The sequence below is a fragment of the Lycorma delicatula genome, chromosome 1, assembly GCF_047948215.1.
Source record: "Lycorma delicatula isolate Av1 chromosome 1, ASM4794821v1, whole genome shotgun sequence".
Taxonomy (NCBI): Eukaryota; Metazoa; Arthropoda; class Insecta; order Hemiptera; family Fulgoridae; genus Lycorma; species Lycorma delicatula.
In genome coordinates, this window is record NC_134455.1 from 236,008,844 (window position 1) to 236,080,932 (window position 72,089).

The following is a 72,089-nucleotide window of genomic DNA, read 5'->3' on the forward strand; positions in this document are numbered from 1 at the left end:
CAGTTATTATATATATGGTTAATATTATTATACGAGTATGATATATAAATTATTATATTAGATATTATATAAATGAGGCAGTATATATATTACATATATATATATATATATATTATATAATGAGAGCTTTGATTAACAAAGGTAAAGTTAAATTTCAACAAAGGATAAACAATTTTTACTTAGTTGCAGGATAGAAAACCAATCACTCAAACAAAATGGAAAACCCATGAAAACGAAAATATGAAGAACGAATAAGGAAATAATTTACAGAGACTGTAACGACCGTAGTATAATTTACTGTTATAACGTGTAACTGTATATTTCACTGTATAAATCAATGCTTTGCAAATTTTTAGCCCAGTTTATTTTTTTTTTTTGCATATTTCAGAATTTATAAATCAAGTTACTTCATTTTTATATCTTATTAATTTCAGTACTAATCAAATATTAGTAATTATCAATTTATTAAAAATTTCAGGAAGGGCTGTAGATTTATTAGTATTGATTATCCTATTATTACTACTACAAATTTTAATTATCCATACAGGTAGTGCTTATTTTATAATTTAGAAAATAAATTCGGTGGGACACATATGTTTAAATTCTAAAAATTAAACAGAATAGTGTTTTCTTATGAGTTTTTTTTAATAATTTGTAAAATTAAAAATATGAAATAAATTAAAAAATACGTAATTATCGCATGTTACTATGCGGCAACGATTTGGGAATTATCTCTTATCTCGTATCTCTTTACGTGGGGCGTGTCAAAAAGGTCATATAATATCTATAATAAGGTGATCTGGTCACGGTACACCAAATTTGCAATGTATATAAGGGCTGATGCACGTTGGTCAGGATGTCTCAGTCATCATGAAGTATTCGGCAGTTCTACTTTTGGCGCTATTCAGCCTAACCGCAGCATCTTTACCGCCAAAACAGGAAAATGTTTCCGGTTATAACAATAATAACAACCAATACAATGACAATTACAATGGCAATAACAACAATCAAGGTAAGTAACGAATACAATTAGGAATAATTATATTACTAAAAATTAGAAGTTAAACTTACATGACTATTAAGTTTAGTTAATTTACTATATGCTAAATAATAACTTTAAATAAATCTACAAATCTTGTTCAATAATGTAAACGTTACGAATTTCTCCTATGTCATTTTTACTTTGAAGTAAAATTCAGAGCTTATGGGATTTGATTATCGTGACGTATATATTCAACAAAATTATCGCATTTACTAAATAAAGATAAATTATTGTTAGTTATTAAATTGATACTTTCTAAGGACATCGCTTTAATCTTAGCAATAATGTCGTTTAGTCAGAACACATTAATTCAATGCTATAATTTTTTACCGAGTTGTCAACCATCCTTTTTATAATAAACTGTATGTTCAGAGCAAAACAGCGACAATTAATCATAATCTATGATCTTTTACCCCATAACATGTTCTCAGTAGTATTTCGTAAACGTTGTCAGCTATTGGCAGCTGATAGATGACAAAATAGCTGGCCTGACCAAAATCTCCTTGCACAGCGGTACAAAGAAATCAGAATAATAATTTTGTTTATTCTCATTGTTAGTAAGCAGCATGACTGGCACACCAAACAAAATCTCCTCCTTTATCTGGCGAAGGAGACAACCACAAAATTACGATTATAACCGGTTTGACCAGGATTCGATATAAAAAATTAAGTTATCAAGAATAAAACTCACTTTTTAATATCTTTAAAAAATACTTTTAAAATATTTAAAAGTTTTGATAATAAGATCTTAGTGAAATCTTTTTTGAGATATTTATGTACTTTTATGTATCAAAAAATGTTTTATAAATCGAATAAGTAGTTATATTTTAGTTAGTAGTAATTAGATTATTAGTTAGTAGGGGTTAGATTGCATAAGCCATTACAAGAAAGATTATGAATTTAAATTAAAAGTTCAACTTAACCAACAAAAATTCAATCTCAGAACTCTCGGACCGTTAAGGAAAGATTATCCTTCACAATCGTTTATCTAAGGGTAATCTTTAGGTAAGGATCTCTTATTTAAAGCGTTTTCAGTGAATGATTAAAAAATGAGTCCGAAAATTACAAACGCTGTAACTGTCAGTGATATGGAGCCGTCTATTTCAAGTTAAAACCACTTTCAGTCACACATGAAGGATTAGATTTTATCACTCTAAAGATTTCCAAAATTCCTTCAGAATAAAATAACGGTAAATAAGACACTATTATTACATTAATAACTTTACATCATTTAATTTTACTTATCTTTTTCTTACAGATAACTACCAATTTTTAGAAAAACAATTCGCCGTTTTACAACTTCTGTCCAACTTGCAGTACAGCAATCCTTACCCAGAACTTGTTCAACTAGGAAGGAACTTCAATCCGTACCAAAATATCAACAGGTTTTACGTAAGATTTTTGTGCAATAACTTTATATTTTCAATGACAGAAATGCATTTTACCTTCTTTTCCATAACTAACATTTATCTAAAATAGACATCTAGTGTTAATCATTTAATATTAGCTTAATGGTCATAAAAATAAAGAGATATTTATGAACGCCTGTAAGTAACTGTTATAAAACAATAATTTACATGAAGGAATTTTTTTTTAGATGGCAAAGAGAATTACCAACTAATGCCACATATTTACCACAAATTTCAGTTATCCCGTGAAATTCAGAAAATATTTATCATGAAATATATTTAAGGCAATTCGATAATACGTTGAACATTTTACTTATTACACTACCAACACCCGTTAGATTTGCTGGGATAACAGAAATACATTTGAATGAAATTTATGATTTTTGAATAAATTAATTATTAGCATACTGTATTAGTGAAATTAACAATATTTACTGGTATAGTTTAGTTTCTCAGTAACTTCTACTAACGTAAACATGAACCCTAACTTCAGATGAAACATTACAAAATGAGTAGCTACTCGCTGTAATGAAGAAGAAATTAGTTAGACCTCTTAAAAATTAACTGAACATTTTCATGAACTATTCTTTAATTTTAATACTGTTTGGATGATCGACATGAATATAAAATTTATAAAATATTGTAAAAAAGGAAGTACAAAGGCGAAATATTAGAAATCTGGCAAAAGCTTCTGAAAAGACACTCGAGTATTATAAAGATAAAGCAGTAGCAGTACAATTACTTTCCATATTTCTAATATTCTTATCAATTTCTCAATATTTTTCAGAACCAGCCTGCTGTAAATTATTTCTTGAACAACTTTGCACAAAATAATTTCCTTCCCAAGAACGAAGTTTTTACACCAAGCAGCCAGCAACATCAAAACCAGGTAGCACAGCTTTTCCACTTTTTCTACAGCTCACAAGACTTTAATACATTTAAGGCAGCCGCCGCTTGGGCCAGAGAAAGGTTCAATCCACAGCAGTTTGCTTATGCTTTCACAGCTGCAGTCCTCAACCATCCAACTACTCAAGGTGTTGTCGTTCCAGCTCTCTATGAAGTCGCACCACATGATTTTGTTCCAGCTACAGCATTCCACAAGATTTACAAAGCAAAATTCCAAGGTAAAATAAAAACAAAATAAACATGACATTTTTTCAGTTGTTTGAAGTTAGTTTTTTTATAACTAATGCATGTTTTTACACTTTCAGTGTACAAGAACATAAATATATGTATTATTCTTTTTACATAACCACTAAATTTCTTAAACTTTATCATGAAATTATAAGATAAACGTCCCATGAAATGATACTTATGAGAAACAGTTCAAGTTTTATTATTTATTTCAACTTGTAACAACAGTATCTCGGTCATTTAGTACACTTAATTGATAAAATAGATTTTCTATTTAAGACAGTTTCGTAACTCACCCGTTTCTTTCACATTTGAAAGGATTTTTTGTATCTTTTAAGCAAAGAAGCTAGTTAAAAAAAAAAAGGTTCTAAAAATTATTATTATTATTTATTTTTTGTTATTTTGTATTTGCCCAAACATAAAAAATTTTTAAATATAACTATCGGATAAATTGCATTTTGCTGTATAACTAAACTTCCAATAACAAAACTAAGTAAAAGTAGCAAATTTATTTATAAAATTAAACTTGAATTTCTTTAAATTGTTGGTTGCCGTTCTATTTTCTGCTTTACTAGCTTGTCTTTAATTGTAATCATCAGAATATTAGCCAATTTTTTTTTTCACAAAATAAAAAATCGAAACAACTGTCCACATATTAATATCTAATTTTTTATCTAAACTGTTGAAGAAACAAACTGACAGATTATTCTTCTAGACAGAAATTTTGTTACTCAATACTATTCTAAAATGTTTACAATAGTATATTCCTTATTACTTGTACAAAACATGAAACCAAACAATATTTGTTTTTCAGATAAAATGAATGTAAGTAGTAAACTTTAACTTATCTTCTTAAAAAGATTTAGCAGAATTAAGAAAACGCGGGTATTAAATTTAAAAAATACTGTATAATTGAAAAAATATTGTTTTACAGGCTACCAATATGCCAGCGTTTTCGCTAACTACACGAACCAGAATGAAAACAACGAATATTATAATTATTACTACAATAACAACAACGGCCAAAATAATAATAACAACAACAACAACGAAAATAATGATAATTATTATTATTATTATGGTCCACACAACCCCAATGCTGTTTTTGCTGTTAATGACGGATCCCAGGACAACAATGCAGGAACACCCGAAAATCCAGAAAATCGAGTGAGCTACTTCACTGAAGACGTCGGAATAAACGCTTATCATGCTGGATTCCATGTTCAAAATCCTGCATTCTTTTGTGCAAATAATAACAACGATTATTTTGATAGCATTTTCAACAGCAACTACAACAATAATGACAATCAAAATTACAACAAAAATTATTATTACAACTACAAGGTAGCAAAACGAGGAGAAGCATTTTACTACGCCCACCAACAGTTCTACGCACGCTACGTCCTCGAAAGACTTTCAAATAATCTGCCAATTCCAGAGCCGATTAACTTCAACGATAAGGTTCAGGTAAAAATAAAAATATATTATTAATTTTTAAATAGATATTTAATTATGTTTTACTTTCTATTTTATGGTATCCTCTAACTACTTTTTCAAAATCCACTTGATAAAGAGTTTTTCCACAAGTTCCTCTACTAGTTTTAGATTTCATTTAATTTTCGGTTTTAAAAATATTTCCAGTTACTAACTGTTCTGTAAACTTCATTCATTCAAAATCACTCGGGAACTGAAACAAAACGGTTGTTACTTCATCATGAAAACTAGTAACATTTTTTTCTATACATGTGTGAAACCATATGAACAGTTACTTCTTTACTTTTATTTTTCTAATTCCTCAGCAGATGTATGGAATATATTCTTTAAATCTGTCAATAATTTATCTGAAATGCAAAATTATGTAATCTTGCTGCCGGTAAAATAAAGTTATTTTAAACTTTCACGGAAGAAAATCGTTACATGTATTGGTTTCATAGCGTATTGACTATTTGCCTACTACATGATTAACTGTTATGTCAATGGTAAATTGTAAAAAACGTTAAAAACTTACATCCACAAACTTATCAATAAACAATGAAACATGAAAATATGTCAATCGTAAAATATTATGTAGTTAAATATGAAACTTAATATATTTATTTTGATTTTCAGCCCGGTTACAACCCAAATCTTCAGTACGCCAACGGTCAAGCAGTACCTGCTCGTCCACCAAACACTTACTTCCAGCAACAGCAGAAAAACAGCAATAACAACAACAATAACGCTCAGGAACCAAACAACAACCAAGCACAGAATCCTCAAGTCTACGAACAACGTCTACAAGAGGTCGCTGATACCGGTTTCGTTGTAAACGTAAGTGTTTGTGCACACGCTACTTCTTACTGCATTCTCTTAGATATAGCTGCATGTACTTCTATGAGTGTGTATACACTCATGAATAAACAAAGAATCGTCTATTTATATCGATATGTAAATTTTACAGCCAGATGGTAGCAAGACTAACATCTATAACCAGTATGGTATTGGAGTGTTAGCCAACATTGCCGCTAATCCTGCTGATTCTCCAAATTCTGCCTACTACGGTAACTATTTTGCTGCTGGTAAGAACGCCATCGGATTCATCGTCGATCCTAACAACCAGAACGGAGTAGCCCCAGGCCCTGCCGCCAACTACGCTACGGCCCCAAGGGATCCAGCTTACTACCAGTTTTTGGCTAAACTGAATCAGATATTTTACAACTTCCAGAACAACCTTGGACCTTACAACCCTAATGAGGTATTGCTGTTTAAAAATATCAAAATTCATTTTATCCTAAATTTGTTAAAAATATATACAGTTAACATCTGTTTCATATTACTTACTATTAATATACTTAAGTACCTGTACAAATAAACACCACATAGAGATTTACTCAATATTTATACAATATTAATAATTAATATATCACACGTACATTTTTGTGTGCAAAAATAATACATAAGCATTTTGTTTATCATATACAATAAAGCTTAATTTTAAATTCACATGATATCTGATTGAATGAATATCAAGTTAAATATTAAAATTGTATAATTCCAAAACGAATACAATGCTGATTTGAAACATACATTTATAGAAAAAATATATCAACTAACTAGTTAGTCACAACATATAATTAAAATAACAACCTACAACTACTAACATAATAGCAATAACATTAATTTCTGTACAGCTCAGTTTCAATGGAGTGAAAATTCAGAACTTCGATGTTTCCCGTTTATTCACTTACTTCGACATCTTCAATGTAAATGTAGACAACGCTGTTAACCCACAAAACTACAACCAGAGTGAAAGCGGCTATTATGCACAATACAATGTAAAATTCCAAAGACTGACCAACAAACCTTTCAATTACAAATTAACAGTCCAGAGTAATCAAGACGAAAACGCCGTAGTACGTGTCTTCATCGGACCCAAATACGATTCCAATGGACAACAGTTTACTCTTCCACAAGCCAGCCAGTACTTCGTACAGCTTGATCAATTCAAAGTTCGATGTAAATATAATTGACACAGTATTATTTACTTTTTTTATATTTTACGAATCTTACTATTAGGTCTTATATTTTACAATTAAAACTAATTATTTTTTAAGTACTTGCATATATGTAAATTAAAGTATTGATTTAATTTACTGCAATAATGTAAATGATGAACTAATTTATTCATTAACATTTTTGTCTTTAAAATTATGAATGTTATACAAAACAATTACTTCAAGCGTAGATGTAGAAAAACTGATTTTCAGTAAGATTGCAACTAAAATAAAATAGAAACTATTGTTTTTTTCTAACGTTAATATTTACAATTTATAAGCAGAGGATAAGTAACCTTAGCAGAAATGCTGCTAACGATTTATTAACAAACTTTCCTGATGAATTTTTAAGTATAAACGAATAATATTTTTATTTTTTTTGGTTAATTTAATTATATTTTCTTAATTTTCTTAATTTGCCCATTGCAATCTGTTTAACTGGAGAATAATAAGCAAAGTGAGATGAGGATGATACCGTATGACGAGTAAATGTGGTGTAAGACTAATTTATTAATATTAAATAAACGCAGTTTATTATTAACAGTCTAAACTTACACATATGTATATTATTGTAAAATTACCTCTTGTGCTTTTTTCTATTTGCTAATAGAATTGTTTTTGCAGTGAATAACGGCCAAAATGTGATTCAGAGAAACTCTCAACAGTCTCCGCTTTACGTCCGAGATGCTCCGAGCTTTCAGCAAATTTTCTACAGAGTTAACCAAGCAAGGCAAGCCAACCAGCCTTTCTACGGCAATCAGGTTAGTAAAGAAACAACTTTCGACAAAGCATTGTCATACGCCTGTAACTATTCACCTTTTGAGTTAGTTATTTAAACGCATAAGAAACTAGATTTAACCTTTTTGGTAATGTAGCGTTATTATTAAAAAGATTTTACGGGAAGAAAATAAATGTAATTAATGAACATACCTTAACAAAACAGAAACAGTGGATTAGTGTTTTGTTTGCAAATAATAGGTTTTGATTTTCAAGGTGTTTCAGGTAATTTTTACATTTAATCTTGTTTCTTTATTAATGTTTCAATAAGTGCTTTCTAAAATCAAAGTAAATGTCTTTTTACAGAATTCAAACCGATTCTGGGGCTTCCCTCAAAGAGCTCAACTTCCAAAAGGTAAACCAAGCGGACAAGAATTCGTCTTTTACGCTATAATTACTCAAGCAAATGCAAGCAACGATAATGTGAATAATAATGTATTCAACTACAACAATAACAACAATAATAATGAATACAGCAACCAAAACGATAATCAGAATAACAACGTTAATTACAACCAAAACAACAACGGTGATTATTATAACAACCAGATTTACGATGTTCAGTTCTACGATAACAAATCTCTTGGTTTCCCGTTTGACAGACCAGTCCACGACGCTTATTACAGTACTCCAAACCAATACTTCAAGACTGTAACAATCTATCATAAATCACAAAACTTCAATAACTAATAACATATTTTCAACAAAAAAGTTAAAATATGCACAAATTGTAATTTTTTTGTAAAACATCAGTAAATAAACATTACTTTCATCATATTTGTTTTATTTTTTATTTTCCTATTAATGTAATACAGAAAAAACATAATATTAAATGAGTTAACTTAAATTACAGATGTTGTAAATATATATATATATATATATATATATATATATATATATATATATATATATATATATATATTTATATGTACCAATACACGTTAAAAATATTTTAAAAAACAAAACATGTGGATACAGTGGCTTCATATGTATAATATATGCATATTTCATCATCATTAAACATCAGAAATGAAATCCTAAATTTATATCTAAAAAAATTTGAAAGCAAATCTTTACGTTTTATTTTAATTTAAGAAATTATTTTAAAACGTTTACTCAATAAATGTAAGAAGTAAGAGTTTTACATTCATTTCTCCTATTTCTTTATCTTTGTAATACGTTAATCAATTGTTAAAAATAGTAAAAGTTGATAAAAATATTTGATTAGTTTATCAGATCAATATATTTGATTCAGTTTATACTTGATTATTTATCAGTTTATACTTTTTAGGCCTCTACTCCCATTTCTTTGTAAGTTTTTAAAAGCTTATACTTTTTAGATAACTTTGAGATACCTCAAACCAAAGTACTTCAGAATATTATCTCGAGTCCCAAGTTTTAACTTTACTTTCTCAGCTGTATAGTAATACTGCATAGGTAAGTAGTATACTATATAAGGGAAAGTAAGCTAATTGGATCAAATTTTGTAAATCAGGGTTTCTGCACATTAAATCATTGAAAAATTTATAACTTATTTAATTTCAAGCAGATATCAAGCAACGATAGGGCAACGTGCATGCACAATGCAGAATGGATAGACCGATCTGAATGAAATTTGGCTCGAATATTTTTGTGTGTGGGACACTGATGTCATTTAAATTTGGTAGTAAATAATATAGGGATCGTTGAGTTGCGATCACCGTCATAGGTCTCGTGTACTTAAATTTTACTTTAAAAATGGAGTACGTTTTTTACCTAATTCTTTACTTGCATATTTACCTACTTTATCATTCCACTTAATTTTTCTTGTAAATATTATCGTGTCGAAAGCGAAGCCCTTGGTAGCCGGAGTTCCATAACTTTTCCGACAAAGACAAGTTTATTTAACTGTTTTAAATCATTTTCTAATACTCACCAAGATAAATACACACCAATTTTAATTTCCTGTGCGATTTATTGTATTATTTAGCAAGAAAGGATATTGAACATCGTCTTCCTGAGTTGGAGTCATCGTCTTACAATTTTGAAAACATCTTAACTATTGTTTTTGCAGTTCACTGTTAGTTCTAAGACGCTTTTTATTCAGACAAATATTGTTTAAAGTTAACTCCAAGATTTCCTCGATAACTTAAATCATAGAATAGCTTGATGTTTCAACAAGCTTCCTTATCTAATTGCAATAGACGTATCTTCACAACATTACAAGTTTTTTTCACGAGTTGTATTGAGAACGATGAGTGGTTAACTACTTGAGATTAGTTATGTATTTATTCCTTCACCAGTAACAGTAACTGTAAGCGAAAGAGCAGTCTCATCTATTCTCCTTTTTTGATAACGAGCAATTAATTTTGTATCTGGGAAAAATCAATTTCTTTAAGAGGTTTTTTCTGGGTTTATAGGCAAACATTTCCTTCCTATATTCTTTCTATGTAGCAAAAACGAAACTAATACATCTCTTTAGTGTTTCTCATCTCTTTATAGAGGCAAAAGACTGGATATCAGAAATAATTTTGTACATGAATCCAAGAATAAGGGAAAAGATTGTACAAAATGTGAATGCACAAATCACATATAATATGTTAAATATGAACACCTCAAATTGTAATAACCTTTGTGACTAAAATACCGCAAACATCACTATTTATCGTAGGGAAGAGTGTATTTTTAATAACAATGAAAAAATCCTGTATCATGGTTAACGGTACCACACTAATGACACGCTAACTCAATTTTTTTGTGAATGTAAGTTCAAACATTTGCATTTCTTGATCTTCTAACCGGAAAACAGTTCAAGAATAATGATAAGTTGGATTTTAGATAAATACAGCCAGATAAATGCATAAAATGAAATGTAACATGCTGTTAAAATATATTCTTTTTTAATTCTCCCCGAAGACCTTTATGGATAAATTCTTATTATACGATTATTTTGGAAAATTTAAAGAAATAACAGATATTGCTCATTTGTAAGCTTTACTAATTAAAAACATTACTGCAAGAAATTAATAATTGAGACTTTCCTTTTTTCTCCTATACCCAGCCGACAGTGATTTTGAAAAAACGTGTCTCATTCCTTCCTTACTCTTACTAAAATATTTACAATAAATTCACATTTATCTGTTCCTAACGGTTTCTGTCTTAACTATCACAGTAAAAACATTTGCACCACCTCTGGCGATTTAAATTTCTAAAATATTTCACATTCATGAATATTTCCATCAGGCTTACGAAAGCTTTCTACAAGTTTTGCTATATCAAGCCCAAATGATCAAAACTAATATCAGTCAGTTACACAATCAGTTAAAAAATATATTTGTTAAAAAAAGGAAAAAGATATTTGTTAGATTTTAGTATGTTCAGTCTAAGAGAATACCGAAAAAGAACTATATTTATAAGGATATTTTATAATTTACAAGAGCTTATTTACACATTGAACCTTTGGTATCATATTGAATACATAATATTGATGACCATGTGTATCACAATAAAAATATAAAATTCATGGATATTGATGGATATTGATAACACCGGTCCGCAAATTACAACAAAAATTTCGTTACTGAAGCACAAGTAGGTGAACAAAATTTATTACATGTGCAGAAGCTTAAAATCAAAGCAAATCAGTTTTTTCTATTATCCTCAGATTTTCAGTTTAAACCATTCAGTACTAAAAGGAAAATTTTAACTTTTATGATTAGAATGTGATATATAGTTTGACATATTATACATGATGTAAAGTACATAACGCCCATAATCGTTATTTAAGTATTTCTTTATACGAGTAATAACTTTCATGTCAGAAGTGGCAAACAAAAATAAAATGCAAATTTGGCCTATATTCTGTAGACATTGTCGTGTAATACAGAAAAAAATATTTTTTTCTTTTAAGCACGGGTCCTGTTTTTGTGAAAATTCGCAGTAGCCCTAATCACAGATACATCTCATTTGCTTTGACATTACTGTTCTGTTTGTAATTTAGCTTGATGGATCCGTTCACCTTGGTCTTAACAAACACAGACAGATATCGTTTTCAAATAAGCCATCAATTTTATCTGAATTATATGTCAACACTTCCTTTAATCTTTTTCTGATTAGTACAAATATACATAAATGCCAGTCATCAACGGCATACGTAATACTCAAACACCAGTCAAACATCAGCCAGTTAATCTGATGTTAAAATCACACCAACAAATTAACCATCCTTAGTTATCTATATCATTACATTTCTATTCCTCTTTCTGTACAATGAAATTGCATGTTTATCTAAAAAGTTCCACTCTTTGAAGCTTAAACCTTGGAATTCTCGTTGTGTATTGAGCTGTTGAGTATTTAATGTATCTGATTTTTTTTTATGTTGATAATGATAACGCTGGTTTTTAAATTAAAACTGAAACAAATGTAGGTGAACTTAAATCTAATTGTTATTGGTTTGCTTAGAATGTTTCTCGCCACCACCCCTTTCGGTCAATCTAAAGCATACAACCAAATGTTTGTGCCACAAACGGCTACTGAGCCTCAAACAGCTTAGCGACTAGTATCCTAAATAGCTCCTAGAACTTACCTAAACGTAAGCACACTAAGCGCGGAGCCATACACCACCGGTTTACGTGTCCGAACCGCTCACTTGTCATATATTTGCTAAAATGGGTAGGTGCACCCCGTCAACTCCTAAAATATATATGACATCCATAAAATAAAAATTAATTTCGTTTAAAAGCAATTCGCTGCCAGGCCTAGGTCGCTGAATGCCAGCAAGTACCTGTCCACAATATAAAAGCGCTTGGAGCCTTAATTGGCTGGTAGTCAGTCATATGTATCCCTAGGTTAGCTACCCACAGATGTGAGGTAGGGGTCTTTTCCCTTAGATAAACTATTGATGTCGGTTGAATAAAGCAACCGCATCAAGGACTCCCACACGGTCCGACAATGCTGGTTTCGCCACATTGGCTCACCGCTTGTAGGTTGCCAATTTCCCTCTTGACTTCAAAGTTCCAGGGTGGCTCGGTCTCTGCCCCCCCCCTCACCGTGCAGGACAGTCAAATATCTGGTATTAATTTGACTGGACCTCCCGGCAGACTCACAGTTCATCAGTTGCCAGGCGAAACCGAAACAGATATTGATTTTAATTAACATCGTTGGGGAGCACCTGGGTACCCGTTGCTCTGAAAAACGAACTCGAGGAATACTATCTCCCCAGATCCTGTATAAATTTATACAAGGATCTTCCTTTAGTCGTTATGTGCTATTCCAGCTGCCATAATTTCATCGTGAGGCTCTGCAGCCTTTTCCGTAGGCAGGAGATGGGCAACTAAATTTAGAATCGGTGCATTGTGATCACAGTTCCGCTCCGGTACTGGCCAGGCTCGAAACCGCATCCCAAATACCTCGGCCTCCCTACCTCTTCACAATTTCCACATGGCTGCCTGTACTTTCACCACTAAATCGAGTGGGAGAGCCTTTCCCAAGGTGATGGTAGCCTCGTAGGATGTTGCTTTTAAAACAAAAGTGCATACAATTAAGGCTCTGCGCTAGGCACTTCTTAAAATTTGAACAAGTTCTTTATTCAAATCCAACCTATGTGCCCAAATGGACGACGCGTAAGAGATCATGCTTTCAAAGACACCTCGGTACACCATGTTCATTTGACAGCCCGACAACCCATAGTCTTTTCGAGCGATCCTCCTAAGTTTGTGCAACACTGAGACGGCGTCCGCCGCTACTTGCTGTGGCTGCTAAACAGCATCTTCTCATCAAACAAAACACCAAGGTACATATGAACTCTCACTCCGCTGATTACACAGCCTATATACTTGACACAGGAGTTTCGACTCACGATAATTTGTCTGCATCCTTGAGAAGCATGTACTTTGTCTTGTGTATAGAAATCTTTAAATTTTGCATGTCCATCCAGCCCTCTGCGGTTGACAAAGCCACCTGCGCTAGATCTTCTAGCTGCTGTCGTAATTACAACGAACTAATAGGAGACAGTCATCAGCGAAACCCTGGGTCGTGACCCCTTCTGGGAATCTCAATTCCAGAAATCCATCAAAGACCAGGTTTCACAGCAGGGGACCGAGGACGGCTTCCCCTGGTGACGGATTTTTCCACAACTAGATCTTTAAACAGAGCAGTGCGGGTAGACAAGAAGTCACGTAATACGGCCTGTAGGGAACATTGCGTCGTTCCAAATCATAGAATACAGAACTCCAACACAAGAGAGGAAATGCTGCCTCTGTGTCAATAAAGATTGTCAAAACATATTTACAGTCGGCGCTTCCCAGCTCGGCAAGAGAATTTAAGATGCAATCCTCAGTGCCAACCCCTTTCATGAAGCCATATTTGCCTCGATTTAGAGAACAGTTCATATCGATGTATTTCCAGAGCCGTTCCACAACTTACTGTTAACCGGCAAGAGGCTGATGGCTCGATAACTACTAACTTCACTCGGATCCTTTCTGATTTTAAGAGCACCCTAACCAAAGCCACCTTCCAGCAAGTCGGAAAGCAGCCCAGCTAAGGTACCCAGAGAACAGCCTGCCAAGCGGCTCTGTTATGACAGGCAGCATAATAATAATAGAAAATATCCGGGTCAAGTTGATCAATCCCCGGTGCCTTTCTCAGTGCCATACCAGAAACCACGTTTATATCCACGGGATCCAAGCCCGTACGCCAGGGAATGGTGTCTCACCTGCCCTGACGCCGACTTTGCTGCACCCTCCGAAGCATCTGAAAACAGAGTATCATAAAGTATCTTAAAGTATCAGAGTATCTTAAAGTGTGGTCTCATTGGTTTAAGTTGTTGAGAAAAAATCAACGTTATTAGATAATTTCTGTCGCAATGATTTGTTGATTATTCCCAAATCATTGGTAATACAGTGATTTGCAATAAAGCAAAAAAGGCAAAAGCCAACCCAGTGGTTGTAACGATTACAGCAAATAGTGGCGCGTCCAGAGAGATGTCCTTTTGACTAACGGGCCTCCCCAGCTACCAGCTGTATGTCCGGTATGGCAGGTCAGCCCGTATCGTCTGGATCGCTCTTTTTTTTCAACCGAACGTTATTTTTGCTGCTCGGCAGTTGGAATGGGGAACCCGGCCCAGCTACGCTGTTCCTGGGTCCCCAACGGAGTCTCGATGTTCTTCTTCTGCAACATTCGTATATGGTTCAGGGTGATCTGTTAGGTTTTTCAGGTTGGAATAAATTTTTCGTTGCTGACAGCAAATCCACTGTACTGTGCAGAAAGTCTATAGATAGTGTCTTCGTACTGCAGGTTTCTGACACGCATCATGTCGTTGTTAAGGCTGCTGTGGATGGTTAGGACCTCGTTGTTGTTACCTCGTACTTTCATTGCAGGGATCCCACTGCACAGCATTTGGAAAGATAGGATAGAATTGTTAGGTTGGTAACGGGTGGTTCTGTTCTTATAGGAGTTGATGCGAATGCCAAATCGCTTCTATGGCACAGTGGGATCACCGATGATGGCGGCGATTGTCGAAGGTTTCATCGCGCAGCATCAGTTTCATGTTTTCAATGTAGGCGACGAATTATCTACCTTCTCTGGTGGAGTCGGTTTTCGGAGGGCCTTCCATGGTACCAACATTGATGTTACCATTGGCAAGGATATCCCCGATAGGATCCTAAACTGTTCGGCAGTCGATGATTGCGAGAGTAATCACCGGCTAATAATTTTTGATTGGGTATGTGGGCTGCACGATGTCTTTATGGCTGACGTTCCTGTTCAGTAGGGGCGCTTCCTGCACAGGCGTACGGATTGGCCTAGGTTTTATAATCTTCGATTATAGAACGTCCAGACTTCGAGCTTTTTCTCGAAGTCTGGACGGGTTACGTTAGATAACCTGGAAGACAATTTTCTTCTGCGGTAGTTAAAACCAACGAGCAGTCTATTCCCAGAAGCACGGATTGGGAGAGAGTAGTTGGATGGTGGACTAAAAACTTGACCGCGATGAAGCAGACCGTGGGCAGGCTCAGCAGAGCCGCACAGCGTGAGGGTGATCCTGATTGGCGTGCAATCTTGATTACGGATTATCGTCGGAAGAGGACCGAGTATTTTCAGTCTTCTGAAGTATTTAGGTGAGTATTTAGGTCTTCTAAACGTGATTCCTGGCGCTCTTTTGTGCATGAGCAGGGAAATAAACACGCATGTGATGTTATCTAATGAGTACTTGGGCATGAGTGGAAAAAATTCATTCTTCTGTCGGCTATCTCAACCCAGGATGGAGTTGTAATAGATAAAGATCGTGTCCTCACTCTTCTGATGAACTATCTGCTTCCAAATGATACTGAGGTTGGTGAGACTTCGTATCATCAACATGTTCGCTGGGAAGTTGTAGGTTTTTGCTCTGAGAAATTGTCTTCAGAAATTTCCGAGGCGGAAGTCCGCCCAGTAATTAGTAGCCTGGCTAGGAATAAAGCCCCCGTATATGTTGGTATCACAGTGGAGCTCCTTGTCCACACGTTGCCGGTGATACTTGGTCCTTTGACTAGGAATTTTAATGGGTTGCTTTTTGCTGGGTATTTCAGAGCGTATTGGAAACGTGGTGTGTTAAAATTCAAAGGTTGCGACAAGGATCCCATTGTATGTTCTTCTTACCGTCTCTGACGCTCTTGCCTGTAGTAGGTATGGTTTTCCAGAAATCTTGAACCTCCGCGTTAACAGTAGGTTAACTTCTAACTATATGCAAATGGACGACCAGTATTGCTTCCGTTTCGGCAAGGGCACACGAACGCACTTTTTAGGGTAATGGTTCTGGCTTCGTCCAGTGAGTGCAAATATGTACTGGGCGTCTTTTTGGACATATCTGGGACCTTCAGTCTTCCGATTAGGTATCTTACCGTTCAGAAGTACCTGGGTGTTATCCTTGATGAGAAACTTTAATTCAAGTAGCACCTTCAGGTTGTAGCGAAGAAGCCCATCGATGCCTTCTTCGGTGTCCGTAGAATCATCCATTCCGATTGGGGGTTGAATTATAGTACCGTGCCTATTCTTTACGTAGGTGTCTATGAGGCCATAATGTTGTACGCTGCGCCCGTCTGGGCTCATCGGTTACAAATCCAATGTTATAGGGATATTCTTTTGTGTGGACAGCGTCTTCTGTTGTCGGTGACTACAGAAATGTTTCGAGAAAGGCAGTCACTGTAATCGCCGGCATGAAACCCATTGATATTTTAGCTACGGAACATAGCAAGCGTTACATTTCCAATCAGGAAGGCCTTCTTACTTCAGGGCGTATGCGAGAAATTCAAGACCAAGGTTTTGACTCTTACCAAGCTAGGTGGAACGATTGCTCTACTAGTCGATACACGCATGATATTTTTCCAAATATTAGGGAGTTGCGAGCAATTAGTTGGGTTTCCCCCAATCGGCATACAACTCAATTCCTTTCGGGGCATGGTGCCTTTAGGAATAGTTTGGCTAGGTTTGGTTTGGTTTGGACTCCTGCTTATGTCAGGACTGTAGGGTCGATGATCCTGAGGACCATGTCCTGTATATCTGTCTCCCGTACGAAGCTGAAAGTATTAAGAGAAGAAGAGAAGCTGAAAGTACTAAGAGTTCTTAGGGAACTTGAGAAAGTAAATTTCCTCTTTGATCTGCGATTCAACTGGAAGAATCGCAGGGATTGGACAATTGTGGCTGGCTTTCTCCATTTCCTCGCCCTGCGTAGGACGGCCGACAGGATTTAGTAGAGTAGCACTCCGGGTGGTAGAGACCACCTGGGCAGCTGATTGGCCGAAGGTAGGCGTATTGGCGGCGAGCCACGGTTAGTTAGAATTGTGGTGATTATTAAATTTTATAAGCTGTTGGCGGAACGGTGACATGCAGCCGTGAGGTGTAGCGACATCCAGACGATGGTTGAAGATGTGAATGTCACGCAAGACAATGCGATGGAGCTGAGTAGGAGTAGGGGTCTGTGCGCCTCTTCCTTGTAGACCAGACCGGAGTCCATAGATTAACCTAAGTCTGAGTACGAACTAATGTTGAGTTCAGTAAGGGAACAAACAAAATATTTCGTTGTTACGAGCAACAATTTTAGTGGTATAAAGTGTTTACAATTGCCTCGAATTTCAAGACATTCACAGGAATTAGCTCAATAAAAGTAGAACTATGCGCGGGGTTCGTGCTTCTGCGAACTCGATCAGCTAGTTCAGAGGGAAACGACGTAGGACATTCAAGAGTTCCGGACGAGGCCTACAACGAAGGCAAAATCTGAGTTAATAAATCACCGATGTAAATGTCTACCGAGCCATTTACATCGGTGGCATCCCAACGAGGCTAGGCTTATTACTATGAGATGTAAAAAAGTCAGAGGGCGATAGACGACTCCCGTTAAAGCCCATCATGGCTAGGAACGGGAGGGGTGACTTTCTTCTAATGAAACCGTATTGTGAGGAAGAGAGCTCACCCGACGTTCTTAATCCTTCCCATAAATGTCCCCGCTAACATTTTTTTTTCAAACAACTTTCTGAGCGTCGGGAGCAGGCATATCAGCCGATATCTCTGTTCTTGTCCGTCTGCTTTTGACTTTGGTATGACCTTTTTTCCTTTCCGCCAGAATCTTTCAATCTCTCAGCATTCCGTAAAAGGTGTCCAGTATTATCTGTGGATGGGCTTCTCCTATCTTCACTATTGTCCCAGGTATTCCGTCCGAGCCTGGCCTCTTTTTATGATTCATCTGCGTCAGAGTTCATCGCAGTTCAACTGTTGTGAACTCGAGACGATCGAGGCCGATGGGTGCAACTGCCTCATCTTCTCCCTCTTCTAACAATGTTTCGATCGCTCTTTCAGCTCGCGGCTTCGACTGGAGGGGAAGGAAACAGTGTTCCGAATCTCTTCATAATAATTCTGTATGCCTGCCCATGGGTCATCATCGAGATCCCGCACACATTTCTGCCAGGCGTCCCGTTTTGACTCGTTAATCTTACCATTGAGCACCTTTCTCGCGGGCTTGTATTCTATTTCTGTTTTCTCTACCTCTTCGGGTCATTTAGTCTTGCTCGTTGTAACCTCTTTTTGGCGCCCCTAACTGCCTTACATTGTCCTTAATTTCTGGTGTCCACCAGAAAACCCTATTCGATTTAGTTCTCGTTCTCATGATTTTGTTGTCCTTCTCGTCAGTAAGTCTTCTTGAAGTCTATTGTATGTTCTTCTCATTCTTTCCTTCACAAAGATGGTTTTCGCCTTTCATTCGGTATCTATCGTTTACGGGTAGGTGGTTGTCAACGTCCCCAAAGGTTTACTGTAAAGAGTATTGGTAGATGATCATTGAGAAATTCGTGTTCTAGGATCTTCCATTTAGGACCATGTCGTTTCAGTGTGTCTATCATAGCTGTTATGTCCAAGACGAAGCCCAAGCCGCACCCAGTGAAAGTGTGGGCGTTTGGGCTCGTTTGAGTTCAGTAACGCCGCAAGACGGTATCCTCTGCCTGTTGATCGGTTGCCTGCTAGTTTGCAGCATTCAGCGTTGAAGTCTCCTGCAATTATGACTGGTTTATCAGTTCTACAAATCAATGCTTCCAGCGTCTCTAGATATCTGTCGAAGTCGGGTCTGTCGCAATTCAGGGAGGTGTATCCGACCGACTATTAGAATGCAGTCTCTGTTAGGACGAGTGAGACGAGGCCTCTAGCACCGCGGAAGCGGTTCGAATAATTCCTGATCGCCACATCTCCATCGGTGTCCGTCAGCTAGCAGTCCGCTTCAACCAATCTCTTGTTTGGTTCTAATAGTAGAAGAAAATTTACATCTACCGTCATCGCTTCCCGCAATATTAGGTCGTGGGTGGACCTGTAGGTCTTCTCCCACAGTTTAGCTGGAGGCAACTCATAAAGGATAATGTGTGCAGTTCTGGCCTTCGGTCCGGTGTCCAACCGCCTTACAGGAGAGGCATTCTGCCTTATTCATGCATCTTTCTGCTCTGCGTCCCTCTCCACCGCAATTAAAGCAGAGTCCTCTACGTCCGGGCCTTTGTATTTGTCGGCGACATACCCCATCTCCAGCACCGGAAGCATCTTGTGTTCTTGCCTCGTCTCTCTATCTGGCAAGAGTGCCAATCGAATTTTAATCTTCCCATTCCAAGCAAACTTTTGGCATCTCCCGGCGGTAGGAGGACAGTCGCACCTGTGTCTCTCCATACGAAGTTCTCAACGACATCACACGAATCGGAGAATTGCCATCCAGGGCTTGTCGAACTGCGATTTCTACCTTGACTGCAGTCGCGTCCATGTGAATGTCCTTGCCAACAATGCAGGCCAGTAGTCTTCCACCATTTCGCCGTTCACTTACTTTCACTTCTCCGAGGCCTGACCCTAGACACTTCACGACATCCTCCCGTTTGTTGTCTCTAACACGGACCCTGACCTTCAGTCTATCCGCGCGGCCTTTTCTTACGGAGAGAATATCTTCCGCGAGGTCTTCCCCAGACTAGTTTTTACTTCCCTGAGTAAGTCTGCGTACGTGACGCCCTCCCTTTTCACTGCAACCATAGATGAGGGTGGGCCAAGTGGAAGGTCTTTTTTTCGTCGCTCGTCCACCATGAAAAGATTGTGGACTTTTTCCGGTTGTACGTCCGATGACAGCTGGTGGCCTGTCCTACACAGTTGTATGAGTTCATCATCCAGTTTCACCAGTCGTTCAGTTTATTTAAGCACCTGCGCGATTGGCTGGTCTGAGTATTACTACTCGTACCTTTTCGCTTATTCGCCACGGGCGTGGGGGCATTCTTATTCTCTTGGATAACAAAGATTTTCGGACTCAATATTCACATGAAAGCTTATTTATTTCCCTCATAAGAATATGTTTGAATTTTTTTTACATTCTTTGTTGGGAATCGTATTATATATATTTTCCGGTTGTAATCAGAAAACGTTGTAAAGTCAAATTAACAGCAACAAATATTAATAACTGTTAAACTTAAAGGATAATTTGCTAAATAAGTGAATTATTGATCTGTCAGAATTATTAAATTCCATTTGAACGTTTATAGTTTATATTCAAATTAAATTTTTACAGTATTTTTTGTTGGAATCAATCGTGTAAAATCTTTAATTTATTTTAAAGATTCTAAACATTTTAAACGTTCTAAAGATATAAAACTTTACATGAAAACTCTTTTAAGTTTCCCGCAATATCATACAGCAACTGGTCCTTATACACAATATTACTTCGTTCTCTACATGTGGTACGATACCTTTCTGATTCTCAAAAATACAAAAATAATGTAAGCTACACTGCATTAATTATCAAAAACAATGACAGAACAAGTCATTTTTTTGTAAAATAATATAGGATTAGCGAAATATATAAGTTAAGGGACTATATATTTTATTTTACTTCATAATATTTTTTTATATACTGAAAATTATAACTTCACTATATTTTCTTAAGAGAATGAAAAAAACTATATTTCGTCCATAAAAATAAACAATCAATTATTATTGTCATTGATCTAAAAAAAACGAAATAATTATCTTTCAAAATTAACATTTTCATCATACAAAACTTTTAATCATTCACGTGATAAAAAACTGGTTAAAATGGAATTATCAAGTAGTGTTATTAAAGTGCAATGTTGTAGAATGGGTTGATGTTTCATCAGTGGTATCAAGGGGGTCATATAAAGGTGATACGGTAACGATAAACAGAATCTACAATGTATATAAAGGTCGATGCCGTGTGGTGAAGGTGTCACAGTCATCATGAAATACTCGGCAACTCTACTTTTGGCAGTTTTTAGCCTAACCGCAGCATCTGTCCTGCAAAAAAAGGAAGATGTTGCAGGCTACAATAACTACAACAACAACAACCAAAACAACAATAATAACAATGGCTACAACAACCAAGGTAAGCGTTAATCATACTTGATGGCTATTTGTTCTAATAGAATTTGAATTTTTTTATAACTTTAAGCGCTCATAACAGTGAAATTTTTCAGAGACGCTGCAGAGACAATCCTCTAAATCCCGTTTTTTTAAGAAAATACATATTTTAAAAACAAATATAAAAATTAAACCCTAAATCTACACGTTGTTACGATTCTTTGCTCGTTACTAGATTTATTAATCTCCTAAACACTAAACAAATATTGGAAATCGTAATCTTGTTATGGTGCTAGCATTTTATTAATTTTTGTTAAAAAAAAATTGTGATTTATAAATTCGCTTAGATAAAAGTAGATATTTTAAAGTAATCTTTTCCGCAGAATATCCTAATATCGACCAGGGAAAATAAACTCTTGCCAGAAAAATAAACTCTTTACACTAAATTCGGTAAAGCACTTACCTTTAATACTAAATAATACATAATATATAGCTTCAATAAATTCCATATATCTAAGCTAAAACAGCCTAAGAAAATAAAAATAAATGAAATAAATTTCATGACCGAAATATGTAACGATAATATAAAACCAAATAGTTTAAATCATAAACTATAAATTTATCACGAAATTAAAAACGTTTACTTATTCTGATTGTGGATTAAGACTTAAAAAACAATGGAATGTAGTGGATTTATATTGCCGGAGACAAACCTGACTCTTTTCAATATTTTTCACTAAAAACAGTCGATTCTACATTCTTATTCATTTCTCATATATATTTACTAAAAACATCACTTCATTTGTATATGTTTCAATGAAATTCTACTCAAAATCTATTATTTTTTTATTAAACTAATATATATTGTAGATTCTATTTTAAGATGTCAAAATATTTAGATGTCATATGTTAATAGATGAAATTGAGGTTTTTTAAAAACAACAAAAATCATTACCTATTTCCTTTCAAAGAAAAAATAATAATAAATCTTCTTAAATAAAGATACGAGTTCAAAATTTTAAAGAAATTTAACAATTTATGTATATAAAACCGAATAAATCATGAAATTTCATTACTTAAAAAAGGAATATAATACAACATGCCCCTGCCATCCACTTCCATACTTAGTCGTATTCTTAAAATAAATTCATTCCACTCTGAATCAGGAAAGAGGAGATTAAATTAACTGCAAGCGACACAGAAAAACTACACAATTGAACTATTTTCATTTATGAAAAAATAAGTCTTTTTATTTTATTTTATTATTTTTTAAAAGTATGTTTCAGAATTAATAAAATTCCATTTCCACTCTTCAATTAATGAGTATATTCAGTTGAACCTGTTTAAAAACATACACATTCTGATAACATTCTTTCTAATTGTAATCTTTTATATTTTTCTAGGTTACCAACAATTTTTTGAAAAACAGTTCGATGTTGTGAGACTACTGTCTAATTTGCAGCATAATAATCCTTACCATGATCTTGTTCAACTCGGAAGAAATTTCAATCCGTTCCGAAATGTTAACAGGTTTTACGTAAGTAATATTTAATTTAATAACGTAGTTACATTTAAAAACATACAGTTTAAACCACTTTTTCCCAGTATTGGGCCAACATCCTATCAAATGTTACAACACAAATATTACAATAATATTAGATAATTTAAAAATTCAGTATTGTGGTGCATATTTTGGGTAAAATTAAAAGAAAAAAAAAATTTAATTCTTTTGTCAAAACGATCAAGAAACCCATCTTCGTTATTAATATAATGATAATCTGATGTAATTAACTCCTGTTGTAATGATAGAACGACAGTTGTCAGACCACATTTAATTTGACGTGCGATGATTAAATTTTTCAGGTGAATTAGATATAAAAGAAAAAACTTCGAATTCAAAAAGGGTACGAAGCCTTCGTTAATCAAACTGCAAACAAATCGGCCATTATTCACATGTAAACTCGTAACCAACTATAGTACGAGTATATGAAGTTGGACAATTATATGATGCACCTAATTCAAAAATATTTGTTCGGAGTATAATAATTTTTTTCTTTAATTTCTTTTTGTTTTTTGAATAATTGATTTTTGTATATAGATGGTTTATTATATTTTTTTTTTTTTTTTATTTGGGGTTATTTCTTAGTTTTTATAATTCATAAGTTAAAGTGAATCTTTTTATCTGTAAGGGAAGAAAATTGAATGGCAATGCTGAAAGTCTCAGTAATATAAATATCAGTTACTATTTTTGCCAGAGTAATTATTTAATAATTAAAAATAGAATAACGTACACTGGTAGTCTCTTTGATACGGGCATAAATTGATTACGTATCAATTAATTTATAGTTGTACAGAGTATAATATTTCAGGTGCCATACGTAAAGAATTACAATATGTAAAGAGAAATAATTTTAAAACTTAATTCAACATTAAAATCAAAAGGAAAATCTCATACTCATTACCCGCAGTTAATACACTTCTATTTTTTTTTTTTTTTTAAGAACCAACCCGCTGTCAACCACTTCTTGAACAACTTTGCACAAAATAATTTCCTCCCGAATGACGAAGTTTTTACACCAACCAGCCAACAACACCAGAATCAGGCAGCACAGCTATTCCACTTTTTCTACAGCGCTCAGGACTGGAACACATTTAAAGCTGCCGCCGCTTGGGCCAGAGAGAGGTTCAATCCACAGCAGTTTGCTTACGCTTTCTCAGCTGCAGTCCTCAACCATCCAGCCACTCAAGGGGTTGTCGTACCTGCTCTCTATGAAGTCGTACCTCATGATTTTGTTCCGGCTACAGCATTCCACCAGATTTATAAAGCAAAATTCCAAGGTAAATTAACTAAATGCAGTAGGCCTAATTAAAGGAACTTTGTTTCTGTTGTTTGTGGTTTTATCCATTACCTATCAGAATTTATTACACAATTAATGCATGTATCTCATCTCAATTTTTCAATTCCTTATACTTTGCATCATATTTAAACTACCATCTAATTTATGGCTACCGATTAGGTGTTGTTTTTCATTTAATATATTTTTAAAGTACTATCAGAAAACCTTAACTTTTTTATTTACTGTTTGGATTTAACGTGTTCATAGATGTTTAATCCACAAAATAAGATTTAAGTTTCGCTATCGTTCACGAAAGCATAAATACAAAATAGAGTATATTGAATTACAAAATATGATATGTATGTTTTTTTTTTGTTTTAATACTATAAAAGTTATAAAACGATAAACTACGCTAGCATGTATTTACTTATACAAAAAAAGGTAGTTTTTTATTTTCTTACAGTGCATTCATTTTACCCAAAAGTAAAACGATGTATTTGGAAGTAGGTAGAAGGAAGTTTTTTCTATCTTATATTTTGTCTGAAATAATATTGTTGTTACAGGATACCAGTTCGCAAATGTTTTTGCCAATTATACAAATCAGAATGAAAATAACGAATACTACAGTTACTTCTACAATAACAACAATGGCCAAAATAATAACAACAACAACGAAAATTATGGAAATTATGGTCCACACAATCCAAACGCTGTTTTCGCTGTTAATGATGGCTCCCAGGACAACAACGCAGGAACACCCGAAAACCCAGAAAATCGTGTGAGCTACTTCACTGAAGACGTCGGAATCAACGCTTACCACGCTGGATTCCACGTTCAAAATCCTGCTTTCTTTGGTGCAAATAATAATAACGATTACTTTGATACCATCTTCAACAACAATTACAATAATAACAATCAAAATTACAACAACAACAACAATTATTATTATAACTACAAGGCGACCAAACGCGGAGAGGCATTCTACTACGCACACCAACAGTTCTACGCACGTTACGTCCTCGAAAGACTCTCTAATAATCTTCCAATCCCGCAGCCAATCAACTTTAACGATAAAATCCAGGTAAAACAATCATAAAAATTAATAGTGTAAATTACCGAGTAGTTTTTAATTATTTAATACTTATTTTATTACTATTCTTACATACTAGAAAATGTTTTTTTTTTATTAAAATATAGAAAAAGCTTTAAATGTTGTAATACAATGTATACTACACAAAGTTTTCACCACTATATAAATTTCAAATAAATAGCGTATTTTCTGACTTGGCAAGGTAATTTTACGCATAATTATAATAAAGTTTTCTATTCTCATCGGTAAATGAGGAATCGTAGGATTATAACATTTTTTTTTTTTTGTTTTATCTATACGGATATATTATATATTTTTCCTTTAAAAAATTTCAGCCTGGCTACAACCCAAATCTTCAGTACGCCAACGGTCAAGCAGTACCTGCTCGTCCACCAAATACTTACTTCCAGCAACAGCAGAAAAACAGCAATAACAACAACAATAACGCTCAAGAACCTAACAACAACCAAGCACAGAATCCTCAAGTCTACGAACAACGTCTGCAAGAGGTCGCTGATACCGGTTTCGTTGTAAACGTAAGTGTTTGTGCACACGCTACTTCTTACTGCATTCTCTTAGATATAGCTGCATGACTTATATGAGTGTGTATACACTCATGAATAAACAAAGAATCGTATATTTATATCGTTATGTAAATTTTGCAGCCAGATGGTAGCAAGACTAACATCTATAACCAGTATGGTATTGGAGTGTTAGCCAACATTGCCGCTAATCCTGCTGATTCTCCAAACTCTGCCTACTACGGTAACTATTTTGCTGCTGGTAAGAACGCCATCGGATTCATCGTTGATCCTAACAACCAGAACGGAGTAGCCCCAGGCCCTGCCGCCAACTACGCTACGGCCCCAAGGGATCCAGCTTACTACCAGTTTTTGGCTAAACTGAATCAGATATTTTACAACTTCCAGAACAATCTTGGACCTTACAACCCTAACGAGGTATTGCTCAGTAACAGATATAACAACCTTATTTAGTTTTAAGTTTTGCTGTAATCATCTAAAAATTATTCATTATTAATTTTTTTTGTCATTTTCCTCGTTTGCCAATCATGAAATTCAGATACGGCTAGTCTGCTTGCTATCATTGGCCTTGGCAATACTGTTTTGTTTTATGCGATGGCCGAGGTAACTGTACTGCTATGAAATTCGGTACTCCTTTGGATTCCGACAAACAAATTAAAATTTTTTTTTTATTTTAATACTTTTAAAATAGCTGGGTAATATTGCTTAAAAATTGAAATTTAAATAAAAATATAATCTAACAAAATTGAATCTCAAAATTGACTCGCTTCACTCGCTAGTTATAATACTCACTGACAAGTACAATAGACGATTGATTCTCAAATCCATTCACTTTCCCAATCCTTTGACTGGCTAACCTCCTATCGCTAGTCAAGGTTAGCGAACAAAGCTAGCATAGGTTACGTTTGATTACATTATATTTATAATAGCGTGATAATTAAACGTTAAATATATACAAATATATCAAACAGATATAGCACGCAAGAAATAAAAGTTATAAACTAAGATTTTTAATAGGTAAATATCTTTTTAATCGATCAAATAATTTACACAGTAATAAACAATCAAGATATTTTATAAAAAGATTTAATTCTAACGCTGATTTAAACATACATACAGCTTCTTAGTAAAAATAAAAGTATTCATTCTCTAAAAATAGCTAGTAAGATAAAAAGCCAAACTTTTAGTATAATAATCGACCGAGTGAAGAAACTATAAAAATTCTTCCTTCTCCCTGCTAATCTGTGAATTTATGTTGAAAGGGGAGCAATTCTAAATGTATTTTATAATGTATCAACACTTTAATCTACAATAACGTAATAGCAAATAATTTCTTATTTTACAGATTAATTTCCCTGGGGTGAAAATTCAGAGCTTCGACGTTTCACGTTTAGTCACCTACTTCGATTATTTCAACGTAAACGTAGACAATGCAGTAAATAATCACGACAACAACAACAATAACAACAACGACAACCAGAATTTTAATAACAACAATGGCCAATACAACGTTAAATTCCAGAGATTGACCAACCAACCCTTCAACTACAAGTTAAACGTCCAGAGTAACAGAAATGCAAACGCCGTCGTCCGTGTCTTCATCGGTCCCAAATACGATTCCAATGGACAACAATTCACTCTCCCACAAGCCAGCCAGTACTTTGTACAGCTTGATCAATTCACAGTCCGCTGTATGTATATATTTCTAATCATACCTAAGTTAAACGTAATTTAATATAGATTTTAAATAGTAAACCTAGCTTAATATAAAATTTAATCTTCATAACAGATTGCAGCACCCTTGATCGATGAAGAAAGCGGTAAACATGTAACATTAGGTGGCACTAACGCAATTGGTTGCATATATAGTTTCGCTGAATTTTTTTTAATTTTATAACTCAAAATTCAAAAGGGTTAAACTTATAAGGTTCTTAATATATTACACTTGAATATCGGAAATTGTTTTTATATATATATTTAGTACATTTTAAGTTATATGATTACCTTTCATCGTAAAATAATATGTCTGGGCGTACTGGAAATAACTAATATACAAATTGTATCTTTTTATATAATAATTTTTTCATTTTCATTTTTTTTTAACATTCTTTTTACTTAATTATTTGCAGTGAATAATGGCCTAAACGTATTTCAGAGAAATTCTCAGCAGTCTCCGCTTTATGTAAGTGATGCTCCAAGCTTCCAGCAGATTTACAACCAACTTCAACAGGCAAAACAAGGAAACCAACCTTTCTACGGCAATCAGGTTTGTAATCACATTAGTAATAATTCTGTTTATTTTTACAACTGTAATATCTTAAAAATAAACGTAATAAAAATAATTTATATTCACAAAAATAAATAATACTTCACTGGAGTAGAATGTATTGATCAAAATATATTTTGATCAATTTCATTTTAAAGTAAATCTACAGATTTAATTAGAGTAGCCCAACAAAATTAGAGCTAAAATAATATACAGTTCAAAAATTCGCTCCTTGATGTTTTAAATATTGTTAATTCACTCTGATCATAGTAATTATAACAATCAAGGTAGTTGTGCTTTTGCATTCCATTTTGTTAGGATACTCTAACTAGAAAATTTAACATTTCTTATAATTATAACTTTGTTTTTTTTCTTCAAATATATATTTTTTATTTTTCATTGCTAATAAGTTTGAAGCCGTAAATTATTCAAATGCTCTGTGTATTTTTTTATATAACTGCAAATTATTAGGACTAAATATCTTTTTATTTGTGATAAATAATAATTACCGTCGTTCCTGTAATCTAAATATCTGCTTTTCTTTGCAGGCTGGTAATAGCTTCTGGGGATTCCCTAAACGTGCTCAGCTACCGAAAGGTAAGGCTAGCGGACAAGAATTCGTCTTTTATGCTATTATCACCGAGGCAAATCCAAATAACAACAACTACGTAAACTTCAACAACAATCAGAATTACAATAACCAATCTGATAGCAACAACCAGAATAACAATAACCAATCTGATAGCAACAACCAGAATGATAACAGCCAGTTTGATAACGATAACCAATTTTACAACAACAACAACCAATACAACGACAACAATAACCAGAATAACAATGCAGATTACTACAACAACCCGGTGTACGATATTCAGTTCTACGATAATAAATCTCTTGGTTTCCCATTTAACAGACCAGTACAAGACGCCTACTACAGCACCCCAAACCAGTACTTCAAGACTGTAACCATCTACCATAAATCACAACACAACAATAACTAATAAAATATGTGTACTTGTTAACTGTTAGTAAATGCAGTTAATAAAAATACGTATTTGCAATCGTTTTTGTTCATGTATAATTAAAATTAATAAAAGCAATTTATTAAGAAGTTCGTATTCTTTCTTTTTTCTTTATTCTAGATTAAATTAATATATATATAGTTGTTTTGTATGTGTGTCTGTAGTGTGTGAATTAAATTTACAAAAAATTAATGGGAATGTGTGTTAGTTTTGCACAGCACACAACTTCTACTTGAAACTTCAAATATGATATATCGGATTTTAGATGTAACTGCAGTAATATAAACTTAATTTGGTTGAATATCATCGCGGTTTTACTTAAACTTTATATCTATATAGCTTTACTTTTTTTTTATAACATATCCAAATAAAAAAACAAGAGAGGCACCAGCTGAATGGATACCATGGAAACAGACCGGTAAGTAATACTGAAAATTTTATGCATCCAGTCTTTTCAAAAGTTCAGTGAAGAACGTAATACTTGGGTGCCCGTAAAAAAAGGAAGAACATAAATTATATATTAATGGAAAAAAAAAACCAAAAAGGTTATTTTTCCAACACCACATATAATGAAAGTCGACCGAGTGTTTATCAGTTACAATTTATTATACACAATTTTCAGTATTTTAAAAATTTGATGCTGACACCACATGACTTCTTTGTACGCCTATTAAATAACATATACAAAATTTTAAAAGTTTTTTATTGTTATTATTTAACTATTATTTATTGTAAAACCTTTTCTACAATAAACGTTTTTTTGGATTTGGGGCTTTTTTGGACACTTTTGGTTCATTCTAATGCAATAAAAAGGGGAGGTGCACAACTAGATGTTACAACAGTCCTAAATCCAAACGTAAAACTTATTACGGCTAATCGTTTTTGAGTTAGCAAGATACATACGAACATACATAAATATGTATGTGCAGAAGTCATGCCAAAAACTAGTCAAAATGGATCCTGAGATGATCAAAATAGATATTTCCTTTGAAATCTGAAAACCGAAACTTTTCGAGATCACAATACGTCCTTCACTTTGTACAAGAATGTAATAATAATAATATAATAATTACCACACCCTCAATTAGAAAACCAGTCAACGGTATTAAGAAAAAGAAACTAATAAATAATTGAGGCGTAAAATCTTATTACACAAAAAAACATTAAACGCAATCATCAATAATTAATAAGTAATTTGAAACGTTTCCCCTATACACATGAAAAGAAAAATTAATTTACATTCCCCTCTCATATAATAATTATTAGCATAATTTATAATAAAGAAACTTCTAATAAAACTATTAGTAATATAATATGGTAAAATAATTTTTACCATACCACATAAGGTCTCTAAGAAAAACAACAAACCAAAAGGTCTACGATGATTAAATACTAATTTTTTACCCTTCAAATAACTAATATGCTCATTTATTTTCATATTTTCCTAAAATATTTCACCCTCTATTCCGCTTTTCGGGCAGCTAGCTACAAAATAAAAGGCTCGAATAATAAAGAAGTTTATTATTATTTCTAATATTACTAATTAATGCTGTAGATTTCATCTATATATAATTACAGAATATTATCAAATGAGAGACCTCAGTAAATTCTCCCACTTGACGCCCTTATGTGTCTCAAAACTGTCCAATAAACATTGAAGATTCCTAGCATCGGCAGACGTACCGTTATACAAACTCTTCAAAACACCCATCTTTTGTAAAGGAATTCTTAAACAGTGAAGCTAATGATACAATGCATCTGGATCGACACAATCAAGAGAAACAAGCCCACAAAAAAGTGAATAATTTAGTCCGTTCAAAAATTTAATTGAAACAGCGTTTATAATCGTGAAGATATGATCTACCATTAGAAAAGAGATTTTTAAAAAAGTTTTTATGGTTTCAGAACGCTACATTAAGATTTTCTAAAGCCTGCTTGAATCTGCTTAAAAAAAGTTTGGCATCTCTATCCATTTTTCAAGTCTCAAGTCTGTCTAGACAGAAATCCGTAAAATATCTTCCAAATGCAATTACTAAATTATATGTCTGTATAACCTCTATACTTTCACAATCCACTAAATCACTTTTATTAAATATTGGAAAAAATCGATTTCTTTAAATTTTTTTTGCCCATGTCCTTCTTTTTACGGTATAATAAATTTTCAGTAAATTTCGAGAAAAGAGTCTGAAGGATTTTTGTAAACCTCACGTTGAATATAGTCACCTCAGGTGTTTTATCATTTTTAACTTTATTAATTTGTTACTACAAAGCCTGTCTTAATTGTATTTACTACCCATGGCTAGGCATGTGAAATTTTAATAGGACTAGAAGAAACAGGGTACAGCAGACTTTGAAAATGCACATACATATTATTCATTTCGATACTACTTTCTAATGTAGACCTTCTTTCTGTTTAAAACAGCTTTCCCAACCCTACGTAAACCTGCAACAATCGATTAATTCAGACTTCCTAGTGTTTACTTTTTTATCTGCATACATTTTTATAAAAATTCTTAAAATTTAATGCTGTTTCATGTAATTAGAATTTTTCTTTATTTTTGCACATAAGTAGTTTATAAACTCTTGATGGTGCCGTTAAGTATTCGAATCGTACCATTCTTGTTTAAAATCTTATTTATTGTTTACTATTTTTTTATCTCGTTCAACAGATTTCTATGAAAAATCAAAGTAATATTAAAAGCAACAATCAATATCAATCAACGACTCTGCAATTTCCTCCACAAATTTAGGTTTTTTTAATTCTTTATTTTGAATTTAGCATCTCATTTTAGCTTTGGTGAAAAAGATAAGATGTTTTCAAATTTATTTGTAGGATTTCCAAACTGCAGTTCTGTTTCTGAAACTACTGGAAAATATCAGAGCACTACATCTTAACGTTCTTAAACACTTCCATGTCCGAAAACACTTTTGGCAAAATTTCACAAAAAATCAATAATCTTCGGAACCTTGAACTCATGCAAAGGTGAATTCGCCATATTCCTTGTCCTTTGTGAGGCCATTTAGTATTATCATCCCATAACTCTCAAACGGGTAAAGTACGCATCTTCCACTTGTATTAAACAGATCCGCTATTACTTTTTAAGTTCATCATTTTGTTTCTCAACCTTACAATTAATTTTATTCTGCTCTTCGTAATTTATTTATTTTTTCTTTCAAACCTATTTTAAAAATTTCTTAAGTTACCTAGTAACTGCAGAGATTCGTTTTTATCCATTTTAATACTATCAAGACGGGTTGTGTTCTTATGAATTTAGACAATTACTGTTCAGTTGTACTGAAGCAAAGATAAAATTTATTAAAGTTATTATTTAATACAAAAAATTTAATCAATTTTTTTCAAAAAATTTACAAATTAAAAATAAAGTACTTCTAAACAAAATATTTTTGGTAATTAAAAAAGTACACAGCCTATACAAACTCTTTATTTGTATACATACCATCTTCATTCATTCTCAGAAGTAATACCTTACGCTGGTATTAACAGGAGGCTAAACAGAAAGGGCCTATATAGATAAGACGTGAAACTTAAAGTACTCGATATAAAATTTATAACTATCCAGCTTCTTATCTTTCTTCTGTTATATCTAATCTGAACAATCAATTAATTACATGAATTATCGTCACAGCTATCATAAAAGTAAAGTAAAATCCTTACAAAGTGTAACGTATTATACTAAACCTGAACTTATAATCAATTTTCATTTGATGCCAAATAATTTTTTTTTAAAAACCTGTAGTCATATGTTCTCATAATCCGCTTCCTGAAATAACGCCAACATTCCTTATGAAAGGTAAGGTTTCCTGCTAAAATCATAAAATTTCAGAGGCACACTAACATAATATATCTGTTCATTACGATAGCCTTCTCTTCCCAATAAAGTTTAGCTTATATTACAATTTAGAATGACTCATTAACAAAGAAAGTTTGTAAAAACAGGAAGTTCATAAAAACAGATCACATGAATGAGAAAAATATTTTTTAATGAGTGAACCATTTTGTAAGTTTCGTAAATTTTTACCTTTTTTGTACATATTCAGGATATTAAATGACTTGTTCAGGGAAGTCAAATGCTGTATTTATAACACTGAAAAATTCTTTGGCTTAAGATAGTAATTGCTTTATATTCTGTAGAAGAGAACAACAAAAATATAGTATTTCTAATCTGTTAGGCTAAAGTAATAAAGACTTTAACGTTTCTTTGTTTATACATAATAGATGAATCAGGTTTTTAACAGACTCGTAGACATAAATAATATATAATGTAGATAGTTCAAGTAAAGGATTAATAAATAAGGTTTAAGAATATTTCCAATAAGAAAAATAAAACCATTATTACATTTTGAATGTACAAGTACAATGATTTTTATGACTTGACAAAACGTAAACTATTCAGAATAGAGTTAATTTAATAAACATCATAAAATTTACAAAACAGTAAAAATGAATAGTCTTTAAAACGTATAAGAAATTCTTTACTTAGGAAGCTTACTGTACAAAATAGAAGCTTAATAATGAAAATAAAAATAAGATTTTTCATAATTGTGAAAAACAAGTACCGACTGTTAAAAACGGTAATTAGATTTAAATAGCAGATAATTTAAGATAATAAAAGTTTTCTCAGTATTTTCTATTTTTATTTTTTAATTTAAATTTTATTTGTATTATTTTCTATTTTTGAATTTTTAATTATTTACTTAATTTAACCTAAGACAGAATGTAAATTATTAGTTGTTTGCAACAATAATCTAGTATTTTACATTGTGGTGAGTTACACCTTAAAAATTCTTAAAACTAATTATAATGACTTGTCATAAATCTTTTATATTGCATATTTGTTTACTTACTTTACTAACAGAAACACTATTTATGATAAAATTACTTTAGAGTTCTAATAAAAGGGTAACAGTTATGCTAACAACTTTTGGATTATAGTATATTTTAGTAAAGCTTGATAAATAAATATTTTCGAAATTCGTTTTAATAATACGTAAATTAGGTAAAAAGAAAACCTCATTTACCGTTTACAATTTTTTTTTAAATCAGAAATTTGATAACTTTTGTACCTGCAAATCAACATTATCATAATATATTAACATAGTAAACATGATAAATACTAAGAAACAAATACAAAAAAGAAAGCAAAATAAATATATTTTTTTTAATGAAGAAAAGATGAAAAAAAAATCATGATAACTTTGTTTTTTCTCATCTGTAACACCAACAATCATCTTATATCATCAGGGTTCGTCAGATTTATTATATCATGAGATTAATATATTATTACGCTACAAAAATATATAAACTACAACAATTTATAAAATAACATAACAAAATATAGAAAGTGGATGATATAAAGCCGTATTTGGTTGAGAAAAATGAAAAGCACGGAAACTCGAAAAGTAGATTTAATTTATCAGCATTAACTTTCAAGGAAGCTAAAAAAATCAAGCTATCCACGTGGTAAGTTATTATTCACAATCATTTTGGATTATCAGACAGATATTAAGAAAAAGCCAGAAAATACAAAAAAGATTTCCAAAGAAAAGAGTTAAAATGTCGCCACTTCCCATTTGCTTTCAATTCGTACATCGAATAACAAGAAGGGAACTAAATAAAGGATTAAGAGTGGATTGATAGTTCGGTAGAAAAAAAAAAAAATATTAGACCCTCTGTCAATATAGTTACTTCGGTAGAAACTGAGAGTCAGAAGTGAATGATGTAAGCCATTTCGTTATTGTGTAGGAAATTCAGTTGTACTTTAAATTCAACGTGAGTGTAACTAGAAACCATTGAGAAAGTAAAAAACACGATTATATCACTCAGATAGAAAAATTGTAAAGGTTGGTCGAAATTCAGAAAGTTAAAAAGCCCGTCAAGAGCTAAGAAGAATGTTAAAAATTATGTTGACTGGTACAAAAAGAAATAAAGAAGTTACAAGAGTAAATGGCATACAGCGAGAATCAAGTTTGTTTTAAAAGAAAGAATATAAGACGGAAAATTGGTAAAGAAAAAACGGTTTCGATTAAATGAAACATATAATTGAGGAAGGAGAATCAGGCGGTGTCTGAAGCAAAGAGATTTTTTCAATGAAGAGTGAGATAAGATACACTTAGACAATCAACACATTTGAGAATGGAGAAGTGAATCAAACCAGTCAAAATACCGATGAGAAAATAAAATATATTTTTATATATAAAATATATTATTATTATTATTATTATTATTATTATTATTATTATTATTATTATTATTATTATTATTATTATTATTATTATTATTATTAATTATTATTATTATTATTATTATTATTATTATTATTATTATTATTATTATTATTATTATTATTATTATTATTATTATTATTATTATTATTATTATTATTATTATTATTATTATTATTATTATTATTATTATTATTATTATTATTATTATTATTATTATTAAATTATTTATATCTTATGTTATTATTAAACACTGTACAATTTCCACACAAGCTGTTGTTAGTGAGCAGTGTTTTTGCATATCGTACCAGTTACAGGCGTTATTTTAATGTTGTATAAAAACAAAAGTTATATTATAGACCTCTAAACATGCCACCTTAACCTAAGGTGAAGCATGAAGACAAATAGCAATTTTAAAATTAATTTATTCAAAATGTGTATTTATTTATTATTTTTTTATTTTTGTTGTTTTCTTATATATACATATATATATATATATATATATATATATATATTACTCTCTCTCTCTTTCTCTCTATCAATCCAGAGTTATAGTCAAATAAAACCTTAAATAATGTAATATTTGGATCTTGCAAGGGAAAGAACATCGGTTCGAATTAGACTTCATCTTCTTTTTTATTTTTTTAACTTTTTTTTTAAATTAAATATATTGATTTATTAATAAAATATTATCAACCCGTGATTGTAAAAAAAAATTATAATGATTAATAATTCAATATTAACAATTTAAAAAAAAAATCAGAAGTCATTAGTGAATTAAGATTTTATGTGCTTTTAAAAATGTTTATATATGTAATTTAATAAGTATTAATACATATGTATTTATGTAATAGAGTTGGTGATACATCTGATTATTTAATATTAATTGAACATTATAATTTAGGATCATATTATTTCTGGATTTTCTAGTTTAATTTTATTTAATTATTCCGGAATTTCTGTTCACTTTTTTTTAACAACCATTTTTTAACATACGGGGGTAACCAGGAATCGCCGTAAAGCATCTCTTTAGTTGGCCCTGTATGTCATGACGGATGCACCCACCCACCCTGTCTTCATCGTCTTAGGGACTCACCCGTCGGGGTCACTTTCACATCACCTATTCAGGAAAGCCCAGGCACCGCTCCATGAAGGAGCTGCTCTTCCCGGCTCAACCAATGTTCCGGACATACACTTTCACATGACCTTCGCAACGCGTACATCCGCTCATAACATGAGGGTCCGCCATAACATCATCAGAAGCACCCGGACTCACCCATTCTTGCGTATGGGCATGCCCAGGAATTCTACTCATAGGCTGCCTCCCTGTTCCTGAACGCCACCATGATTATTTCCCTTTCGATGTTTTATTTTTTTTTCAGGGGGTTTCCTCCTCAAACTTTGTTTTCAATATTACCCCAAGCAAGTTAGATACATCCAACCACGTATCCTTATTTTTCAACATAAACTTAACTACTCTCTGTTGTTACAACCACTGGTGTTCCTCATGATGTTATCCCATCAGAACATCTAAAGACATTGTGCTCAACTCTGTCGACTTCTTCACAGTACCTGTAGACAGCAGATCTTCGAAGCTTGAATCTCTGCTGGTACTCACCGAAGTCACCATGTCCTGATAGGAACTGGGTGAGACTATAACTGACCTCACCATTACTTCGTTCCACCCAGCACCCCAACTCAGGAATAAGTCTTCTTATCCATCCATCCGTCTTTTTCAAATCCGTCTCATCCATCCGTCTTTTTCAAATGCTGTCCACCGTTCTTGCCAAGGAGATCATTATTCTAGCCTTAGCCTCATCCTTTGGTGCCTCTAAACCTCAAGTCCTTCTCCTCCACCAGCATATCAATCGACGCGGTGCCGGCTATAACACACACTGCATCATAGAAAACTGTCCTATATGCACATGTTACACGCAAGAGCAGTCTCCCACGTAACGACACCATCTTGTTGCCATACCTCCGGATTTCTAACCCTCTCTTCCACACAGGTGCGACATACAACAACAACGAGGTAACTATTGTAGCTATGACTTTCCTCTTACGCTCTTTGGGTCCCACAGTATTGCACATCAGCCGTGAAATTTCTGATAGCACTTTCTCTGCCTTGTTGCAGGTTTCTTCTATATGCGGGTCAAAACTTCGATTCTTATCCACCCAGATTCCCAAATATTTATTTCTGTCAACCTGGGGGATCGGCAAACCATCGTATTCAAGCTGTACTCGACGAAGCGGTCTACTACCGGAGAAAACCAAGACTCCTTACTTTTCTGGAGCTACAGACAGCCCACGAGCGGACATCAAATCAGAGACAACAACCAAAGTCTCGTTACCCTTTTCCTCAATCTGACCTTCATCAGTCCCTCTAATCAATAGGGCCAGATCATTGGCAAAACCGACAACATCCACCCCCTCCGAAAACCGCAGACGGAAGACACCATCATACGCGATATTCCAGAGGCGGACGCCCCAGAACAGAGTCCTGAGAACCCCCTCTCTAATATGGAAAATAAATTCATCTGCTTACGTCAATATTCTTATTCCGTCAATTCATTCTTCTCACGTTTGATAGTCTTCTTCAAATCTGACTTTACATTTCTAAGACTATCTCTAAGCTCTTCTTTCTCGCCTTCTGACAAGCCACTGCTGTAATTGACGATTCAACCTCAGCACTACAGCCCTCATTTCGCCTACCACGCAGTCCACCAGTATACAGGCCTCTTTGATTAACTATTCACTTTAAACGTGTCCTGACACACTGTACTAATTGCAGACGCCAAGTCCTCCGCATCCCTCGGACATACCTGTATAAACCTATCGATTAACCTATCTTAAGATCGCTGAAGGCTACTCTGATTAATCCGCCATCGTGCCGGTCTCTCCAAGGGCTTGAGAACTCCTAACACTACACTCAGCCCATGATGATCGCTACCAAGTACAGCATTTAAAACTTCAAACTATGACAATCCTACCAATGAGTCAGAGCCATACACATGATCTATAACAGATCCTCTACCGCCCCGCTAAAAGGTTGGGGCCCCGTCAGTCAGATTACTAAGTCTTAATGAGGCCGTCAGTTCTGCCAAAGCTTCACCTCACCGATCAGTTACTGCACCACCAACCTCAGCAATCGTTGCATTAAAATCGCCAAAGATTAACACTGGACAATCGGCCCGCCTGAAATCTTCCCCCAGCCCGTCTAAGAACTCAAGATAATCATCCCAAGGACCATTAGGAGAGACATAATAACAATATAGGAACCGTCCTACAACCTTGATGCGAACATATCCCTCACCCCTATTCAAATCTGCAGAGGCAAATCTGTCAGAAAGATTACTGATGGCGGCATCTCCTCTGAGATTCGTCCTCCAGTCATCGGCTCTTACCCTAAATCCACTGGGCTCCGAAACCAGGACATAAACCACGCCCCCTACAGAAGGAGACTCCTATAGCAGGTCGTGAACCAGCCCATTCCTGTTCGCATTTACATATCGTATCTTCATTCCGTTGTTTATCTTGCCTACAATCCGAACTACCCCTGTTGCCCACATTTAGCGTATTTTGTGGCCTCATGGGAGTCCCTAGTAAAGTGCCCGGCCATCCCACATTTGTAGCAGGAATTCCTTCTGTCAGGTCCTCTACAACCTCCCGCAAGGTGCCCCTGCTCCCAGCATCTAAAGCAGCGAGGGACATCTTCCCTAAGGCCGACCCTATAGGACAACCAACCTATGTCGATCGTTTCTTTTGCTACCAAAATATCCGCGTCCTTCCTTGGTGATATGACCGATGCATTTCGGGTCTGGCCACAAGCCGGTTGCATAGAAGATTCGTGAACATCGCATCTCTCCTCATCAGAAAGAGCCTCTTGAACAGCTCGCAACACATCCTAGTTCGTGGTTTCTCTATCCATACCTCTAATATGGACTAAAACAGGCCTACCTAATCTGCCCCCAGGAGTGATCAACGCACCCTGAACGCTCTGCTGCACCTTTTCCTTGGTAGTTTGAGCATCCCCAGCACCATCTCTGATACAAAATTTCAATGCCTCACCTTTACCTTTCCTGGCAGCAATGACTACGCCAGGTGCAGTCTTTCTCGTCCCTACCATAACTTCACGCAGTAGTTGGGCATAAGTGAGCCCTTCCTTTTTAATAATAACGTTCTTCGTGGGTTCTATCGACTTGGACCAACTCCTGAATGTTTTTTTCTTCCTTCAACTGGAAGAGGACTCGATTCACACCAACCTCCTCTAACAGTATTCCATCAAACGTCAAAGTTTATGCGATGTCCAACCAAGGACAACGCCAACAGTCATATTAGACTTTGCCGCACTTTCAATTTTCATTATACCCTCCACAAGGTGTTTATCAACAACCGTTTCTTCCAAACTAGAATCAATAAACAGCACAAAGGTACCAACCTGTACCTGTTCACCTGCGGCTTCACCCAGCGCCACCTCAGGTATCGGTGCATCATGCAGTAGGCTGTCCGGAATTACCGAGCCCTCATTAAGAATTCGACAGACTCTCGGTGCATAATCGCAAACCATCCTCGCAAATACGCCCTGCTTGTTCCCATTAAAGTCAAGAACCATAATCATCTCACTACCTTTATCCAACTCAGGGGTATCCATCTTTGCTTCCATATGTAAGAAAACCTCTTCAGGCCACTTTTGTGAAATTAATTCAGGAATTTTATCCCGCTCGACACCTTGTTCCAACTTCTGTTTCATCTCTTCATTCGTCACCACAAGGCTAGCTGGCTTGTCAGTCTGTGCCTCCTTATCGGCCGTGATGGGAGGAACCAAATCCTCAACCAAGAAGGTGACCACTGCTACCTTAGCCATCAGATGGCTAGCTGTCTCTCGGATCTCTCGCTTTACATTAGTGTTCTCCTACACTAGCCTCCAGAGAGTATCCGCAATCGAGTTTAGGTCAATCACATCCTGATGTTAGCATGTATACTGCATAGACCCCTTCGTGTCAGACCTAAAGGGCGCAAAACACATCTGTCTCTTCTTAAGCGGCATGTTTTATACTATCTAAACAAAACAAACATAAAAAGCAAAAAACATCAAAAATAAAGATCAAATACTGATAAAAAAATTATTATGAGCTTTAACTTAAGGGGGGTAGGAAAAAAAATCAAATCCGTAATGTCCACCTCAGCTCAAGTCCTACGACACCCCACTTCCCAAAAAAGGGGAGGTCAGGGGGGTAATAAAATGTATCAATCCGAAAATACAATAAAAAAATTAATGGGTGGAGGGGAGCTCAAAGTTAAAGGGGTGGTCCATGGTGATCCAGAAGAAAAAGCTTCTAGAAGGTAAGGATAGAAAGTTGTAATGAAAGGAAGTTTCCCCTTATAAAATTGTCCAGGACTTAGAAGATTTTCGACAGGGGACACATGCCGACGAATGATCTTGTTTATTAGTTCTAATGCTACGTCATTAACTTGTTCTTACCTGTCTATAAACTTATAAATTTTACAACTAACATAGGTTATGTAGACCTCTTATACACTGAGTCTTATGAGAAAGATCCCAGCACATACAAAAAACATTGTATCACAAAAACCACTCGATAGAAAATTTTACGAACTCGTACAATTATTCTCCATGATCCAATCTACTAATATCTAATACAAAACACATCAAAAACTAAGATACAACCACCTGAAACACAAAATTTGGTAGGGAGTACACGTGTTATTACACGTGATAGTGTATTCACTATCCTCGACCTAGTCAATAATGCCACTTTATAGTTTTATCTAATGTTAACTACAGAGTGACTGAAAAATAGACCCTCACAAGAACAACATAAACACTGAGGCATACATGACCAATCTTTAATAAATTGAAAAAAAATTCTTATCTTTAAGTTTATTACTCCTCTGATATTGTCGGACAATATTCTCCCTAAGGTCGGAGTTGATCATCATTTTGTTATTTGGTTTTTGCTGACAGTCATTTAATCACGCTTTGGTTTGATATAAATCTTCTGATTTTAATTTGTGAATACGTCCTCTAGTTTTCAAATTTTCTGTCTTTATATTCATCATCCTCTCTTAATATTAGTATTCTTTCCTTGGTCTTAACATTTTCTTCCTCTTCATAGTCACTTCTCGTTTTTTTGAGATGTATTTCTTCATGTAATCTTTCATTTTTCTGTATGATTGTTTCTTTTTCATTTTAATTATTCAACAAATAATCCAATAATAAAAACTGAATATTTTACACCATAAAGTCGAAATTAATATTTGTAACCAGTATACTGCAGTTCACTAAACCGAATATTTTAATTATTATTAACTTCTATTTTTACGACACACCAAAAATCTGAAACTTTTGTTAATCAGGAACTCATGACGATGCGAATAATACTGATCTAGTATCACGAGTAATAAAGGGACTTTTACTTTGTCCTAATATTTCATGTAAGATTGTTGGATTAATAATTGTATAAATATTTGATGCTGTTAAAAACTAATAATTCAGCAATTGAGTAACTGGTCACTTTATTAAAGAAATGGAGGACCGTATCTCACTTTCAAATGAAATAAGTTTAAATGAAGTGCAACAAAAAATGTGTATATGTAATTTAATAGGCATACAAGGAAGTCATGTCGTGTCCACAACAAATTTTTTGATAAAATAACCAGATAGAAAACAAGAGAGATACCAGTTGAATGGATTAATCGTATAGCACAGAAACAGACGAGTAAGTTATCTTGGAAATTCTATGCTTGCGGTCATTTCAAATGCTCATTGAAGAGTGTAATACTTGGCCGCTCATAAAAAGTGACTGTCTCTTAACAATAATAATAATCACCCTTTGTAGAACATAGATTATACATTATTTTAAAACAAAAATACTAGAAGTATATTTTTTCGACACCATGTGTAACAAAAGTCGACCTAGTGGTTATCCATTACAATTAATTATTATTCTCCTCTTTCAGTATTTTTAAAATTATAATATATAATTACTATACCTCAATTGGAATCCATTCAACAGGAAATTAATAAGTAATTGAAACATGAAAAATTATTATACTAAAATTCATTAAAAAGTTATCTACATAATTTATAATAAACAAACTTCCAATAAAACTATCAAAATTCTAGTAACTTATCATTTTTGCCGTACTACATAAGGTCTCTAGGAAAAACCACAAAACAAAAAGTCTACGAAAATTAAATACTCATTTTTTACTCTTCAAATAACTCATATACTCATTCATTTTCAGCTCATGCTTTCTAAAATATTTCATCCTCTATTCTGGTTATCTGGCATCTAGCTACAACATGTATAAAATCTTCTTCCTCGTTTTTGTAAAACAAGTACCACGTTCTTAATGATCGTGGCACAGTCATTTTTATTTTAGTAAATTGATTCCATTCTCGCCTTAAATAATCATGTAATGAAAAAAATCAATGTCACCCTAATCGTAGTTTATACCCAATTGCAGCTCCTATAAAGAACGTGGGTATAGTATAATTGCCAATTTACCCATGTAGATAACAATTGTTACTTAAGTTCAGTTTAGCCTTTTTATTCTCTCCGACTTTTTAATTGGATCCGATTCAAAATATCATCCACTTTTAAATAAACTATCGTAAAACGCGTAAAATGCACGTAATAGAATTCACTTCAGAATGCCATTCAATAAAATATATATATATTTATGTAAATTTAATTATTTATTTTATTAATAAAATATTGCAACAAATGAATAGTTAAATGTTTCTTAAACATATCCATAGAAATTATTTTTATTTAATGTAAATTTTTTTATATATTTAGTCACTAAATAAAATAGATGTAAAACGACATTCATTTAAGATAATTGTTTTACATTGATATATGAAATTTATTTAGAAAAGAATAAGAAGATCTAAGTATTTGCTATAACGCCATTATATAAGATTAGATAAGTTTTGTTGTAATTTACATTTAGATCTAGTACTTCCCTGGGCAGTGAACAACTTTCCTTCCCAACACTAATTAGGATTGAATCTCCTTCCAGTTTTTTTTCTAAGAAACCACAAAAACCTTTTTAGGATATCTGAAATTACTATAATGGACAAAAATTCTTAGGAAAAAATACTGTTTCCGAAACCTTCTTAAAAGCGATCAAAAAGTTTGCAAAATAGGCTAAGTTTGTTAAAAATGATTTTAACATATACAACGCAATCATAAATCAATTCAAAAATTTTACATAATTTCGAAACTTTCTAATCTAAAAGGTCATATAAAATCATTTTATATAAAAATAAATGTTAGATAATACTGCAACTGTAATTAATACTGTTAAAAACCACGTCAATTAAAAAAAAAACTTAAATTTTTAAAACCGATTTCAAAAATAACTACACTGACAACAGGAAAGAGAAAAATACAAAAGCAGATCTTAATAATCATATCTACACAAACTTCCATAGGTATTAATCAAACCAAATCTAAAAATAATCCCCTATGGTGAATAAAAGTAAGAATTTAAAATTATTAAAAACTACAATAAATAGCCACTCTCAATGTATTTCTTTTATTACGTTAACTCCATCGTCTAGGAAGAAACTTAATCCTGCTCCCGAGAAAAACTAATATAAAAAGAATTTTTTTATCGTATCTAAATTATTCATGTCATCATAAGTAATTACCTTGTGGAGCATGTTTATTACTCTGATACTTGTTCCCAGATACCCACACAGATAACAGGATAAATTTTTAATTACTTTAAAACAGTATTGCGATAATTTAATGACCTCAGTCCGATTATGTAACAGAAGAAAAATAACGTAAATGAAATTAATCTCGCACACCGATAAATAAAAGCGTGCAAAAGACGCTTTTGTCGTTAAAGACAGAACGTAAGTCGTCATTTTTTCACAATTAGTAATGTTTACTCAGAGGAATTGTTAAGTTATTTATAAGGTAAGACGTCATAAAAATCCATTACAGATAAATTTCTTGATGCCATTTGATAAAACAATGCTACTTATCTTACCAGATATTTTTTCTACATAGCAATAAATGTTTATTGATACTCTGGACAAGAATTATGGAAAATGAATTGATATTAACTGCTAAAATATTTACTAAATTTCCTCGTCACAACTTTCCGTTCGAGTAATGCATACGAGTACAGCAGTGTCGGACTATTAAGCTTAACTATCACGATATATAATTATTATTTTAGATCGAAAAATTCACCGAACCTTTTAAAGTTCATTGAAATGAAATATGGTGATAATAACAGTCCTAATTCCAAAATTTCAGCATCCTACTATTAATCATTTAAGTTATGCGAGATACATACGTACATACAGACGTCACGCTGACACTAGACAAAATGGATTCAGAGATGGTCAAAATGGATATTTCCGTTGAAATCTGAAAACTGAAATTTTTCGCGATCACAATACTTTCTTTACTTTGTACAAGACAGTAAAAAAGATAAGAAAATTAGTTTTCTAAAAAAGATTATCTTCACTAAAAACTAATGCATTACGTTTTCAGTTCCACCAAAATTTGATGAATTAAAAGAAAAAATTTCTAAATAGAAAATCATAAACTATAGAATAAATTTCTTCAAATTTCCAAAAAAATAAACTATAGAAAAATAATAAAAAAGACAAAAAAAGAATATCTTTGTGTGAAAATGTAGAAGGAAATATAAAAAGTAAAGTAAATATTTTACAAAAATTATCCCTTTAATAATGTGACGATTGCAATATGATGGATTAATAACTCAAAGAATGGTGAAATTCGCGAAAATTAGTTCTGAAAAATTTTACCGATTAAGAATTTACCTATCCGAAGATAATTTATTAACGGTTTTTGTGAAATTTCAATAATTTTCAAATAAATAACAACTGGTTTTTTTATAATTTAGTAACTAAAAATTGTATTTACCTAGCATAAAATATAGGTGTTATAAAAAAAATAGGTATTAAAAATATTAGTTACATGAAAAGAAAAATGATTGCAAAAACTTTACCCGCTAGGTGACGCCGGTATCAAGATATTTACGAACAAACAAATATACATACAGACTTTTTTCTTCTATATATATATAAAAGGCAATGTTCGTATTGTGTCTGCTGCAGACTAAAGAACTACTGGACCGATTTACGCGCGAGTTAATGGGATAAGGGAACGGAGAAAAGGGTAAAGGGGATGCGGAAAGGGGAAGAGATGAAAGAAAAAATTGAAAAGGGGTAAAGAAACAGGGAAATAGGTAAAAAGGGTGATAGGGAAATAGTGAAGGTTAAATTTTGTGAAGTCGCGTAATTTTCAGTTTTTAATGTTTTATCAGACTTTCAATTGTTTTAATTTAATCTATATATATACTCAAATAGCGAAGCATTGCTGGATCAACTAGTAAAAGATAAGGTGAAAGGTCATAATTATGAGAACAATATTAATATAATTAAATTTACTCATGTAAATTCTTTCTTACTTATGTAATTCTTAGATAATAAGTAGATATTTTCGAACTCCGTATTAATAAGATATAAACTGGACAAAAAACCGCGCTCAACTGTTTAACTTTTCTTTTTTTTTAATCTAAAACTTGATGACTACTTGTTTGGTAAATCTATTATCATAAGGTGCAGATAATGAAGAAAAATTACAAAAAAAAGTAAAATAATTTTTTTTACGAATGAAGACATGATAATAAAACTCTATAACTTAAAGACTAAACTATATTCTACCATACGAGTATTTCTAAAAGTATCTGAAATAAAATATTTTTTAACGGTTTTGAATATGGTTTTTGCTTTCAGTTTATTTCAATGACTCTTTTATTAAACTTGTACTTCATAATAGATGATTCTTGAACTAACAATTTCAAATTCTAAAATTTATTTCTTTCAAAACAATCTACCTACCGAAATTTGTTTGGAAAAATCATATAAAGCTATTTCTGCTGTGATAAGTACCGTTTGATTTTCCTTGTTTAATATTAATGAAATACCTTATTAATAATAAATGATAATCATGTAATTTTTTTTGCATTTATATATTGTAAACAAATTAAAATGTAATAATATTACGTAAAGTAATTCCTGCAATTCAATAATTACAATATTCGTTATTTATTTACTTTCAAGCACAATTTTATTCAAAAATTAAATAGATCTGTAAAGTTCTATGTTTGCAGTATACTGATGAACTGCTGACGATATAATTTAGGTAATTTCCATAAATGGAAAAGTAAAATTAGAAAATAAGTAATTACGTTGAATTGCTGCTTCAACCAAGGGAAGAAAAATGTATTTAGAAACAACTAAATAAATATTTAGTTAATATAAATACTAATTAGTATGTTAATGTTAATATATAAATGCTACAATTAGTTAATATATAGCTAATATAAATGTTTTTACTACTAAGAAAATTTATGTTTTTCTTTTAATAATAATAATAAATGAAAGTATGGAAAATATTTTTCCTGAATATAAATACTGTATAAACGAAAAATAGATAATTATATTCAGATTTCAATTTAAAAAAAAAAATCCTTTCGGCACGCCAGAGGTAGATTTCACCGGTGCTAAGTAGGAGATAAAAAAAATGTCCACCTGACAGTTAAGCAAAACTTCAAATTTACTCAATACTACAATGTTGCGTGTAAAAAAAAAGTTTCACATGTTTAACATACGACAAGCCCCATATTCTTACAATTCCAGCAATTCAATTTTTTTTGTCATCCCTTGCCGTAAAGGTTGGTCATATAAAAAAACTGCCTCAGACAAATGTTTTAGGTAATGTTTAGAGGACTAACGACCACTTTAAACCGATCCGATACTGTGCCTATTAAGGGAGGTATGATTCCATGTTGTCTTCGAAACCCCATTTTTTCAACCCCCTGGGCCAAAAATTGTGGGTCTAAAAAGTTTAGGTCTATCCAAAAAATAATAGGAAGATAATTGTGTGTGTGTGTGTGTGTAGGTGTGTTTATGTGTGTGTAGATAAAAATTTTGAGCTGACGGTGGTTTTGGGGACTGGGGAATGTGAAACGCGAAGATATGTCGAAATTTTCCGGAACTCGATTCATGGTACCCATTATAATAGGTAGCTTTCTCATGAAATCTACCTAAAAGAGAATTTACAGATCAATCTTTTTTTTTACGGATCAACCTTGATTGTCTTCATATATTTGATTGTTCTTGCTACCAGCAATGTATGAAAATTTGTATAAAACTTTATCCAAAAAGTTAATTAATGTTATCGTAATGATTACATGACGTAGTTTTAGATCAAATATGTTTACGATAACCTTTTTTTCCGTTTGGCTAATGACAATAAAATAATAATTATTATAATTACAAAATTAATTTTAAAAATAAATAGTTTATTACATACTTATAAATCAGAGAAATAAACGTAACAATGGAATGATAAAAATAATGAGTATAAGTTAATAAATACTCGTTTATTTATAAATCGAAATGAAATGTATTATTTTAAACTTGTTAAGAAAATATATAAACATTCAAAACAAAAGATTTATTTAAATATCTAAAGTAAGTTAATTTTTATAAATTTATTTTTACTATCCACGACAATCGGTGATAAAAAATCATTAAAATCATATACTTGTTAAAACGGCAAACCGAACAAAAATTACATAAATTAAACGTTTTTATCATAAGTTTCCATGTTCTCTATCCCTCTTGTCGCTATCATCATTGATTAGTGTTGTTGTCCTCTATCTTCTATCTGATTTAAGTCTGACCGTTTTTAAAAAATTATTCGAAATTTTGTTCGATTTGAATTATAACTGATGATTTAGGATTTCGTAGTTGTATATATATAAATATATATTTTATTATTATTATTTTCAGAATGTGAAGGTCCTTCTGTATACCTAAATTATCAAGTATGTATTATGATAGTGTTGTCAATTTCGGTGGATCTGTGTTTTATATATAAGATGTAATCGCAAATGTTGGTCTTATGTAACGTTGCAGAGGTCGTTTAAAAATACTCATGATTTTCCATGTCTTTGTTTTATGTGTATGTCCATATAGAAATTGTAAGTAACGATCTGAAAACAATTTTGTAATTATTAGCAGGAAGTTAATGCTTACATTTAATTTAAACGACAATTAGTTAAATAATTGAAATGTTAATTTATCTTAATACTTTACTTTTCATTTACTCGTTAATAGTAAATATTAAATTGAAATGATTCCAATATTTTCTGTTGGAATCAATCGTGTAAAATAAGTTACACCATACTAAAGATAGAAATCTGAATGAAAAATGTTTTGAAGTTTCTCAGAATATCTTGTAGTAATAGGTCGTTACTCAGAATATTACTTCATGCCCTAAAATATAGTTTGATACTATTCTTATTTTCAAAAATATGAAAATCATGCTAAACTGCATTTATTTATCGAAAAAAATAAAAAACAAAAGGGAATTTCTTGTAAAAAAAATGTAGACCAAATAACTCCATATTTCAAATGAATAAAAATGTAATTCTAGTAATTAATAATGATGTGATTTTCTGAAGCACAATTAGGTGATCATAAACTTATTTCTTTGCTGAATCATAAAATCAATTCAGTTTTTTCTATTATCCTCATATTTTGAATTTCAACCCTTCAAAAATAGCACGAAAATTCTAACTTTTATGATTACAATGTAAGATGTATTTTAAAATTATAATGTACATAATCGCTCTTAACTATTTCTTTATTCGAGCAATAACTATCATGTAAGAAAAGACAAAAATAAATAAAATGTAAATTTTACCTATTTTTCAGATATATTTTTGTATTACTGAAAAAATACTTTTTCTTTCTTGCACAGATCCTCTTTTGTTAAAATCAGCAGTAGTCGACAATCACAGATTCGTTCCATTTGCCATGTCAATGCTGATCTGTTTGTAATTTAGCTTGATGGAACCGTTTACCTTGCTCTTTATTAAAAATTTGCTATTATGAAGGTCATCTTGCCTTGCCTTCAAGATGAAGGCTCAATCAGAATGAGTGTAAAGAATGAATTTTCAGTGACATGTTGAACCAAATGTTTACAGGTCTCTAAGGGTTTCTCCATTAACAGATTACTATTTGTAGTTTTTATTGTTTCCAAAAAAATCTTAAATAACTTCTTTCACTGATTTCCACATTGTTAATTCCATAATATTCAATTTGGAATAAAATATGTGTTTACTTATTAATTTTGTAATTACAGGCCCAATGACAATACCTTATTCAATTTAGCACTAGTAATTGAAGTAAAGCTTTATCGCGAAAAACCTGAATTAAACATTTAAAGCTCCGCCATAACTATATAATACTTTCACAAAATTCTTCATTCGTCCTAGTTTTTATATTGACGTAGTAAAATAGCTCGATGAAGCTAAATAAGTGAAGTAATTTTAACAGTTTGATTTTTTGGAGTAGGATTGTTTATTTTTGGCCAGTTTCTTAATAAGTAATGTTGATTGATAGCTGAACTGGTTCATAAACACAAGAAACAACAGCCTTTAATAAAGCCAAACTGTCGATCGAACAGAATTGTCTAATTAATTCCACTCTTTCAATCTTAAATATTGGAGTTCTGGTTGTGAGTTGAGTATTTAATCCATATGACTTTTCTTTTTTTTTATAATGATGGTGACACTGGTTTTTTTTTTTTAAATTAGATAAATAAATTGGAACTGAACACATGTAAATAAACTTAAATCTAATTTTTATGTTTAATCTTACAATAAAATAAGTCTGTCAGTAGATATTTCTGCTATGGTGCCAGCAGAACCCTCACTAGAATAAAATATTTCTTGCCAAACCGCTGCTGCTTATACAATCGTATAATCTTCACCATGAAATACCCACCTCATTGCTGATGGAACACTTGGGAAAATAATACTGGTATAAGCATTAAAAAAAAAAAATACACGTCGTTTTGTAACTGTCGCCACAATGATTTGTAGGTTATTCCAAAATGATTGGTATTACAATGATTTACAACACAGCAAAAAAGGCAAAGGCAACCCAGTAGTTGCAAGCATTACAACCACTTGGTTAGGTTAACGTAACACCTATTGCATACTTTGTGGAGCGCAGATACTATCTTAGTCTCCCAAAAGACAATCAAAATTAGGATAATAAGTAATTTCTAGCTGTGTTGATACTGGTATACATTAAATTTTCGTAATGAATGTTCCCGACAATAAAAAAAGTAAAACATCTGGAGAATTATTACAAGCACCTTTACTATTTATACTGTAAGATCCAAAAGAAATTTTGAACTTTTAATCTGAATTTAATTCTATTTATTTCAAACAAGCAAATACTTATTGAATCAGTTACGACTAGTTAGTAAAAGTACCTTCTTCGATATGCAAAAGAATGCGGTCGGTCTTATAACTCAAATATAAGTTACCTCAAGTTGTAAAGTAGATTTCCGAAAATGTTATCAATATGAAAAATCGATGACTACATATATAATGTTGGATTAATGTGAGAATTATTTTTATAATAGAGATATAACTGTAGATCTCAGACCTCCGGAACATATGCTCTCTGCTTGGATATAAAGGCTTTTGTTACGAAAATGTATATTTAGCCACAGATAACAGAATAAAAACTCTAGAATTATGGAAGTGAAACGTCTGAATTGTTTTTCTCAAATAACTATTATTACGTTTCATAAATAAGTTTCACCATTCACGTACATTTCATACACATCTTCACATTATTATCATGTAACTGCTAGTTAAATTGATGCTAATTGCCTAATAAATCTGTGCATCAAGTTAATGTAATCTAGATATTTCTGTATAATTCACAGAATATATATATATATGTATAAATTTAAATACAAATTATAGTCTGTACCAAATTTATAAATGCAACTTTTTTTGATTATTCTGTCCGTTTGCAACAGCATCACGCGAGACCAATTCTACCGATTGATTTAAAATTTTTACGATAAATTCGTGTTTTTACCAGCAAATATTGAGGTTTAATCCCTTGGGGTCGAAGGTGTGAATTTTTTCTCTAGGACGACCATTTAAGACCATTTGTTAATTGTGTAAATTATTTAGTAACTGTATGTTATTTCAAAGAGGTGTTGTCTATGTAGATATAATAATTAATGAAGGTATACTAAGCTGAATCCATTTCTATAGAGTTACTTTTTATATAAAGTAAAATTTATCAGACAATTCAAATGTTATCTAAAATTATTTGAGATATATTTCCCCACATTTGTGCAATTCTTGGTAAGCATTGCAGTAGCCGCAATGAAGCCTAAAAGGCTTCATAAAAGTGATGTGCTGAATTTCAGTAAACACGCACAATAATTTGCAATTGCTAATTACAATTTATTACAGTTCATTATATTTCGACGATTGTATAACACAAAAAAAAGTTCAGTATTTTTATGAATAATATCAGTGGAGGTTTTTTATACAGTAAACCAATCATTTATATCTGAACATCATGGCATAAATGTTCGTTTGAAAATATTTTAGATTTGTAAAAATTCAAATTTATCTATAAAAGTCTTGAATGATAATAGTAAATACAATCCCGAATTATATTTATGTATTGCATAAATGCTATTTTCAGAATAAATTATTACGTATTGCTTTACACAAAATACAATATATTTAAGCCGTAAAATGATTAATTTATTAAAATATATAATGGTGAATATTTTAAAATATTTCTAAAATTTCAATTTTTTGGTTTGATTACATTGAAAATTTCGTTTCATACCTGTTAATTTCTGTTACATTTTGATATGTTTTGTTTTCAATAAAATTCAAAATACTTAGGTGTGAAATTAGTTTCTATGGACTTTAGTCATATGAATTTACTCAGAATCAAATTCTGTACACGTTTTCTTAAAAATTTTTATATTTATGTTAACATATTAATTTGATTTTCGACCGAATCTTTTCTTTTACGCCTCATGTTTCTGGAAACCTATTGAAAAAACATTCTAAAAATAAAAATGGTCTATTCTAGTTTTTTCCAATTATCTTGATCAGATTTCTTGTAAAACCACTAAACATTCTCTTACTTTGGGTTACAAGAATTACAGTCGGGCTTAAATTTTTCGATGGCGTTAAAATCAGGTTGAAATCTTTCGAAAGTCTTCCTTGGGTAACGAAGCTTTTCTGATCCAGTATTTAAATGAAATCTTCTTTATTTCCATCATAAATACATGTTTTGAAAATTTGTTATATCCTTTGTTATGAATCGTAGTGTACGTATATTTGTTGGTTGTAATCGAAAATATTGTAAAGTAAAAATTAACAGAAAGAAACATTAATAATTTTTTTATTTAAACGAAAATTAGCTAAATAATTGAATTATTTATTTGTCGAAATATTTGACTTTCCATTTGAATGTTAATAATTTACATTAAAATGAATAGATTATAATACTTTCTGGTGGAACCAATCGTGTAAAATAAATTGTAGCATTCTAAATATAGAAATCTAAATGAAATGAAAAATTTCCCACATTATCTTATAGTAATTGGTCTTAACTCAGAATGTTACTTTGTTTTCCACAATATGGTTCGATACTGTTCTTGTTCTCAAAAACATGATAATCATGTTAGGTACGCTGCCTGTATTTACCGAAAACAATGAAAGAAACCAGCCAATGTTTTATAAAATAATGTAGGATTAACGAAATGTATAAGTCAAGTGACTAAATATTTTATTGTATTGAATAATATTGTTTTTATTTACCGAAAATTATACTTGTCACTATATTTCCTTAAGTTAAATAGAAAAAATAAAAATAAACGGTAATTCGTCCATAACAATAAACAATCAATTATTATTGTCTTTGATCTCAAAAAAAGGAAATAATTATCTTACGAAATTAACGGTTTCATCATAAAATAATTTGTAATCACTCACGTGATAAGAAACTGGTTAAAATTAAATTATCAATTAGGGTTACTAAAGTGCAATGTTGCAGAATTGGAAGATGTTTCATCAGTAGTATCAAGGGGTCATATAAAGGTGATACGGTAACGATAAAATTAGAATCTGCAATGTATATAAAGGTCGATGCCGGGTGGTGAAGGTGTCACAGTCATCATGAAGTACTCGGCAACTCTACTTTTGGCAGTTTTTAGCCTAACCGCAGCATCTGTCCTGCAAAAAAAGGAAGATGTTGCAGGCTACAATAATTACAACAACAACAACCAAAACAACAATAATAACAACGGCTACAACAACCAAGGTAAGCGTTAATCATACTTAATGGCTATTTGTCCTAATCGAAATTACCTTTTTTGTAACTTTAATGGTTTATAATAATTAAATTTCTCATAGCAACGCTGTAGTGCAATTCCCTTCTTTCCATTATTAAACTTATAAATTGTTACCATTCATTGCACGAAACTAAATTTATTAATTTCCTAAACGCTAAACAAATATTGGAAATCGAACCTTTGTTACTATAGTACTAGTATTTTATTAATTTGTGTTAAAAAATACTTATATTTTATAAATTTCCTTACATAAAAATAGATACTTTAAAATATTTTTTCCGCAAAATATCCTAATATCGACAAAGGAAAATAAACTCTTGCAAGAAAAATAAACTGATAATGCTAAAATCGGTAAAGCATTTTCCTTTAATACTAAACAATACATAATTTATAGCTTCAAAAAATTCCATATATCTAAGCCCAAACAGCCTAAGAAAAATAAATGTGAACGGAAAGAATTTTATGACATAAATATGTAACGATAGTGTAAGGCAAAAATAATTTAAATTGAAAAACTGTACATTTATCACGAGATAAAAACAATTTTATTTATCCTGATTATAAAATAAGACTACAAAAACAATGGAATGTAGTGGATTTATATTGCTAGAACGAAACCTGAAACTTTTTAATTTCTTTCACAAAAGATTCTATTACTTTAATAAGAACAGTAAATTGTTATTCATTTCTCATATATATTTTCTAAAAAGTTGCTTCGTTTATATATATATTTCAATAAAATTCTACTCAGAAACTACAATTTTTTTTTAAATGATATATATTGTAGATTATTATTTTAAGATGTCAAAATAATAAGAGAGCCCTATGTTAAAGGATAAAATAGATGTTTTTTTTTTTAAATTTCACAAAACATAACTTATTTTTCTTGAAAGAAAAAATAACAATAATAAACATCCCTTAAATAGAGATCCGAGTTCAAAATTCTAAAGCAATTTAAAGCTTTATGTATATAAAACCGAAGAAATCATGAAATTTTATTACTTAAAAAAGGAATATAATACAACTCGCCCCTGCCATCCACTTACATACTTAGTCGTATTTTTAAAATCAATTCATTCTACTCTGAATCAGGAAAGAGGAAATTAAATTAACAAGCGATACAGAAAAAACTACACAATTGAAATATTTTCATTTATGAAAAATAAAATTTTATTTTATTTTATTATTTTTTAAAAGTATGTTTCAGAATTAATAAAATTCCATTTCCACTCTTCAATTAATGACTATATTCAGTTGAACCTGTTTAAAAACAAACACATTTTGATAACATTCTTTCTAATTGTAATCTTTTATATTTTTCTAGGTTACCAACAATTTTTTGAAAAACAGTTCGATGTTGTGAGACTACTGTCTAATTTGCAGCATAATAATCCTTACCATGATCTTGTTCAACTCGGAAGAAATTTCAATCCGTTCCGAAATGTTAACAGGTTTTACGTAAGTAATATTTAATTTAATAACGTAGTTACATTTAAAAACATACAGTTTAAACCACTTTTTCCCAGTATTGGGCCAACATCCTATCAAATGTTACAACACAAATATTACAATAATATTAGATAATTTAAAAATTCAGTATTGTGGTGCATATTTTGGGTAAAATTAAAAAAAAATTTAATTCTTTCGTCAAAACGATCAAGAATCCCATCATCGTTATTAATATTCTAATGTAATTAACTCGTGTTGTAATGATAGAACAACAGTTGTCAGACCACATTTAATTTGACGTGCGATGATTAAATTTTTCCGGTGAATAAGATATAAAAGAAAAAACTTCGAATTCAAATAAGGGTAAGAAGCCTTCGTTAATCAAACTGCAAACAAATCGGCCATTATTCACATGTAACCTCGTAACCAACTATTTCTTTCTAACTGTAATCTTTTATATTTTTCTAGGTTACCACCAATTTTTTGAAAAACAGTTCGACGTTGTGGGACTACTGTCTAATTTGCAGCATAATAATCCTTACCATGATCTTGTTCAACTCGGAAGAAATTTATAGTACGAGTATATTATAGTATAGTATAGTACAATAATACGAGTATATGAAGTTAGGACAATTATATGATGCACCTAATTCAAAAATATTTGTTCCGAGTTTAATAATTTTTTTTTCTTTAATTTCTTTTTGTTTTTTGAATAATTGATTTTTGTATACAGATGGTTTATTATTTTTTATTTTTTTTTATTTGGGGTTATTTCTTAGTTTTTATAATTGATAAGATAAAGTGAATCTTTTTAACTGAAAGGGAAGAAAATTGAATGGCAATGTTGAAAGTCTCAGTAATATAAATATCAGTTACTATTTTTGCCTGAGTAATTATTTAATAATTAAAAATAGAATAACGAACACTGGCAGGCTCTTTGATAGGGCATAAATTGATTACGTATCAGTTAATTTTTAGCTGTACAGAGTATAATATTTCAAGTGCCATACGTAAAGAATTACAATATGTAAAGAGAAATAATTTTAAAACTTAATTCAACATTAAAATCAAAAGGAAAAGTACTCATTACACGCAGTTAATACACTTCTATTTTTTTTTTCAGAACCAACCCGCTGTCAACCACTTCTTGAACAACTTTGCACAAAATAATTTCCTCCCGAATGACGAAGTTTTTACACCAACCAGCCAACAACACCAGAATCAGGCAGCACAGCTATTCCACTTTTTCTACAGCGCTCAGGACTGGAACACATTTAAAGCTGCCGCCGCTTGGGCCAGAGAGAGGTTCAATCCACAGCAGTTTGCTTACGCTTTCTCAGCTGCAGTCCTCAACCATCCAGCCACTCAAGGGGTTGTCGTACCTGCTCTCTATGAAGTCGTACCTCATGATTTTGTTCCGGCTACAGCATTCCACCAGATTTATAAAGCAAAATTCCAAGGTAAATTAACTAAATGCAGTAGGCCTAATTAAAGGAACTTTGTTTCTGTTGTTTGTGATTTTATCCATTACCTATCAGAATTTATTACACAATTAATGCATGTATCTCATCTCAATTTTTCAATTCCTTATACTTTGCATCATATTTAAACTACCATCTAATTTATGGCTACCGATTAGGTGTTGTTTTTCATTTAATATATTTTTAAAGTACTATCAGAAAACCTTAATTTTTTTATTTACTGTTTGGATTTAACGTGTTCATAGATGTTTAATCCACAAAATAAAATTTAAGATTCGCTATCATTCACGAAAGCATAAATACAAAATAGAGTATATTGAATTACAAAATACGATACATATGTTTTTTTTTTTTTGATTTAATACTATAAAAGTTATAAAACGATAAACTACGCTAGCATGTATTTACTTATACAAAAAAAGGTAGTTTTTATTTTTTTACAGTGCGTTCATTTTACCCAAAAGTAAAACGATGTATTTGGAAGTAGGTAGAAGGAAGTTTTTTCTATCTTATATTTTGTCTGAAATAATATTGTTGTTACAGGATACCAGTTCGCAAATGTTTTTGCCAATTATACAAATCAGAATGAAAATAACGAATACTACAGTTACTTCTACAATAACAACAATGGCCAAAATAATAACAACAACAACGAAAATTATGGAAATTATGGTCCACACAATCCAAACGCTGTTTTCGCTGTTAATGACGGCTCCCAGGACAACAACGCAGGAACACCCGAAAACCCAGAAAATCGTGTGAGCTACTTCACTGAAGACGTCGGAATCAACGCTTACCACGCTGGATTCCACGTTCAAAATCCTGCTTTCTTTGGTGCAAATAATAATAACGATTACTTTGATACCATCTTCAACAACAATTACAATAATAACAATCAAAATTACAACAACAACAACAATTATTATTATAACTACAAGGCGACCAAACGCGGAGAGGCATTCTACTACGCACACCAACAGTTCTACGCACGTTACGTCCTCGAAAGGCTCTCCAATAATCTTCCAATCCCGCAGCCAATCAACTTTAACGATAAGATTCAGGTAAAACAATTATAAAAATTAATCGTGTAAATTGCCAAGTAGTTTTTAATTATTTAATACTTATTTTATTACTATTCTTACATACTAGAAAATGTTTTATTTTTTATTTTTTTTTTATTAAAATATAGAAAAGCTTTAAATGTTGTAATGCAATGTATACTACACAAAGTTTTCACCACCATATAAATTTCAAATAAATAGCGTATTTTCTGACTTTAATTAATAATAAATAATAATTATAATAAAGTTTTCTATTCTCATCGGTAAATAAGGAATCGTAGGATTATAACATTTTTTTTTTTTTTGTTTTATCTACATGGATTTATTATATATTTTTCCTTTAAAAAATTTCAGCCTGGCTACAACCCAAATCTTCAGTACGCCAACGGTCAAGCAGTACCTGCTCGTCCACCAAATACTTACTTCCAGCAACAACAGAAAAACAGCAATAACAACAACAATAACGCTCAAGAACCAAACAACAACCAAGCACAGAATCCTCAAGTCTACGAACAACGTCTACAAGAGGTCGCCGATACCGGTTTCGTTGTAAACGTAAGTGTTCTTGCACACGCTACTTCTTCCTGCATTCTCTTAAATATAGCTGCATGTACTTGTATGAGTGTGTATACACTCATGAATAAACAAAGAATCGTGTATTTATATCGATATGTAAATTTTACAGCCAGATGGTAGCAAGACTAACATCTACAACCAGTATGGTATTGGAGTGTTAGCCAACATTGCCGCTAATCCTGCTGATTCTCCAAACTCTGCCTACTACGGTAACTATTTTGCTGCTGGTAAGAACGCCATCGGATTCATCGTCGATCCTAACAACCAGAACGGAGTAGCCCCAGGCCCTGCCGCCAACTACGCTACGGCCCCAAGGGATCCAGCTTACTACCAGTTTTTAGCTAAACTGAATCAGATATTTTACAACTTCCAGAACAATCTTGGACCTTACAGCCCTAACGAGGTATTGCTCAGTAACACAAATAACATCTTTATTTAGTTTTTTAGTTTTGTTATAATCATCTAAAAATTATTCATTATTAATTTTTTTTGTCATTTTCCCCGTTTGCCTACCATGAAATTCAGATATGGGTAGCCTGCTTGCTATCATTGGCCTTGGCAATACTGTTTTCTTTTATGCGATGGCTGAGGTAACTGTACTGCTATTTAATTCGGTACTCCTTTGGATTCCGACAAACAAATTTAAAAATTTTTTTTAAATTTAATACTTGTAAAATAGCTTGATATTATTGCTTAAAATTAGAAATTTAAATAATAATATAATCTATCAAAATTGAATCTTAAGATTGACTCGCTTCGTTCGTTAGTAATATTACTAGCTGAAAACTACAAAAGAATATTGATTCTCTAATCCATTTACTCTCCCAATCCTTTGACTCGCTAACATACTCTCGCTACTGAAGGTTACCGAACGAAGCGAGCATAGGTTTGGTTAGATTATATTTATAATAACGTGATAATTGTAGATTATCACGTTATTTACGTGATAATTAAATAATAATAAATAGCTTGTAACAATCTAATTTACAAGTATGAAGTAAAAAAATATATATTTCTCAATTTTCTATCGGATTCCGAAAAAGTATCGTAAATTCATATAAAATATCAAACGGATATATAACACAAGAAATAAACGTTATAAACTAAGATTTTTAATAGGTAAATATCTTTTTAATCGATCAAATAATTTACACAATAATAAACATTCAAGATATTTTATAAAAAGAATTAATTCCAATGCAGAATTATACATACGTACAGCTTCTTAGTAAAAATAAAAGTATTCATTCTCTAAAAATAGCTAGTAAGATAAAAAGCCAAAATTTTAGTATAATAATCGACGGAGTGAAGAAAATATAAAAATTCTTCCTTCTCCCTGCTAATCTGTGAATGTATGTTGAAAGGGGAGCAATTCTAAATGTATTTTATAATGTATCAACACTTTAATCTACAATAACGTAATAGCAAATAATTTCTTATTTTACAGATTAATTTCCCTGGGGTGAAAATTCAGAGCTTCGACGTTTCACGTTTAGTCACCTACTTCGATTATTTCAACGTAAACGTAGACAATGCAGTAAATAATCACAACAACAACAACAACAATAACAACAACGACAACCAGAATTTTAATAACAACAATGGCCAATACAACGTTAAATTCCAGAGATTGACCAACCAACCCTTCAACTACAAGTTAAACGTCCAGAGTAACAGAAATGCAAACGCCGTCGTCCGTGTCTTCATCGGTCCCAAATACGATTCCAATGGACAACAATTCACTCTCCCACAAGCCAGCCAGTACTTTGTACAGCTTGATCAATTCACAGTCCGCTGTATGTATATATTTCTAATCATACCTAAGTTAAACGTAATTTAATATAGATTTTAAATAGTAAACCTAGCTTAATATAAAATTTAATCTTCATAACAGATTGCAGCACCCTTGATCGATGAAGGAAGCGTTAAACATGTAACATTAGGTGGCACTAACGCAATTGGTTGAATATATAGTTTCGCTGAACTTCTCAACTTATTACTCAAAATTCAAAAGGGTTAAACTTATAAGGTTCTTAATATATTACACTTGAATATCGGAAATTGTTTTTATATATATATTTAGTACATTTTAAGCTATATGATTACCTTTCATCGTAAAATAATATGTCTGGGCGTACTGGAAATAACTAATATACAAATTGTATCTTTTTATATAATAATTTTTTCATTTTCATTTTTTTTTTAACATTCTTTTTACTTAATTATTTGCAGTGAATAATGGCCAAAACGTATTTCAGAGAAATTCTCAGCAGTCTCCACTTTATGTAAGTGATGCTCCAAGCTTCCAGCAGATTTACAACCAACTTCAACAAGCAAAACAAGGAAACCAACCTTTCTACGGCAATCAGGTTTGTAATCACATTAGTAATAAATCTGTATTTTTACGACTGTAATATCTTAAAAATAAACGTAATAAAAATAATTTATATTCACAAAAATAAATAATACTTCACTGGAGGAGAATGTATTGAACAAAATATATTTTGATCAATTACAAGAGGTCAAATTGAACAAAAGGATCTGCAATTGATCAAAATATATTTTGATCAATTCCATTTTAGAGTAAATCTACAGATTTAATTAGAGTAGCCCAACAAAATTAGAGCTAAAATAATATACAGTTCAAAAATTCGCTCCTTGATGTTTGAAATATTGTTAATTCACTCTGATCATAATAATTATAACAATCAAGGTAGTTGTGCTTTTGCATTCCATTTTGTTAGGATACTCTAACTAGAAAAGTTAACATTTCTTATAATTATAACTTTGTTTTTTTTCTTCAAATATATATTTTTTATTTTTCATTGCTAATAAGTTTGAAGCCGTAAATTATTCAAATGCTCTGTGTATTTTTTTATATAACTGCAAATTATTAGGACTAAATATCTTTTTATTTGTGATAAATAATAATTACCGTCGTTCCTGTAATCTAAATATCTGCTTTTCTTTGCAGGCTGGTAATAGCTTCTGGGGATTCCCTAAACGTGCTCAGCTACCGAAAGGTAAGGCTAGCGGACAAGAATTCGTCTTTTATGCTATTATCACCGAGGCAAATCCAAATAACAACAACTACGTAAACTTCAACAACAATCAGAATTACAATAACCAATCTGATAGCAACAACCAGAATAACAATAACCAATCTGATAGCAACAACCAGAATGATAACAGCCAGTTTGATAACGATAACCAATTTTACAACAACAACAACCAATACAACGACAACAATAACCAGAATAACAATGCAGATTACTACAACAACCCGGTGTACGATATTCAGTTCTACGATAATAAATCTCTTGGTTTCCCATTTAACAGACCAGTACAAGATGCCTACTACAGCACCCCAAACCAGTACTTCAAGACTGTAACCATCTACCATAAATCACAACACAACAATAACTAATAAAATATGTGTACTTGTTAACTGTTAGTAAATGCAGTTAATAAAAATACGTATTTGCAATCGTTTTTGTTCATGTATAATTAAAATTAATAAAAGCAATTTATTAAGTAGTACGTATGCTTTCTTTTTCTTTATTCTCGATGAAATAAATACATATAGTTCTTTTTTATGTGTGGCTGTAGTGTGTGAATTCAATTTACAAAAAATTGTTGGGTATGTGTGTTAGTTTTGCACAGCACACAACCCCTACTTGAAACTTCAAATAAGATATATCGGATTTTAGATGTAACTGCAGTAATATAATCTTAATTTGTTTCAATATCTTCGCGGTTTTTCTTAAACCTTATATCTACATAGCTTTACTTATTTTATAAAATAACCAAATAAAAAAACAAGAGAGGCACCAGCTGAATGGATACCACGGAAACAGACCGGTAAAAATATTGAAAATTTTATAATCCAGTCTTTTCAAAAGTTCATTGAAGAACGTAATACTTGGATGCTCGTAATAAGTAGCTGTCTTATAATAATATTAATAATTTTATAATAATAATAATGCACAGCCTTCGTAGAACATAAATTATACATTAATAGAAAATAAAAAACCAAAAAGTATATTTTTCCAACACCACATATAATGAAAGTCGACCGATCAGTTACATTTATCAGTATTTTAAAAATTTGATGCGGACACCACATGACTTCTTTGTACGCCTATTAAATAACATATACAAAATTTTAAAAGTTTTTTATTGTTACTATTTAACTATTATTTATTGTAAAACCTTTTCTACAATAAACGTTTTTTTTTGGATTTGGGGCTTTTTTGGACACATTTGTTTCATTGTAATGCAATAAAAAGGTGAGGTGCACAACTAGATGTTACAGCAGTCCTAAATCCAAAATTAAAACTTATTACGGCTAATCGTTTTTGAGTTATGCAAGATACATACGAACATACATAAATACGTATGTGCAGAAGTCACGCCAAAACTAGTCAAAATGGATCCTGAGATGATCAAAATGGATATTTCCTTTGAAATCTGAAAACTGAAACTTTTCGAGATCACAATACGTCCTTCACTTTGTACAAGAATGTAATAATAATAATATAATAATTACCACACCCTCAATTAGAAAACCAGTCAACGGTATTAAGAAAAAGAAACTAATAAATAATTGAGGCATAAAATCTTATTACACAAAAGACAATTAAACGTAATCATCAATAATTAAATAGTAATTTGAAACCATTTCCCCTATACATATGAAAAGAAAAATTAATTTACATTCTCCTCTCATATAATAATTATTAGCATAATTTATAATAAAGAAACTTCTAATAAAACTATTAGTAATATAATATGGTAAAATAATTTTTACCATACCACATAAGGTCTCTAAGAAAAACAACAAAACAAAAGGTCTACGATGATTAAATACTAATTTTTTACCCTTCAAATAACTAATATGCTCATTTAGTTTCATATTTAGATTTCATCTATATATAATTACAGAATATTATCAAATGAGAGAGCTCAGTAAATTCTCCCACTTGACGCCCTTATGTGTCTCAAAACTGTCCAATAAATCTTGAAGATTCCTAGCATCGGCAGACTACCGTTATACAAACTCTTCAAAACATCAATAATCTTTTGTAAAGGAATTCTTAAACAGTGAAGCTAATGATACAATGCATCCGGATCGACACAATCAAGAGAAACAAGCCCACAAAAAAGTGAATAATTTAGTTTGTTCAAAAATTTAATTGAAACAGCGTTTATAATCGTGAAGATATGATCTACCATTAGAAAAGAGATATTCAGAAAAGTTTTTATGGTTTCAGAAAGCTACATTAAGATTTTCTAAAGCCTGCTTGAATCTGCTTAAAAAAAGTTTGGCATCTCTATCCATTTTTCAAGTCTCAAGTCTGTCTAGACAGAAATCCGTAAAATATCTTCCAAATGCAATTACTAAATGATATGTCTGTATAACCTCTATAATTTCACAATCCACTAAATCACTTTTATTAAATATTGGAAAAAATCGATTTCTTTAAATTTTTTTTGCCCATGTCCTTCTTTTTACGGTATAATAAATTTTCAGTAAATTTCGAGAAAAGAGTCTGAAGGATTTTTGTAAACCTCACGTTGAATATAGTCACCTCAGGTGTTTTATCATTTTTAACTTTATAAATTTGTTACTACAAAGCCTGTCTTAATTGTATTTACTACCCATGGCTAGACATGTGAAATTTTAATTGGACTAGAAAAAACAGGGTACAGCAGACTTTGAAAATGCACATACATATTATTCATTTCGATACTACTTTCTAATGTAGAACTTCTTTCTGTTTAAAACTGCTTTCCCAACCCTACGTAAACCTGCAACAATCGATTAATTCAGACTTCCTAGTGTTTACTTTTTTATCTGCATACATTTTTATAAAAATTCTTAAAATTTAAATGCTGTTTCATGTAATTAGAATTTTTCTTTATTTTTGCACATGAGTAGTTTATAAACTCTTGATGGTGCCGTTAAGTATTTGAATCGTACCATTCTTGTTTAACATTTTATTTATAATTTACTATTTTTATCTCGTTCAACAGATTTCTATGAAAAATCAAAGTAATATTAAAAGCAACAATCAATATCAATCAACGACTCTGCAATTTCCTCCACAAATTTAGTTTTTTTTAATTCTTTATTTTGAATTTATCATCTCATTTTAGCTTTGGTGATAAAGATAAGATGTTTTCAAATTTATTTGTAGGATTTCCAAACTGCAGTTCTGTTTCTGAAACTACTGGAAAATATCAGAGCACTACATCTTAACGTTCTTAAACACTTCCATGTCCGAAAACACTTTTGGCAAAATTTCACAAAAAAATCAATAATCTTCGGAACCTTGAACTCATGCAAAGGTGAATTCGCCATATTCCTTGTCCTTTGTGAGGCCATTTAGTATTATCATCCCATAACTCTCAAACGGGGAAAGTACGCATCTTCCACTTGTATCAAACAGATCCGCTATTACTTTTTAAGTTCATCATTTTGTTTCTCAACCTTACAATTAATTTTATTCTGCTCTTCGTAATTTATTTATTTTTTCTTTCAAACCTATTTTAATAATTTCTTAAGTTACCTAGTAACTGCAGAGATTCATTTTTATCCATTTTAATACTATCAAGACGGGTTGTGTTCTTATGGAATTAGACAATTACTTTTCAGCTGTACTGAAGCAAAGATAAAATTTATTAAAGTAATTATTTAATCCAAAAAATTTAATCAATTTTTTTTCAAAAAATTTACAAATTAAAAATAAAGTACTTCTAAACAAAATATTTTTGGCAATTAAAAAAGTACGTAGCCTATACAAACTCTATATTTGTATTCATACATATCATCCTCATTCATTCTCTGAAGTAATACCTTACGCTGGTTCCGGAGGCTAAACGGAAAGAGCCTATATAGATAAGACGTAAAATTTAAAGTACTCGATAACAAAATTTATAAGTATCCAGCTTCTTATCTATCTTTTGTTATATCTAATCTGAACAATCAATTAATTACATGAGTTATCGTCACAGCTATCAGAAACGTAAAGTAAAATCCTTACAAAGCGTAACGTATTATACTAAACCTAACCTTAAATTCAATTTTCATTTGATGCCAAATAAATTTTTTTTTAAAACCTGTAATCATATGTTCTCATAATCCGGTTCCTGAAATAACAAATAAAATAAACCCAATATTCCTTATGAAAGGCAAGGTTTCCTGCTAAAATCATAAAATTTCAGAGGCACACTAACATATAACTGTTCATTACGATAGCCTTCTCATAAAATGTCCTCTTCCCAATAAAGTTTAGCTTATATTACAATTTAGAATGACTCATTAGGAAAGAAAATTTGTAAAAACAGGAAGTTCATAAAAACAGATCACATGAATGAGAAAAATATTTTTTAATGAGTGAACCATTTAGTAGTTTTCGTAAATTTTTAACTTTTTTGTACATATTCAGGATATTAAATGACTTGTTCAGGGAAGTCAAATGCTGTATTTAAAACACTGAAAAATTCTTTGGCTTAAGATAGTAATTGCTTTATATTCTGTAGAAGAGAACAACAAAAATATAGTATTTCTAATTTGTTAGGCTAAAGTAATAAAGACTTTAACGTTTCTTTGTTTATACATAATACATGAATCAGGTTTTTAAGAGACTCGTAGACATAAATAATTTATAATGTAGATAGTTCATGTAAAGGATTAATAAATAAGGTTTAAGAATTTTTCCAATAAGAAAAATAAAACTATTATTACATTTTGAATGTACAAGTACAATGATTTTTATGACTTGAAAAACCGTTAACTATTCAGAATAGAGTTTATTTAATAAACATCATTACATTTACAAAACAGTAAAAATGAATAGTCTTTAAAACGTATAAAAAATTGTTTACTTAGGAAGCTTATTGTACAAAATAGAAGCTGAATAATGAAAATAAAAATACGATTTTTCACAATTTAACAAGTAGTGAATGTTAAAAACGGTAATTAAATTTAAATAGCAGATAATTTAATATAATAATACTGTTATATAATACTGTACATATAATATATGTATAATACTGTTTTCACAGTATTTTCTATTTTTATTTTTTAATTTAAATTTTATTTGTATTATTTTATATTTTTGGATTTTTAATTATTTACTTAATTTAACCTAAGACAGAATGTAAATTATGAGTTGTTTGCAATAATAATCTAGTATTTTACACTGTGGTGAGTTATACCTTTAAACTTCTTAAAACTAATTATAATGACTTGTCATAAATCTTTTATATTGCATATTTGTTTCCTTACTTTACTAACAGAAACGCTATTTATGATAAAATTACTTTAGAGTTCTAATAAAAGGGTAACAGTTATGCTAACAACTTTTGGATTATAGTATATTTTAGTAGAGCTTGATAAATAAATATTTTCAAAATTCGTTTTAATAATACGTAAATTAGATAAAAAGAAAACCTCATTTACCTTTAACAAAGTTTTTTTAAAATCAGAAATTTGATAACTTTTGTACCTGCAAATCAACATTATCATAATATATTAACATAGTAAACATGATAAATACAAATACAAAAAAGAAAGCAAAATAAATATATTTTTTTTAATGAAGAAAAGATGAAAAAAAAAATCATGATAACTTAAACTGTTTTTTCTCATCTGTAACACCAACAATCATCTTATATCATCAGGGTTCGTCAGATTTATTATATCATGAGATTAATATATTATTACGCTACAAAAATATATAAACTACAACAATTTATAAAATAACATAACAAAATATAGAAAGTGGATGATATAAAGCCGTATTTGGTTGAGAAAAATGAAAAGCACAGAAACTCGAAAAAGTAGATTTAATTTATTAGCATTAACTTTCAAGGAAGCTAAAAAAATCAAGCTATCCACGTGGTAAGTTATTATTCACAATCATTTTGGATTATCAGACAGATATTAAGAAAAAGCGAGAAAAGACAAAAAAGATTTCCAAAGAAAAGAGTTAAGAATGTTGCCACTTCCCTTTGCTTTCAATTCGTACATCGAATAACAAGAAGGAAACTAAATAAAGGATTAAGAGTGGATTGATAGTTCGGTAGAAAAAAGAAAAATATTAGACCCTCTGTCAATATAGTTACTTCGGTAAAAACTGAGAGTCAGAAGTGATGAATGATGTAAGCCATCATACCCAGCAATTAGTATGGATTCGTTATTGTGTAGGAATTTCAGTGCTACTTCAAATTCAACTTGAATGTAACTAGAAACCACTGAGAAGGTAAAGAACACGATGGTAGAACACAGAAATTGCAGTACATATCACTCAGATAGGAAAATTGTAAAGGTCGGACAAAACGTAGAAACTTATAAACGCCGTCAAGAGCTAAGGAAAATGTTAAAAATTAAGTTTATTGGTACAATAAGGAAGTAAAATGGTTACAAGAGTAAATGGCATCCAGCGAGAATCAATTTTGTTCTTAAAGATAGAGTATAAGACGGAAAAATGGTAAAGAAAAAATGGTTTCGATTAAATGAAACATATAATTGAGGAAGGAAAATCAGGACGTCTCTGAAGCAAAGAGATCTGAGTAGAGTGAGAATGAAGACAAACATTAGAGAGTGAAGACATTACAGAATAAAGAAGTGCATCTAGCCAATCAAAAGTCCGATGACAAAAAACTATTGTTGGAAATATAATACAAAACTCATTAAACTTGCCAAAAGTACCTTCTATTTGTTTTTATTAATAATATTATTATTAATTTTTTTAACATCTCGGGTTATTGTTAAACACTGTAAGCTGTCTAGCTGTTATTAGTGAGCAGTGATTTTGCATACCGCACCAGTTACAGGCATTATATTAATGATATTATATAGAAAGAAAAGTTACATTATAAAGACCAACAAGTCAACCTAATCTAACGAAAACTGCCCAAGATGAATGTAAATTTTAAAACTCATTTATTCAAAATATTTGTTTATTAATTACAGATAAAATGAAAGAGAATGACAGCGTTACGAACTGCATGAAACGGCAAGATTTTTCCGACAGAATTAGATTCGTTATACAAATAAAAACAGTCTCTAGTTAATAAAAAATTTTAAATTGCAGAAACTATTATAAATAGAAATTTTCCTTTTCATATTTTATTTTCTTGTTAACACAATTTAAACTATCATTGTGTTATATGTTTGTTGAAGTATTGAAATGATATAATACTAGATTCGTAGGCTCAAACCAAATTTCACTGAACTACGAATTTAATTTGAAAATAATTTCATATTCAGTGCCGTGCCTCTTTTTCGTAAACATATTGAATATTATTGAACACATTATTCCCTGCTATATTTTAATAATAAAATAAATATATATTTTATGTATTATAAGATACATAAACACGTGCCCTTTGAAATTAAAAAGGGTTTACTCTCAGATCAATAGATCAGTTATAAGAGCATTCTTAGATCATTATAAAGACCGTTAACACAATCTCTTTACACTTACTTAACAATTTTAATTTTAACCATTTTTCTTGCCGTATTTGATTATATTCAGCATTAAGTAGATGTAAAAGTAATAATAATAATATTAAAAATAATCGGTCTTTCTACTGTTTGTTGTAGTATTTTCTGTGACAACGGCATTTAATCATATATTTTATAGATCACCGAGTTGACCTGTGGCTTATATGTACAAGATTGAATGAGCAACATGATAAATTTCCGTTTTGATATCTATATACGGTCTCATCCCCCTCGGAATTGTTAGGCGATAAAATATGATACTACACGCCTAGCAACATAAAGAACAATAGTGTCGTTTATGTTCGCTGTAAAAAAAAGTGTCATCCTTATCAAGGTCACATTATCAACACAATTGCATTCCGTTTCAGGGCAATCCAACCTCATTTCTAAGCATCTATGATTAAAGGGAGTAACTTTTTTGTTTAAATATTTATTTTTTGTTTCATTCAACGTAGGTAACTCAAATTTTTTTATCCCATTACACATTTTTTAAGAAATTGATAATTTGCGTATTAAAATTTTATATTTTATTACTAAGTAAGGGATAGTTAATTAGTTACCGCCATGAAATTTTCCAGATTTTCATATTTACTTATTATCATTGACAGACAAATGCCCTAGTTATCCACAATTTTAATATAGATAAATACTATATAATGAAACAAAAAACTGACTATCTACAACCAAGCTTACTATTAGCTTATCCAGATGCTAAAACCCTCAGTTACTTTAAAAATGTAGAGATTAAACATTTTTCATTCACTTACTGTTCATTTTTTTTTTTATTTCTCAGATACATAAAATGTTATGATTACAAAACTATTACACATTGTTTAATTGACTAAAATACCTTTATACAGAGTAATATCTCGGCATAACTGAAACAAATCAGTTTTTATTGTATAACTTCCCATTTTATTACTTCATAAAAGAATCGATTTGCTTGCCAATGTAAATTAAACAATAATAATAATAATAGCATATATATAAAACTAATTTTTCAAGCGTATGAATACACTTAAAGATATTCTTACCTTAACTATTCTTTAACCATTATTTATTTTTTAACGTTTAAGAAATGAATGGTTATTTCTTAACAATTTTTTTTTATTTTGCAAAGAATAGATACTTTTATCATTAGTAATTTATAAATGAACTGATAATGACTGTAGCTCCGAAAATGCTTTATTCCTTGGAAAATAAAAAATAGATCAATAAGATAAGAATCTCTTCCGTACTCTTCTACTATTATTTCTTTAATTAATATTATTTAACAAAAAAAAAACCTTCGAGTAACAAATACTTTAAACAAAATCTTAAGCTTATATGTGCCAATCAGTACAAAATAGTTACATCTTATAATTAACTAAATACAGATAAAAATTAATTGAAGTTAGAGCTAAGTCTTTCAGTTTTTGATTCGAGAATATCACACGCGAATTATAATTGCGTAATCCCGGATTCGTGAAAAAAAGAATTTTGCCAGACCCGAAAGACAAAGAGACGTTCTTGCTTTTTGAAGTAAGTAACCAAGATACTAACCGAATATATCTAAAAATAATTTTAAAATTTAGAAATGACAAAAACATTATTTTCTGAAAATTTTTGCATAATACTCTACTGGAGAAACTCCATTATTATATACATATATATATATGTTTGTTATTTGTTAAGAATGGTTCTACTTATATATAACCTAGCCAACCAAGAAACGCCAACCAAGAAAAATTATTTTATAATGATTTTATAAGACCATTAACTTTCCTTTTCTGTTTTCATTATTGCAGTACTTTCTACAGCACTAGTTCAAATTTTATAAACCCACTATACAATGAAGAAGAAAGTTATTTTTTAGAGAAAAAAATTGACATTAACAAGAAACGAAACAAAGATAATTTAGGTAAATTATTAAAAAATAACACTAATCCCTAGAACAGAATAATTACTAAAGTTTTTCATTTTCATCCTAATTGAAAACTATTTATTTAAAGACTAATTATAAAACTCTATTATTTATTTGTTGAAATATATTTTATTGTAAAGTTTAAAGAATATTTTCAAAATTCAAATAAGACCTTAATTAGTTCAATTGTTATTTTAAAATAAGTATTAAAAGTAACGATGCTCATAGAAATATGTTGTCAATGCAAGTAAAGGCGTAATTCAAGATAAATAAACTACGTGCAAAGAGAATTATTGTATGATACGTAAAATTTGTTTATACATTTAACAAATTGATGCATACATGATAAATATACGACTCAGTTGCTGTAACAACATAGCTTACATAAAAATATTTTACGTAAAATATCTTTATTCTTAAAAATTCATTTTTTTAAATGTTGGTCTTTCTATATTATTTATTTATTTATTAATAATATTTTGTTATCGTAATATTGTTCATATAAAACGGGATGCATGCAATTTAACAATAATAAATATTTTATAATCTAACAATATATTTCAGTTGTTCAGTTTTCCAAAAGAAACAAATTACCCATCACCATAAAAAAGATATCGTTACAAAATAGGTGCTCAGGCATTTTAATTTTTATTTTAAACTTAAAATTTATTCAATTTTACTACAAAATATTAATAAAGGAAAAGACCAGCGAAATGTGCAACTAATAATACAATATTTAACAGTTTGTGAATTGTTTTCGCTAGAACTTGCAGCATTAATGTTATTCACATTATGGTTTAAAAGCGGATTACAATAATTAAATTAAAAGTCAGCGCGAGCAAACTGTTACTTCTTTCATACATCTGTAGGCGTCATTTGTAGAAAAACGCAATCATTACTGCCACCAACACAACAGATTGAAGAAAATAGATCTTACACATTGTTGAAGTATATTTTGTTTACTATATTTTACATTCTCCAGCAGAGGATGTATTTTAATTGTACAGGTAATGCTGAGAAATTTTCTGAGGAATCGAAAGCGTTTTTCAAATTCATGTAGTCTTTATGATGTTCACGGTTTCTTTGTT

At 31.3% G+C, this 72,089-nt stretch overlaps 2 protein-coding genes across 2 annotated transcripts; both read left to right on the forward strand.

The window, feature by feature from the left end:
- The first annotated feature begins 870 nt into the window (after nt 1-870).
- LOC142317783 (uncharacterized) lies at nt 871-29,569 on the forward strand. Its single transcript, XM_075354333.1, has 18 exons — nt 871-1,012; nt 2,301-2,434; nt 3,239-3,575; nt 4,520-5,052; nt 5,695-5,895; nt 6,026-6,319; nt 6,756-7,080; nt 7,743-7,879; nt 8,202-8,578; nt 21,575-21,753; nt 23,132-23,265; nt 24,230-24,566; nt 25,129-25,646; nt 25,991-26,191; nt 26,321-26,614; nt 27,543-27,888; nt 28,327-28,463; nt 29,012-29,569. Exons 1-18 carry the CDS (start codon nt 871-873, stop codon nt 29,462-29,464), a joined length of 5,079 nt encoding a protein of 1,692 aa, XP_075210448.1. The 3' UTR covers nt 29,465-29,569.
- A 24,237-nt stretch (nt 29,570-53,806) lies between these two features.
- LOC142329699 (hexamerin-like) lies at nt 53,807-62,122 on the forward strand. The gene is made up of 9 exons (XM_075374409.1): nt 53,807-53,984; nt 55,340-55,473; nt 56,588-56,924; nt 57,489-58,006; nt 58,361-58,561; nt 58,692-58,985; nt 60,030-60,378; nt 60,815-60,951; nt 61,557-62,122. Exons 1-9 carry the CDS (start codon nt 53,810-53,812, stop codon nt 62,007-62,009), a joined length of 2,598 nt encoding a protein of 865 aa, XP_075230524.1. The 5' UTR covers nt 53,807-53,809; the 3' UTR covers nt 62,010-62,122.
- The last annotated feature ends 9,967 nt before the right edge of the window (nt 62,123-72,089 follow it).

Bases quoted from the DNA above. Each gene is read 5' to 3' on its own strand.
- LOC142317783 (XM_075354333.1), top strand. From the start codon at position 871: ATGAAGTATTCGGCAGTTCTACTTTTGGCGCTATTCAGCCTAACCGCA. The intron at 1,013-2,300 runs GTAAGTAACGAA...TTTTTCTTACAG, and splicing joins TGGCAATAACAACAATCAAG to ATAACTACCAATTTTTAGAA. The intron at 23,266-24,229 runs GTAAGTAATATT...TTTTTTTTTAAG, and splicing joins GAAATGTTAACAGGTTTTAC to AACCAACCCGCTGTCAACCA.
- LOC142329699 (XM_075374409.1), top strand. From the start codon at position 53,810: ATGCCGGGTGGTGAAGGTGTCACAGTCATCATGAAGTACTCGGCAACT. The intron at 55,474-56,587 runs GTAAGTAATATT...TTTTTTTTTCAG, and splicing joins GAAATGTTAACAGGTTTTAC to AACCAACCCGCTGTCAACCA. The intron at 56,925-57,488 runs GTAAATTAACTA...TTGTTGTTACAG, and splicing joins TTATAAAGCAAAATTCCAAG to GATACCAGTTCGCAAATGTT.